Source organism: Hevea brasiliensis, chromosome 13, assembly GCF_030052815.1.
Source record: "Hevea brasiliensis isolate MT/VB/25A 57/8 chromosome 13, ASM3005281v1, whole genome shotgun sequence".
Taxonomy (NCBI): Eukaryota; Viridiplantae; Streptophyta; class Magnoliopsida; order Malpighiales; family Euphorbiaceae; genus Hevea; species Hevea brasiliensis.
Window position 1 is genome coordinate 68,410,515 of NC_079505.1, and position 72,089 is coordinate 68,482,603.

General features: G+C 34.0%; 1 protein-coding gene and 1 non-coding gene across 4 annotated transcripts; both read right to left on the minus strand.

Moving 5' to 3' along the window:
- Nucleotides 1-491: 491 nt before the first annotated feature.
- Nucleotides 492-23,083, minus strand: LOC110660055 (uncharacterized). Of its 3 annotated transcripts, XM_058132134.1 has the most exons (6): nt 22,796-23,083; nt 20,896-21,779; nt 13,296-13,416; nt 3,174-3,233; nt 1,955-3,083; nt 492-1,396 (listed from the first exon to the last, which is right to left on the minus strand). In XM_058132134.1, exons 2-6 carry the CDS (start codon nt 21,675-21,677, stop codon nt 1,338-1,340), a joined length of 2,151 nt encoding a protein of 716 aa, XP_057988117.1. In that variant the 5' UTR covers nt 21,678-21,779; nt 22,796-23,083; the 3' UTR covers nt 492-1,337. The 3 variants fall into 3 exon arrangements, with proteins under 3 accessions (XP_057988117.1, XP_057988116.1, XP_057988115.1); XM_058132133.1 differs by lacking the exon at nt 492-1,396 and having other exon boundaries at nt 1,482-3,083; nt 22,796-23,077; XM_058132132.1 differs by lacking the exons at nt 492-1,396; nt 22,796-23,083 and adding an exon at nt 22,458-22,783 and having other exon boundaries at nt 1,482-3,083.
- Nucleotides 23,084-70,151: 47,068 nt separating this feature from the next.
- LOC131172291 (small nucleolar RNA R71) lies at nt 70,152-70,258 on the minus strand. The gene has a single exon (XR_009142773.1). It is a non-coding gene; the product is annotated as a small nucleolar RNA R71 (small nucleolar RNA).
- Nucleotides 70,259-72,089: the final 1,831 nt, after the last annotated feature.

Consider the following 72,089-nt stretch of genomic DNA (forward strand, 5'->3'; position numbering starts at 1 on the left):
GAGTTGCCCTCCATTCTGATAGAGCACCCTCTCTACAGCGTTTATGTCTTGCCAGCAAGTGTTTCCAGGCGGACTAGAAATAGCAGTAAAAACACTTTCAAAAACCTCTGCTCAAGGAAGAATTCAAGAATGAGCTTATGCCGCATGTAAATCAAGTCAGAGTTTTTATATTCCCATGCCAAACAAAAGCTTGGATTATTAGCTTTTTGGTCTGAATTCTTTTATGCATGCTTTCATTTGCTCTTAATACACAATCGTATGCGTGATTCAATAAGAAATTGTCTTGATTTTGAATTTCTATAATTGCATTTATATATTAAACTATCATGATCTCATCTTTGTTTGTTGGATTTCTTTGAGGACTTTGATATGGAGAAATGATTATTTGACCCATACACTGAATTATGATTATTTGAATTGCTGCAATTCTGAATTGTGGTTTAGGAATGTTGAATTAATCCAATTTGAACTATGCTATCCAAGCAGGGGAATTCAAAAAATGCATTTAAAAAAAAAAAAAAAGAGCAGCAAGAGTTGAGGTAGTACATTCACTTCCTTGAGTCTAATGTCCCATAGCATAAGATGATATAGCTTGAGTACATTCACCTCATGCTCAGCAGTATTACTGCAGTAGACCATTTCTTTAGATTAATTGCCAAGAGAAAACTCTAACTAATGTCTCCAGAATGACTTGTTTCACCATTGTCTCAAGTCTTGTCAAGTGCTGTGAGCTCCCGGTAGTCACAGAAGCTGATTCAATGATTTGCTTAGCGCCCCCTCTCGAAGATGACTCTTTGGAGACCTAGGGAGAAGGCTGAGTGCAATGCCTCGGGCAAAGGCAGAAGAGCTTCCAAGATATGAGGGGAAGAAATGTGCTGAATTTGACAAGCAGCTCAACCTACGAGCTTCCCTGTATGATCCCTGCCCACCACCCCTATAGCACCTTTCACATGAATGCAAAATTTAGTTTATAGGTATCCCGAGGTGGGAGGGTCCAAGTGGAGGGGTGAGCTTCAGATTCAGACGCTGGACTCCGTGCTTGAGCTTGCCTCCTGAGGTTGGATGGTGTGACGTATTCCCCTATTGGTTTCGAGGCCTGGTTGACCATCTCAGTGGGTGACCAGTCATGCTCATTAAAGGCCATGTCGTTGCGTGCCTTTGAAAGATACCACATAGGAAAGGCTAGTAGCTGCGTGAACTCCTTATTTGCTGGGCACTAATATTCCTGAAAGCTTCAATTCTGAGACATGCTGGCTGTGTGGCTTTAATGCACAGGAATAATACATGCCTGATGGATTCCTCTTCTCCACACAACTTGCAAGTCACACTCAATCATTTCAACTACTGCATGATTGATTTCCTGTTGGAAAAACTCCATTGCCCAGACGGTTAAATTCTGCACAAGTCCAGGGTTTATATAACTTCGCCTTGGAGCATTCAATGTTAAGCAAGGGAACAAAAAGAAAAATTATGCTCAAATATCAAATAACTTGAAACCTGTATATTAACTTTTAACAGTATACAAATTCACAGAACTATTAAAGCAAACTTCCGTCTGTCTGCAGAAGGATATGTACAATGTTCGAACTTCTGCAATGCTAATTCAAAACCTCAAGGAAATTTGATGCCTTCTCTAAATATCAGGGTCTCCAACTACTTCGACCATCAGGACGGACTGGAAGTTTAGCATCAAATGGGTTGAGAGGCGGTCTCAAAAGAGAGTTAGAACTGAATCCCATAAAGGGATTGTGACCTTGTAGCATGTCTCCATTACAGGGTCTTGGTGGTACTGGTTTCACATTCTGACCCTTGATAAGGGTGAGTTTTTGGGAAAAGAAAGGCGGATAGACACCAGGAGATGGAGAAGGGAAGAGGTGACTAGCAGGGCCACAAGGGAAACCTTCAAAAGTTGAGTTCAAAATTTTAGAGGATATAATAGCTCTTGATGGCATACCTGTTTCAGGAACCACTTGCCTGTGCAGCTTTGCATTTGGTGGGCACCATTCAGGCATATCATCATCATCATCAAAAAGATTTTTGGATTGGAGAACATCAGCAGTGCTAACTGGTAAGCTAGTTTTGGCAGCATGTTTTTCTTCTGAATTTGGAAGGGCTAGAGTCTTGTCATATTCACGAACTTCATTTTGCAGACGCATCCTCTGAACAGCATCATGTGGAAGCCTTCCCAAACCAAAATCTCCATGTCCCCTTTGATTGGAAGCTGGCATTGACTGCATATTTGGCACCATGGACAGCAGTGTCCTATTAATTTTCATAAAATTTTCAGCTGGAAGTTTCTTGTCAATTGTTGCAGCATCTAACAGCTTGCTTCCTGAAGCAGGTGAAATACCGCATGCAGCTCCAAAGTCAAATTCAGGAAGATCATCATCATCAGGCGCAGGGAAAGGTCCTTTTACAGTGTCAGATGGCAATTTTAAGACAGGTCTATGAATTTCCAGAGCTGGTTTAGGTTTCTCTTGTGAGCTGCTCATTAGAGGAGCTTCAATCTGCAATGTTCGTCCTACAATTGTAGAGAAATTGGGAGTGTCCGTAGTGGAAGGAACTTGATGTCCATTGGACATAGATGATGAGTTGCTGCTGAGCACTGGAGATATTAGTAAGAGACTAGCAGTTGCAGAAGATTTAAGTAGCTCAGGTTGAACTTGACTGGTCTCGATATGTTTGCATTCAGCATTATCATTTCCTGGACTACCAAGAATTTTGCAATCAGTTCTTGATTCAACTCGGATGGATTCCCGAGCCGGTTTTGTCAGGGGAAAGTCTTTTTCATCTACCCTTTGGCTAGAAGAGTCAGCAGCGGAATTGAGAGGCTGTTCAGCCAGGGAATGTTTCTTTCTCTCCGATTTCTTTACAACAGAATTAGCAGATGTTCGATTTCTTCTCCACACAACACAGCCAATCAAGGAGTCTCGGTTATCTTCAACAGCAGTCATGCCCTTGAAGAACCCATGTTTTGCAAGTACTGTGATTATGCTGTCACTATGAGGACATACATAAAGATCAATACCCTGACAGAGTTGTGCAAGCCCAACCCTCTCTCCTTTCTTGTACCCTTTAGCAACCTATTAAGTGGAGATGAGAAGACCTATTGATCATAAATCTAAATAGTCCTTAACCTTGGTTAAAATTCTCTTTATTTCAGACCCACTCACCTCCTTCATGCCTGCTAATCCAGATTTAGAAGACCCCCCTTTGCATTGAAGTGAGATCACCTGAAGATGAATGCATAAAGCTGTTAGTAGTTTCATTTTAGCTGAAATAAAATGGTACGATTTTATGATATGGTATGATTTTTTAAGAAAAGGGTTCCTGAGCTATTTGGAAGATTTTTGTGAGGTAAAATAAGCTAAATGAAAGTCAAGTAATGAAAATATAATATTCTCTCTGATATTTTTTAAACAGTTTAAAAGAAATAAGAGTGTGTGTGTGTATATATATATATATATTATAAATTAAGAAATTTTATAAAATCTTTAAAAACCATACCCTCTAAAACCTTTTCCCAAACAAAATTTCATGGTTTCCAAACGTAAACCTATTTGTCGTCTTATATTAATATAAATATATACATGAATTATATTGTATTTTATTACTAAATGATTTTTAGTAAAAATTTTTCTAATCTTTTACTGCTATCAAATTATATGAAGCTGAAAATATATATAATTATATTAACGGATTTTTATTTTCCATGGTCAATAAAATTTGAAGTTCAGATGAAATATAAATGTATTGGTCCATCTACTCTATAGCTTATTTTATAAGAGTGCATCTGCTTAGCACGTGACTTGATCTTATTTAAAGGAGAGTCGGCATGGATACTGAAATATAGGATTTTATATATTTGATATTTTAAAATTTGACTCACGAGTTAGAATCACTAATTCTAAAATGAATGTACAACTTTGAATAAAGTAAAATCGAAATAATATCACATTTTTTAATACTGAAATCAGATTTCCGATCCTACCTATTTGATATTTTAAATTTTAAAATATTATCTTTTAATTTATTAATTATTGTCATTTGTTTATTTTAAAATCAATGCTAAATTTTTTAAGATTTTTAACTATATTGATAACTATAATATATTCTACAACAATTATCATATATATACTGTAATTTTTTATATTATTTTTTGAGTAACTTATATTATCATAAATATGATATAATTTCTATATATTATTCGTAAGTGTGTTCATTTATTAAATTATTAAAAAATTTTAATATTCTCATATTGATAACTTTATGAAGAAAATATTACATTGAAAATTAAATGAAAATTGAAATAATTTGAATAATAAACTTATATGAGTATGAAAGTTAAGTTATCTATTTATATAAATATAATTATATTTTTTTAAAAGTATTTAAAGTATGTTATAAAATCTTACAATTTTACAACCCCTTCACCGATTCTAGGTTAAAAGAACAAATTTAACAACCTTGGATCATTCCATTTCGAGTCTAGCTATTATAAGTTCAATCTCATATGAGAATGAACTGAACAATCATTTGATTTATATTCATTATCTTGATACAAATAGTTGACCTAATGGTTATTAAATACGCTATGTTGAACTTATATTAAATGCACCATTCCATTCCCATATCAGTCTCCAAATATCAAAGAATGTTGCCACCAAATTGTGAACGTTCAATGCAAAGAGTCCTTGTGCATGGTGTACTGATGTGCAATACTGATTGCTTCTGTTGATTCATCCGCCATATTTAGCTACTTAATGCAAATAAGATTTATTAAAAATGCTATTGTGATTTTATCCAATTAAGTTTGAATATCTAACGATTTTTATTTTGAGGATAAAAACAAACATATTCGAAAACAGAATCAAAATTATGTGATGACAGTGACAAATTGAAGTTATGTTACCATAATGAAACAAAGTAATGAGCTCAGTTACCATTAATGTGTCCTAAAAATTCTTATAGTTAGCTAGTTCTACCAACTTGGGAACCTAATGAACAATGGCAGGCAAAGATCAAGTTTCTCCTGCTGCAATGGACAAACTTATTTAGTTCATGTTATTTTAGCTTTGCATCAACTGTTCAATAATTGACTTCCCCCTAACATTCCCCATTACCCATCAAATTAGAAGGAATGTATGTCAGAATTTTCATCCTATGCATGAAGAAATGGTCCTAAATTGTAATATAAGTTATAAGGATTCCAACTGTAGTCAGATTTAAAAGCAGGACATGAATACGTTTACAAATGCAGAAAGCTAATATGTTCAGGTCCTTTGGTGCAACATAAATGATTCTGAGGCATGGACATGAACACTCTGACATGGCTGTTCTTGAAAAAATAGGACACAAGCACAAAACGAGCGGGGCACTTAATAATATATTGTAGACAATATGTATATATTTTTGCTATATTTTAGATATAAAACATATAATTATTTAAATTTAAATTATAAGATAGGATAAAAGATATTCGATATAAATATAATTTTAATTCATTTCAATCATATATGCAATAATATTAAGTATAACACATGCTCATCATATAATATAAATTAACTAAAATTTAAGAATTATATCATTTACAAAAGAAATTTAATATGTACTATAATACATAATATGACAACAACAACTAAACCTTAATCCCAAACTAGTTGGGGTTGGCTATATAGATCAATTTCCTTCATTCAGCTATGTTGGACACTAAATCCGCATAAATATCAAAAGCTTGTAAATCATTTGATACTATTTCCTTACACGTTATCTTATCTCTCCCTTTTCCTCTTTTCCCTACTAACTTATCACACTTTCAGACTAGAACATTCAATTCTTTATGTTAAACATGACCCAATCATCTTAATTGACACTTTTTATCTCTAACATGTGCTATATGCATTATCTAACGAATGTGGTTATTCATAATCTTATCCATTATTTATTACTATAGATCTATCTTGACATTCGCATTTTTACCACAATGATCTTGTAGGTATGTGATACCTTAGATACCCAACATTCACTCCCATACAACATAGCTAGTCTAACCATAGTCCTTTAGAAGTTTCCTTTCATTTTGTTAAGGATCTCCCTTCGCAAAATACATTCATCACACTTCTCCATTTTATCCGTCATGTACTGATTCCATGAGTTACATCCTCTTTTAAATCTTTATTCTTTTCTATGATAGAACCTAGATACTTGAGTTGATTGCATTTAGGCACCAAAACTCCATCCCAATGAACCTCACCTCCATTCCTTCTACAAGAGCTAAACTCACACTGGATATACTCCGCCTTACTTCTACTTAATTTAAAACTCGTGCTCTCAAGAGTCCTCTCCAACTCCAACTTTTAATTAACTATTTTACTAGTTTCATCCATTAAGACTATCATCTGCAAATAACATGCACTATACGGCATCATTTTGAATATGATTGGCTAGCTCATCCATAACTAAGATAAACAGGTAGGAACTCAAAGTCAATCCCTAATATAAACCTATTGTTATCAGAAACTCATCCATGTCCCTTCCATTTTCCTTCACTTGTTACTGCCCCTCATTCATGTCCTTAATAACATTTATTAAGACATAATATGACAAGAAAACAAAATTTTTTTTATTCATCACATAAGTGTTCAAAATCTGACACTCCTCCGATATGTACAGATGCCCATCACCCATGTGTCGTGCATTTTCAAATATGTGTCATGTCAAAAAAGTGTCTGCCACCAAAGGCACATCCACATTAGTGCCAAGTTGAGATTTCAAAATGTTTTAAGATTATAATCGTAGTTTTTCAAAAAATTAATATTTTTTTGTACTTTTATGAAATTTTGATGGGGCACTAGAACCCTCAATTATTTTAATAGCTTTTTGGGGTTTATTAGTAATTTTATAAAAAAAATCCAAATTCTTTACCACCCTACTGAAAAATAATAATAGCGAAATACAAACCCTCTTGCTAAAAGAAAATTTGTCATTGTCTCTTAGTCTCTTCTTCTCCATCAAATCTATTTTACCATTTTTTCCTCCCAATAAATCCATAATCACCAACTTCTATTCTTTAAAATTTAAATTATTACACAAGATCATTAAAGGAAAGTCTAGCACAGTTCTCTCACCATTTCTTTTCATCAATTTAAAATTTTAGTAGTTTTCTTCTTATAATCTCATTACTATTGTTGAAATCTCTCTCTCTCTCTCTGAAATTTCTTCATACATAAGTTAGAAAAAAGTTATATTTCTTTCATAATATTATAAACTAAAACCATGTCATTTATTTTATTTAATTTATAATTTTAATAGAATTTACTTTTTACGATTGTTTGGGAAAAATTAGAATTAAGATAAATTGCACAAACTTTTTAATTTCAGGTCAACAATATATTTTAAGTTCAATAAATTATAAACATTCATTGTTTGAATTAACATCAATTTCATTTAAGTTTTAACAAGCTAATTTTATTAAAAAATTAAAACATCCATTTTTGTCACCACAATCATTAACGTTAAGTTTGGTAGAGTGTAATATAATGTAATATAATCAATTATAATATGCAATCAAAATTGTAATATAATATAATGTAATTGTCATTACATTCCTATGTTTGGTTGCAAAATAAAAATATAAGTAGTGTAATGTAATGTAATGATAATTTTAATTATAATATTTAATTTATTTATAGTGTTAATAATAAGTGATAGTGGTTGCAGTGATTGATAGTCAAGTGGTAATGGTAGCCAAATGGTGGTGGCTGTGATGATGACAGTAATGGTTAAGTAGTGATGGTAATGGCTAAATGGTGGTAGAGGTGACGGTAACTAAGTGGTGGTAGTAGTGATCAAGTGATGGTGGTGATAGCAATGGTGGTAAGAGGATGGCGGTAGTGGTGGTAACAGGGTGGGGATAGCAGTGGCAGTAGCAGTGGTAATCAAGTAGTAGTAGTGGTGGTAGTATTAACAATAAATAAAAAAAAAAAATCAAAATAAGTAATCATGATTACATCTATTTTTCTGTGTAATAATCATTATGTCACTTTAAGTATAATTGATTATATCATGTAATTTGCTATTATATTACATCAATTTTTTTTATTACCAAATAATGTAATCAAATATGCAATATAATCATGATTACATTACAACTTTGATCACGTCATACCGAACACAACTAGAATGTTTATGTTTTTTCAGGTAGAGAACAATTTATCAATCAACCATTATAAAATTATCATAATCAATTAATTAACCTATTTAATCAACACCTAAACAAGCGATTAACTAATCACATAATTTAATTGAGTCCCCTAAATAAAAAATATGCATCTGTCACTGTCTACCACACGTTTTCACTAGAAACAAAGTGTCAGTGTTTCATAGCTTTCAAGAAACACAAGTTAATAGTGGAATTGACTTGTTAAAGACATTTAGACTAGTGACCTTATTTTAAAGCATCTTTTGATTGTCAGTAAATCTAGAACAATGACTACACGACCTTTGCCTAGTTCCATTACAGAATGCTGTGATACCAGTGATCATCCACTTCATAAGCCTCCAAATATTCTGAACAGGGAATTTATAAGATCTATCAATACCAGTAATTCTACATTCAGAAATTGTTTACAAAATTTGCTTTCCATTTACCACCCCCTCCATATCTTTACTTCCATGAACACATCGAAAGACACTGCAAATTTTCAGAGTTCACATTTTCCATGATGGCTATCTATTTGTAATCCAAAACGTCCGCATATTCCAATACGGGAACACACATGCAATAACATAAACCTATTTCCATGCAATCTCATCATCAAACCTGATAAGCCACCAAAGCAACTAAATATCAAACACTTAGGCTTGGGGTGTGTAGTGAACAGTTTTAATATAAAAATTAAACCAAACCAATTTGGTTCAGTTTTCGGGTTATACGGTTTGGTTCAGTTAGTATTTTAAGAAACTTCAATTTCTGGTTCAATTCAGTTATTTTCACCAAAAAACCAACAATGAACTGAACCAACCAATTAAGGGCCTTGTTCTATTCTGTTTTGAGTGTTGTCCCCAAAGCCACTAGCCTAGGTTCTAAATTCCTAAACATAAAGAAACTCAACCCATGTCCATTCTCCATAAACATTCTCATTTGCTATTTCATTTCAGCAGCCTTTTCTAACCCAAAAGCACACAACTTTTTTTTTTCCACCTTTCTTCATTTTTCATCATTTCTTTGCGCCATCTACCAGCAGTGATGGCCATCACCCACCCAAAGGCCAAAGGCCTTCCATCCTCGCCACAACGACTCCCCAGAGACCGACATAGTTCTTTCCTTCCGTTATCTTTGATTTTCCCTCATCCTTTCCCTTCAACTTCAACCCTAAGATTAGTCATCACTAATATCCTAAGCGCTGAATCCCTAATTCATGCATTGATCGATTTTCTCCCTTCAATGTTCAAATATCAGTTTCCCAGTTGAAGTCAAATCACCATTGTTCTTGGGTCCTCGCGATGGACCTTGAACCTTGCTCATCTCGATGCTGCAGCTGCTGCGATGCACATTTGTAGCTTTTCCAATGTTCGAATGCCATGGCTTGAGATCTCTCTACATAGGATGTTATGATAATAAGGAGAACAAGAGCTGAGAGAATATAGGATAATATATTGTATAAATTGGTAGCATTGTAACCGATTTCAGTAGTCAAGAATTCAATAATACAACAATTCTTTCTCTCTCAAATTCGCTCTCTCTCTCTCTACTTCTTTCACGTTCTTTCTCTTTTCTTCTCTGTTCTGCTTTCTTTTCCCTGTTGGTCTTCCTTTCCCTCCTTCAATTCAGAATTTTGGAGAGTTCATAACACGGGACTACAGCAGCTTCAAGGTCTCTCTCTCCACAAAAATTGTTGAAATTTTGAGAATTTTTTTTTGAAATATTTTCTTAAAACCTGTATATTTATCATTTGAATTTGTTATATGATGTAAATTTGATAATTTTATGGGATTGATCAAGTTTGTTTTATGATGAATGGCACTGAGAATCTAGGGTTGGGACTAGGCATTGGGTACTGGCTGGGCAGTGGTGCTAACAGCATCATTGGCAGTGTTTGACATTCTGTTCAAAACTGGCAACTTTATGGTTCGGTTCGATTTTCATTTTATAGGATTTCAGTAATTCAGTTTTTGTAGTGCAGTTCAGAGGCAAATTAACGGATTGCACACCCCTAACTTAGGCCATTCTAGGTCTACATGATTTTAACTTCACCTTCCCGCCATTGGCTGTAAACTCAATATACATGCTCTCTCCCCCATAGTAATTAAAGGCACAATGCACACTAAGGCGCCAAGGGTCCTAGAGCCTGAGAGCAAGGCGTGTGCCTCAATGAGGCGAGCAGGAAAATTTTTTTAAAAAAATATTCCATTAGAAGTCAAATAAATGTGAATATTTCATCAAATTTCAAACATGAAAACTAAAAATAATAATAATGAGATGGTGGTTTCCTTTTGAAAAATAAAAGCCATGGATGTTGAAACGAGACTAAACTTGCAGCCAAGTACTCCCACACTCAGATTTCCTCAATGTTTCCAGTAAAACTAACTCCTTCCTTAAAACAATGAATCTCAGGTCAAATATGATAACAATTTACAGGTTAGCCTATTTCCTAATTACATTTTTATAATTTTTGTTTATGTAACAATTGCAAGCAAAGCACCAACAATTATGGTGGCTGTTATTTACAGGTTTTGAAGAGGGCTGTTACGTGTGATACCATTATTTATAGGCAAATAGGTACTTGCAGGTGTAACGGCCATAATGGCCGTTATCGACTGTTAAATAACGGTAACGGCCGTTACTTTGAAGATTCCTCTGCCATTTTTCATTTTACGAACTTTGCAAATTTTTCAAAAAAAAAATTGCGTAGAGCCAAGCCATTACCGTTACGGCCGTTATATGCCTATTTCCGTTACTGGCAAAAGCGACCGTGACCACGATTTGAGACCATGCCAACAATATAACAGAAAAAGGGGGAAAAAAGGGGCAGCATCACAGAATAAGAAAAAAGAAAATCTGAAGAAGAAGCAGAGAAAGAACAAAGTTAAAAAAAAAAAAAAAAAAAAAAAAAAAAGAGCAGATAATGAACAAAGCTACAAAAGAAAAAGAAAAAAGAAAAAAAGAATGCCAGAACAGGCAGAAGCAGAGTTCTCTCAAACAAGATAAAAACAAGAAAACATGGTTAGTGATACTTCCAAATGGCTGTATGGAAAAACAAAGCATTTGGACTGACAGTTTTAAAAGGACTAAAAGAGAATGAACAAATCCAACATCAAGAACAGGACAAGTAATCCCAACACTAAATCATTAAAAAAATCAGGCATATATATATCATACAGGCACCAAAGGAGATGCAAGCGATGTACAAAACAACTATATAACGTCTAGAACTTCCATAAATAGAACTATAAAGCCATAACTATAGATTTTTTGCTATTAGATACAACCAGCCTCTGAAAATGACTTATTCAGGAATACAAAGGATGACAAGATCAGCATAACACCTCAAGTTCTTGTCCTGTTCCTAAGTATTCAGGACCCTAGGAACAATTTTGGTAAAACCACCCAAGGGGGTACATTTCCTTGGATACTTTGACCAAGAGCATCGCGCTGCCTTGAATATTAGGGAGATCTTACAATTTGCAATGAGGAGAAAGAAAAGTGCTAAAAGAAGACAGATTGAACAAATCTGCCAATTGGTATGCTTGAAGTGGCTTTGCAACTACTTATAGACCCTTGGCTGTTTCAGCCATAAGCAGGCAAAAGCTTTTGAGATGCTTTTAACCAAAACATCCAAACTCCAAGAGCATCTTTAGACAGAATTCAAGAGTCGTCATGGCCAAAAGCAGAAGCAAAAACACTAAATATGCCATGTTTGTGCTTTTGAGATGGGCTGCTGCCTAGAAAATTGCAATTAAGGGTTTATCTGAGAGAAAAGAAGTAATGCCTTGTCTAGTGGAAGAAATTTGGCATGGTGGTGAAAGCATAGTCAATCCAATGAATTACAGTGAAGGATTTCCAGGACTACAACTAAAACACAGAGAACGAAAGAGAGAAAAATTACAAGACATGCATGCGTTCATTTTATTCTTGATACTTGCATCGATTAGAAGCTATAACTCCCAATTAGGAAACTACCAAATTATAAAGAAGGAACAAGTTAAACCCAAAACAAAAAACTAAAACTCCTAGAACTCCTAAACAATTATCCAGAAACCCTATATTTAGAACTACTTTACACTAAATTAGACTATATGGCATAAAGAGTCATACACTGAATAGCTCAGAAGCCAACATCCCAAAATCTCACAGTTGCTAAAATTGGAACTGCATATCAAAAGAGCTACTATAATCTTTGTTCCCTGTTGCATCACTAGTGAATTCATTTTGAATATTTTTATTCAAATCTGAGTGTTGCAGCAATTATGAATGATTTTTCATAAGTTTTAAAATATATTATCCTCATTTCTCTCTGTCTAATCTTTTTTTTTTTTAAATACTGCAATACAACTATGAAGAAACCAGCTCCACCAAATGCTGATCTGGTATAGAGTGATCAGTAACCTGACAAAACATACAATGGAAAATCTAAGGTAGTCCAAGAATTTTTTTTTCGAAGGAGGCATTGCATGATGTTGAGATACCGAAATTCCAAATGGTCAACTAAATGGCTGCAGAAAGAAGCCTTAAATAGTAGGGAACCTAACACCTAAATATTGTGAAGAAATATACCTTGCAAATCAGTATGGAAACAGATTGAAAATCTTTCAGGAGTAATACTATGTGTTAGATTTCTTAGCTCTGAGCCGATAATGTATCATGGTTTAATCCCTGTTTGTCATAGCTTTAATGGCCTTTTTTTTAATGCTTTGCTTTGTTTTTTTATAATTTTATTTGTTAATACCAGCAATCAGCCCAATGCATCTTCTCCAACATTTCCAGGTTTTCTTTACTGCCTATCAAATTCAGAAAATGAAAACACAGCCCTTAGCAGAGCCAACCGGCCCTAGGAAGAAAAAGTGTTTCAAACAATTGCTAGTTACATGAAATTTTTCAGCATGTGTAATATTCTTCAGCAGTAATTGATAGCATGCAGTGCATTAATCAGAATTTTCATTGAATGCAAATGAAACCCTCAAAGGGACTATGTGTAATATTCACAAAAATCAATTATATCTGCATTATATTTTTTTATGAAGTTATAAATTTAACTGCCTATTCAATATGGCATGTAGTAGGAACATTATCTTACCATCAGCCCTCGATTGCGTGAGCGAGAAAGATCTTGAATATATTTTTCAAAAGCCTCAAGTCTAACTTTCCCTTTGACTTCGATAAAATTAGGCCACTTGCAAGCAGGCATCTTCTCACCACTGCATATGAAAATCATCATGTAGAAAGTCAACAATAAAAATTTACTGCTCCAACCTACATGTACACAAAATTTATCATACCAAAGCAGCTGATGAGATGCTCTATATGGTGAATGTGTTAATTGTTGTTTAACCATTGAAGACCATCCAATTAGGATGCCAAACTTATGAGCTTCAAAACAATCACACTGAAGTATATAATTAGAATATCCAAGTTCAAAAGCTTAATTGGATTTTGGGAAATGAGGGTGATACAAGGGAAATATAAAACACCTAAATAATTCATATTCCAAAACAAAGACATTGCACTGTAAAGATTAAGATACTCATTTATCATCAAGGTTCAATACTGATTTTCTTTTTTTAAAAAGAAGTGCCTTGCCTAAAAGTTTGCGTACTTGAAATCATTGTGATTGATAAAATTTTATGTAACCTCATTGTTTCAATCTTATGTTTAAATTTCTATTGCATATAAATTGGAAAACTTTAGGGATTGTTTACTTGTAGAGAACAATTTTCTGTTTTCCATTTTCTAAGAAAACTCTAATTTTCATTTTTCATGGAAAATTAAAAAAAAATGAAAAAGTGTTTGCCTGTCAATAATAGAAAATAGTTTTCTAATTCAAAAAAATTTAAAAAAAATCATATTTTTCATGATTAAAAAAATAAATCATTATAAAATATATTTAAAAACTTATTGCACCTTTAAAAATTTTTTAATATGTGTTATTTATTTATTTTATAAAAATATGAATAATTTTTTATTATTGTAATAAATATTTTCTTAAATAATTATTCAATTTTAGTTATGAAAAAGTTAATAGTATAATTTTGGTTATAAAAAAAATATTATTTTCAATTTGAAAAACAGTTAAAAAAACTAAACTTTTGTTATAAAGGGAAACAATGGAAAAGAACTTAAAACTATTTTCCAAATCTTACTTAGATTTCAAAAACTAAAAAACTAGTTTTCCAGTTCTTCATTGGAAACTGGTACATGTAAATACGAAACTCTATTTTACAGTTTTTTTAAGAAAACATTTCCAAAAAAAACTAGCCCGATTTTCAACAAGTGAAGTTCTTCATATCCATCGATTTAGACCTTTATTAAGGCAACTTAAATGAATGTATTTGGAGGTTGTAGAGGGATCCATTGTCAAGCATTACAATCAGAAATTTCAAAATTTGAACAGCCATGATGTAACACAAAAATCAGAATTCAAGTGGCTAATACTTCTAATAACATGGGAAATAACAGAATAAAAGGAAGGCTTTAGCAGAAGTGTAACAGGCTCCCTCCAAGGAAAACTATTCTTCCTTGTTTTCTGTTTGTAGACAATGGCATTATACTATTCACCATGTTTCATGCTCTAGCCTCTAGGAGAGTATTTTCAAGTTTCTAACTCACAAATAAGTGGATAATAAAACTGGGGCATTACTTCTATGTTCTATCAGTTAGATCTTTTATATCACCATCATCCTACATTTAATGACTCTTGAAAAGAATTTGCCATTCCTAAATCCTAGATCACAAATTTATTTTTCCTCAGTCATGTTTGATCAATTTAAACATTGAACTAATGATTAGTCTCTGTGTTTTTGCATATTGGAATTAATAATTAATCACCTAATTAATTAAGCATTTGTCCGATTTATTTGGATCTAAGAGAACTCTCTAAATAAGAAGTCATGAATGGAACAACTCAGAATGTTTGGCATCAGCTTGCACTAAAATTGAGGCTACCACTACACAAATCAGGAGTCTTTTTTTTTTTTTCTCTTTTTTCTTTTTTCTTCTTTAAAGACTTTATTCTTGCAATTTGTAAAGCACTTCACCCACCAAAATAAAAAGCAATGATGACTGGCTCATTTTTATTCTTTTTTAATGTTTTCCACTGGATTTGAACAGTTTTCAAATGGCTCATTTTTTTTATCAGTAAGAGATTATTTGTGTTCATTTATCAATAACAAACAATCTCAAACTTGATTTTAGAACACTTTTACAAGCAAGAACGAGTTAATGAAAAATATTTATGGACCCCTTATTGATCTAGTTTGATTACATTTATCGCTCCAGGTGAAGTAAGAAGTATATTAGAAGTATATTAAGGAGATATCTTTTATAAAGAAGCTTATAATATTCTCCATACAGGTAAAAACCATATTCAAAACGGTAAAACACAATAATTTATAAAACAATATGCAAACACAATTTTTATAATTTTACACTATAAGAACTTAGCACAATTTAGATAAAAACCATATGCAAAAACAATAATTTATAATTTTAAACTAAGAATTTAGTACACTTGACTTTGTCCTTCTGTGTTATGAACTTAGCTTTTGTGTTTGGTAATGAGCTTGAGCTCAATTCAGTAACTTGTAAACACAAATCAAACCAAACTTGAGCTAACTTTGAGAATTTTTGGTAACAAAAAGAGAGCTACAGCTCTGAGGAATACACAGTGCAGAGACGGAAGTAAGAAACTCCACTGCCATCCTGCAACAGCCATGACATCAGACCATCAGGAACTTGTTGCAAAATCTTAGACCCTACAGGCAGCAAAATGGCCCAATTTGCCTACCAATCTGCACTTCTATTAGCTTCCCTGTATATATGCCTCATCCTTATGTCCCCAAAATTCAAACAAATCTTCCTGATAGTTTTAAACTCTGCAGTAAAGAAATTGATAGTTTTTCGAATCAGCCAAATGGTTCTTTAAGTCCACAAGATGCTAAATTAGTAATGCTTTTATAGCAGGAGAAATCTACTCTTAATTCTTTATGCTATATTTTATCTTTGTGAACAGGCACATGGCCATGCAGACCTTTTTTTTCTCCTTTCCTCCTTTCAGGCTAACTATTGACTGTTGTTAGATTCGTACAATTCTCTATTCAAATTGTGCAATTCAATTCGATTCGATTCTCCATCCTAGCGATTTGAATCTATAGGCTGAATCGCAAATGTTCCTTAAGCATGACCAAATAGGAAGAATCGATAGTGAATCGGGTGAATTGACATGAATCGACCAATTCGGTCCTTTTTCTTTTCTAGAGGATTGCTGGACCCTATGGTTTCAAAATTTAAAATTTCACTTCATTTTTACCATGAAAAGTGCACTTAAATTTTTTCCTTAACCATTTTTCTTTCACCAACCATTCCTTTCCTGATACCTCTTCTTTCTTTCTTTTTTTTTTTTTTTGTTAATTTACTTCTCTAATTATAGTTTCCAAATTATGACAGTTTAGTATATTAATATATTCTAACCTTTTAATTTAACTTGCTATCATTTTTTTATTATTTATCTAATTAAATTTAAATGGGAGTTTCACCACATACACAATAATAATCAATATCCACAATTTAAGAACTCATAATTTATAACATAAAATTACTTCCTCCGTCTCATTGTAATAGATGGTTTAGAAAAAATTTTTTTGTTCCGCTTTATTTGCTATTTTAAAAAAACAAGAAAGCACTAATTTTTTTTTTGCTAACTTTAGCCTTATCTATTATTATTCCTAATGCATTTATCTTTTCTTCACACCTTTCTACATTTCAGTGATACTACAAGGGTACTTTAGTCAATTATTAGTCTTTGCTTTTTATAAAAATAATGCTATCCAATCATTTCCCTAATCGTTGTGCAAAAACCTTAAAAAATTATTCAAATGGGACAGAGAAAGTATAACATAAGAAGAATATATTTTCTATTATATAAAACATACTTCTAATTAGATAAACAATAATTCCATATTTATCAAAATATGACATTGTAATATTTAATTCCGCCTAAGTAGTTTGTGCTTGGCCGGTCTCAAACCCGGATGAAGGAGGAGGGTTGCGGTAGGTGACAACTAGCGTAAAAATTTCGTCACACCTCATGATATGGATTTTACGAAATAAACGTTGGAGCGTTCTCTACTTACAACCCCCTACGTCGAAGCCAGGGTGTAATGAGAAATATGCAAGGGTATAGGGCGTTCAACGAAAGCGAAGCGCCATACCGGCGCCTGGGTGTGGTGTTAAATAAGTAAGGGTTCCCACATCATGGATGAGTCTGGGCAAAGAAGTTAGTCCATAAAACAGATAGTGGAACAGAACACAAGATAGGCATAAAAAACAATAGAATGATATCATAGAAGGAGATCAATCAGTAAGGAATAAGATAGGAGAAGAATCAGAGTTAATACTTGGAATGTTGAATCACTTATAGGAAAATTAGTGGAGCTTGTGAATACCTTGGAAAGGAGAAACGAAAATATTATTTGCATTCAGGAGACTAAATGGGTAGGAGAGAAAAACAAGGAAGTGGGTAATTCAGGATACAAACTGTAGTTTACCAGAAAGGAGAGGAATAAGAACGGAGTGGGCATGATCATATACAAGACATTGAAAGATGCCGTAATAGTTGTGAAAAGAGTAGGAGATAGAATTATACTAGTAAGCTAGTACTAAAAGGAGAAACAATAAATATAGTTAGTGCTTATACCCCACAAATAGGACTAGATAATGAGAGTAAACAAAGATTTTGGGAAGATATGGATGATATAATGCAAAGTATATTGAATGAAGAGAATGTTTTCATCGGTGGAGATTTGAATGAACATGTAAGAAGTGATAAGCAAGGTTACAAGAATGTTCATAGAGGTTTTGGTTTTGGTAGCCGAAATAAGGAGGGGAAAAGCATCATGGATTTTGTCATGGCATATGATCTAATACTAGCAAATACCTACTTTATAAAAAGGAAGTCGCATTTAGTGACTTTTAAAAGTGAACAACATAGAAGCCAAATTGACTTCCTCTTAACCAGGAAGACAAGTAGAGCTCTATGCAAGGGTTGCAAGGTTATTCCGGGAGAGACTTTAACAAGTCAATATCGTTTAGTGGTCTTGGATGTCAAGTTTAGGAACAATTCAAGAAAGGCTAGAAGAAATATTATAGCTCAAACAAAGTGGTGAGAGTTCACAGGAGTAAAGCAAGTGAAATTCAAAAATCAGCTTCTCGAGTCCGAAGTATGGAAGCTGAATGTGGAGGCTAATGGTATGTGAATAAAGATGGCATCAAAGATTAGAGAAGTAACTAGAAAAGTACTTGGAGGGTCTAGAAGACATAGACCACCCTCAAAAGAGAGATGGTGGTGGAATGAGGAAGTACAAAAGGCAGTGAAGAGAAAAAGGGAATGATATAAGAAATTACCTAAGTGTGATAATAATAAGGCTTATGAACGGTACAATATAGTAAAGAAAGAGGCAAAAAAGGCGATTAATCAATCAAGAGAGCAGGCTTTTGAAAAGTTATATGAGAAACTTGAAACTAAAGAAGAGGAAAAAGATATTTATAGATTAGCAAGGAGAAGAGAAAAGAAATGTCAAGATCTCAATCAAGTTAGGTGCATTAAGGATAAAGAAGGAAAAGTGTTAGTGAAAGATGAGGACATTATAGAAAGATGGAGAAATTATTTTGATGATCTCTTCAATAATAGTCAAAGTGGTAATAGCATGAATATAGACTACAGAGAAATGGAAAAGAATGTGAATTACACTAGAAGGATTAGATCTTCAGAAGTAAAGGAAGCACTTAAAAGAATGATAAGTTTGTGGACCTGATAGAATACCAATTGAAGTGTAGAAGTGTTTGGGAGATATAGGAGTGGCATGGTTAACCAAATTGTTTAATAAGATTCTAAACTCAAAGAAAATGCCTGATGAATAGAAGAAAGACATTCTAGTACCTATTTTTAAAAATAAGGGAGACATACAGAGTTACTCAAACTATAGGAGAATTAAACTCATAAGCCACACTATGAAGTTGTGGGAGAGAGTTGTGGAACATCGACTACGTCATGACACTTCTATCTCTCTAAATCAATTTGGCTTCAAACCCTGTCGTTTAACTATGGAAGCGATCTTTCTCATTAAAAGTTTGATGGAGAAATATAGAGATGTGAAGAAAGATCTACATATAGTTTTTATCGATTTGGAGAAGGCTTATGATAGTGTTCTAAGAGATGTCTTGTGGAGAGTGTTAAAACAAAAGAGGGTATCTATTAGGTACATATAAGTGTTGAAAGATATGTATGAAAGAGCAACTACTATAGTGCGCACAGTGGGAGGGGACACGAGATTTTCCTATCTCAGTTGGATTACACCAAGGTTCAACTATGAGCCTTTACCTCTTTACATTAATTCTAGATGACTTGATGAAACATATACAAGAGAGTATTCATTTGTGCATGATGTTTGCGGATGATATAGTTCTGATAGAAGAGACGCAAGAAGGAGTGAATAGAAAGCTAGAGCTTTGGAGAAGTATACTAGAGTCAAAGAGCTTTAAATTAAGTAGAACGAAGACAGAATATATGCATTGCAAATTCAGTGAAGGCCGAACTAGTGATAGGAAAGGAGTTAGTTTGGATGGAATAGTATTGCCTCAACGTAATCACTTTAAATATCTTGGCTCAATCCTTCAAATAGATGGGGGATGTGAGGGGGATGTTAGTCATAGAATTAAAACCGGATGGTTAAAGTGGAGATATGTCACAGGAGTTTTATGTGATCACAAGATTCCCAATAAGTTGAAAGGAAAATTTTACCGTACAGCCATACGACAAGTCATGTTATATGGTAGTGAGTGTTGGGCAATAAAGAAGCCATATGTGTCTAAGATAAGAGTTGCGGAGATGAGAATGTTAAGGTGAATGAGTGATCATACTAAACTAGATAAAGTCCGTAATTAGAGTATTAAAAAAAAAGTAGGAGTGGCGCCAATCGAGGATAAGTTAAGAGAAGGGAGATTGAGGTGGTCTGGTCATGTGAAGCGTAGACATACGAAGGCTCCAATTAGACAAGTAGAGCACATTCGGTTAGAGAATAGAAAGAAAATGAGGGGTAGACCTAAACTAATTTGAAGGAGAGTAGTACAACACGACCTAAAAGCATTACACATTTCCAAGAATTTAACCCAAAATCGTTTAGAGTAGAGAAAGAGAAATCATATAGCCGACCCCAATAAATTTTTTGGATAAAAACTTAGTTGAGTTAAGTTGAGTTGAGTTTATGTCATTGTAATTTTTTTTTCTTTTTAGAACATATATCATTTTGAATTAATTTTGAGAATTTTTAACAAATTTTACAGTTCCATTCGATTCTCAATTCACAAAATGAAGATTTTGATTCTAGATTTAAATCATGATTTGACAACTATATGCTTACGTAGAATGTGGACCCTTTAACTTTCTACTATTAACCTTACCTAATAAATTCATTTTTTATGATAAAAATATATAATAACCACAGCTCAGACTAATATATGGTCTATATGTGCACATAAATATATATGCAATTTTGAAAGACACAAGCTACTAACTGATTGCAACACCATTAGCAGAATTTTCAAAAGTAGTTGATTAAAGAAGTGTAAGACATAAATTGTAATACTTATAATGAAGCTGGATTTTTTAAATTAGCTGATTAAACCTTTTAAAGGAGGCTATAGCAGACACAGTTATAGAGGAATTTAGCTGAAGGGATCCATCCCAGAGATTCTCAGCAACTATTGGAGCTAATTTTCCGGCATGTGATTTGCTTTTGTCATCTGTTGATTCAGAAGATCCAACACTTATGCCATTTCTTTCATTTATATTTCCATCCTTAACAACAACATTAGCAGAACTATTGTCATTCTTATGAGAAATCATCTCTTCCAATGAATGCCTGGACTTCTCCATATCTGCTCCTGTTTTCTTCATAATTGGGACACCGCCAACTCCTTGACCTCGATCATTTACTCTGGCATTATCTCTGAATCTAGTAGCTAAAGAACCACTGCCAGATTGTACATCATTCATCAATGGCCTATTGTTTTCATTTTGTTCAATGCAAGTGGAAGTCACAGACAAAGTTGCCCCAACAGTCATGCCATCATTAATTTTTGTGGCATTTGAACCGTTCTGCTCCCAGGGAAATAATTTCTCATGTGAATTTCCCCCATGCCCATTACGGCTAACATTATTTTGGTCCAAAACTAGTAAGCGTCCTAAATTTTCAGATGTTGAACTGAAAGAAACAGAATCTACAGACTGAGGAAGAGAATTTCCATGATCATTTATCAGGTTTAGCTCCCCAGAAAAGTCATGTTGATCTGTGGTTAATTTTCTCTTTCTTGTTGAATCAGACAGACAAATCATATCAAAATTTCCTGAGCGAGGTAGCAGTGTCTTCTCCATATGGATACCCGGAAAGCTATTAAAAGAACACATTATCCAACATTATAACATTGTGCTCTCTTGTGTCAAATGCCATTTGAAATAGAATCTCCCAACAGACATTAGAGTGTACTAGTCACCTTTCTAACCTGTGACCTGATCCAGGACAATAAACTCAATCAATGCCAAGTAAACAAAATTCCAGTAGTGACATTTCTTTTAATGATTTGGATAAGTTACTGTGAGATATATAATACATATATGGCAACAGCTACACCAAAAGAGGGACCCATGCACAGTAGAAATAAATTTTCTGTTAGTCAAAAGCAAAGATCATGTAGTCATTTCTCTTTACTCCCATAATGGTGTTTCAATATTCTCAAGACACTCAAATCTCTCCCAACAAGTCATCCAAAAAATGGCCAGTAAAATCATATCCCACTAAATGCCATCCAAGCTATGGCATAGTTGCAAATAAATTATATACATTATATGGACAATAATTTTCAAAAGTTTCAGTGGCGTTGATTGACTTTAAATTTTCTAGAAACCACTTTCAGTTCATAAAAGAGACAAGACTTGAGATTTTGTGTAGGGTATTCTCAGCTCCTGGCTTAATACAAAGTCACACAAACCTTCACATTCTAACTTTGATAATCAACTCCACAAGTTCAAACACAAACTCTATGAACTCAAAATTTGAATGCATCAAGAACATGCCAAGACCATGTCCAACTAATCTATCATAGCACAAGAACATGCCAAGTAATCTGTCATAGCACAAGAACATGCCAAGTAATCTGGCTCTAAGAGGAAGAAGAAATTCAAATTTACCAAGCAAAAGCAGTTTCAACTGGTTGATCGCTGAGGTTCTGAACTATAAATCAGTAAACTCGGATCCCAAACAAGTAAAGTCCGATTAAAGAAACCCATATCCCAAATTTTATAGAAAACCAAAATTTCAGCGAGTAATATCATCAAGTTAGAACTATTCCACCAGTCCACGGTTTAATCTTCCAATGCATCTCCCTCAATTCACCATTAACACGAAAATAAAATAGCGAAAGGATAAAAAAGGAAGCAATTTAGAAAGATAAAACTCACATGCAAATTGCAAATTTCATCAAGATTGAAAGTGAAGAAAGCAATAAAGAACCAATAAAATTGCTTACCTTGAGAATAAAGAGGATGAGGCGTAGAAGGAGAGGTAACTGTGCAGAGAGAAGTGGCTTTGGAATCTTTTATTCACGTTTTTGTTGTTAGGGTTCATCAGCGGTCAGCGCAGCAGAGCGTGCAGTGCTGTGCAGAGCGCCAGTCTCATCAGTGACCACCAATCCACTGGCTAAAATTAACGACAGCTATTACTAGACCAATCCATGGGCCAGTTCGGATCGTAAATTCCATCATTGATTGGATCTTGGCGAACCGAGCTGGCTCAGACTCGATTACTTATTACGACGTCAGTTACGGGCTTTTTTGATAACCTAATCGAAACCAATCTGAAACTAGCAGTTCGTCCAAGCTGACACTGACCGACCCAATTCAAAAAAATTTTTTGCCTTTTTACTTTTTGTTTTTAATTTTTATATTACAGCCTTTTAATTTTTTATATTAAAATTTTAAAAAATAATGTCTAAATATATTCGTTATAAAATAAATCCAATTATTTAATTTTATTATTTTTCTTTTAAATTTCACAAATATTTCTAAATCCAATAAAATTAATTATTAAGTTTTACTTTTGAAAAATATAAATTCCTATTTGTTATAATTATATTTTTGATACATAGTGTTTTAATAATTTATTAATTTATCATATAAGACTAATTTATCATGTAATTTATTTTATTCATGTAAATTAAAATTTAATATTATTTTTAAATAAAAGAATAGAATGTAATTGTTAATAATTTTTTATTAATTAATTTGATTATTAACATAATAAAAACACAATTATGACATTATTGAATTTAATTATTTATGCTATAGTAAGTCTCTCTCACCATTACATTCTACTCACTCCGAGTGATTGGCTATTAGACTATGGGCTTCACTTTTTATTTATGTTATAAGCTGACAAGGCATTAAAATTGATTTAAGAGACTCACGAACTGTATCAATTATTGTAACTTTCTATTCATTTTTCACTACTTATAAATATTTATACATTTAATGTAATAACTTGTGTTAGAAGAAAGAATACAAGTAATGAAGAAAAGGATTGTGTATTTGTCTGTGTCCCATTTACAGAGATATTACATCTATTTATACATGAGAATATGAACTAATTTGGACAAGAATAATAATTGCTATAATTATGCTACACAAATCTCCTATAATCATGCTGATTGCTGTAATTATTTTACACATATCTCCTATAATCATATTATGCTAACACCCCCTCAAACTCAAGGTGGTACAACTTGAGTTTGCTTAAGAGATCGGAGGATGCGTTTTGGTGAATATATCGAGGAGATAGGAATCAAACATATGGTGCCATGAGCAACATGATGGCGTACAAAATGACAATCAATTTCGATGTGTTTGGTACGCTCATGAAATACATCATTATGAGAAATCTGGCACTTCTATTATCGCAATGGAGTATTGTGGCGGAAGAATGAGTGACATAATAACCACCGTAACCAAAGTAATTGGATGTAGCATCAAAGAGCACGATATTGATTACGTGCAACAACGTGCTTTTTGCTACGCCAAGAGATAAGAGAATTACCCAAGAAGAAACAATAACCATTGTAGAGCGACGATAGTAGCGGATAATACTAGGGAGGAGGTAGCGGAAAAGTGCAAACCATGAAAAAGAGTGCCTTTGATATAACGAAGGATTAGAAATGAGTTGAGCGAGGAGCGGACATAAATATGAAATATCGAGATAAACAAGACTGATATAAAGTAGGATCATCAAGAGGAGTGCCATCAAGAGGTGTAAGTTTGCAATTGAGCTCCAATGGGGTTGATCTTGTTTTCTGATGCTCGCTTCGAGAAAGTAAGTCGGATGCATACTTGGCTTGAGATAGATAATAGCCATCAATTTTGAGAAACTTCAAGGCCCAAAAAATGAGAGAACCGTCTTTCATTTCAAAATGTTGATTGAGATAATGTTGTAACTCTAAAATACGGATGAATCATCTCCTGTTATTATCATATCATCAACATAAAGCAAGAACAATACCAAGTGAATAATGCGTAATCATGTGGACTAGAGAGAAAACCAAGTTGAGCAAGAGTGGAACTAAATTTGGCAAACCGAGCTTGTTTTAATCCATATAAGGCTCGTCAGTTTGCAAACCTTATGAGGAGAATGATAACCGGAGGAGGATGCATATAAACCTCTTACTCTAAATCACCATGAAGAAAAGCATTTTTAACATCCATCCGGAAAAGTTTCCATTTACAATAGCTAAGAGAAATAGATGTTAATCGAGCAAAAGTTTCCTCATAGTCGATACCATACTCTTGAGTGTACCCTTTGGCTACTAAGCGAGCTTTGTAGCGTTCAATAGTTCCATCGTCTTGATTTTGTAAATCCATTTGCAACCAATAGGAGTCTTGTTTGGTGGAAGATCAACTAAATCCCAAGTATGAGTTTTCTCTAAAGCTGAAGTTCACCAAAGATGCCTCACGATAAGAATGAGGCTCATGAAGGGTTGCAATAGTAGAGTAACAATGAAAATCGGAAAGATAATGAGGAGTTTCTCTTACACGGTAGAAGAGTAGTGCTAGGAGGAGATGCGATCAACAAGATTCAACGTGTAGTTGGGCTAATATTGAGCACATCACAATCACTGGATCACTTGGAAACACTCTTTGGAGGAGTCGGTGAAAATAGAGAGTCGTGATGAAATTTGGAAAGAGAAGAGAACATAGTATTTTCCCAAAAGGTAACATGACGAGAGATCGTAACTTATTAGAAAGCAGATCCCAACAACGATACCCTTTGTGTTCAATGCCATAACCAAGAAAACAACATGGTTCTAATTTGGTATGTTCATGAGGTTGTAAAAGAACAAAAGAAACACATCCAAAAGGTTTAAGGATGGAATAGTCGGAGGTTGTCCAAACAACTTTTCAAAAGGAGATAAATTATGAAGAACCAAGGTAGGAAGACGATTAATAACATAAATGAAAAGTCGCTTCTCCCAAAATTTTTACGACATGAGGCGTAAAGAAGAAGAGTAATCAAGAATATGGCGATGCTTGAGAGGTGTGAGGACAAGAACGTTGAACAACGGTGCCTTGTTGACTAAGAAATCGCAAAGAAGAATCCCGATATTCCATGGCATTAGAATTTTAATGTCACAAGAGAATCGAGTTTTAATCATTTTTGCAAATGTGATGTAAATTTGTGATAACTCGGATCGATGTTTCAAAAAATATATCCAAGTAAACGAGAATAATCATCAATAAATATTACAAAATAACGAAAACCATTTATTGAAGAAATAGGAGAAGGACCCCAAATGTCGAATGAATTAAACCAAAAGGAGAGTAGTATTATTATGGGAAAAGATAATGCAGTTGTTTTGCAAGTGACAATTTAAACAATTAAATGACTCAAACTTAGTAGATCCTAATAATCCATGAGAAATTAAAGGTTGAATTTTAGAAGCATGACCAAGACGAAGATGCCATTGGTGAATGGAGGAATTAGGGATTGTACACAAATCTCGAGGAAGATGTAAAGATGTAAGCTCAAATAATCGACCCACTCACCCTCCCCAAGAATCTGTTTGTGGATCGACACCATGGTGAGAAAAATAACATTTAGTCCTTTTTCACACAATAAGATTGAGTGCCAAATTAGGGATATAATAGGTGTCGGGAGATGAAGATTTGAGGTAGACACATGACCGATGTGTGATGTTCATTTTAGTACCATTTGCGTATGGATTGGTGGTAAGGAAGATACAAGACAAGAATTTAAGATTAGTGGTCATATGATTACAACATGCAGTCAAAAGCCAATAAGAATTAGAGAATTAGAAGAGATAACCTGCTTGAATAGTGCCTCAAGATCACTCATGGTGATGGCGAGCCCTCAGGAAGATCCGGGCTTTGAGACATTCTTGAATTTAGAATGCCCTCCTTTTGATCTTGGAGGCGTGTGGGACAATGTTCAAGAATATGACCGTAACCATGACAATATCGCATTTTATGGTAGGACAATATGCAAAAGCATGACCAATTTGATTACAATTCTTACAGAGTTGATTGCATGTGAGGATCGAGTAGTTGCAAGAGCACTTCAAATTGAGGAGTTTTATCCGAGTCTCTTCAAAAATAATCTCTTGAATACAATGATGGGAGTGGATTTCGATGTAGCGCCTCATATTCGATCGAAGAGCCATTAGAACTTGAATGAGATGAAGATGATCTTCACCGATTTTGGCACGAGATATTTGATTCCAAATAGGTTGGACTGCAAGAAAATCATTTCTTGTTTCATTATGAAGAGTAGTCCTAATAGTGGGCAAGTCCATCGATTAGCCAAAAATCGATTTCTTTTGCGAGTCATAATTAGCGATGTGGATGGAGGTATTGCGAAACGGTGATGATCGATGATTTTTACTATCCCAATCCTCAAGACGGCAAATTTTGCATCGTTCATCGTTCTCTCTTGTCGGCGTGATATCTCCTATCAAAACTTTTCATTCCTTGAACCCAAAGATTATAGTTGGAACAATAGGTTTTGAAATATCGATTTCTCCATTGATAACAAGATGAGGAAAAAATGGTATAATAATAGGTATGAAAGAATGAACTTGTAGAGAGAGAGAGACCCCAAAAACTAGAAATAAAAGTTTTATGGCTCTGATACCATGTTAGAAGAAAGAATACAAGTAATGAAGAAAAGGATTGTGTATTTGTCTGTGTCCCATTTACAGAGATATTACATCTATTTATACATGAGAATATGAACTAATTTGGACAAGAATAATAATTGCTATAATTATGCTACACAAATCTCCTATAATCATGCTGATTGCTGTAATTATGTTACACAAATCTCCTATAATCATGCTGATTGCTGTAATTATGCTAACAACTTGAATATTTTAAAAATATAAATTTTAATAGTGTTTAAATATTATTTTAATATTATCTAACTAATTTACAATACTTCCATTTATATATATTATTTAAATATTATTTTACTTCTAAACATATTTTATAAATTATTTAATTGTTTAAATTTTAATTTAAAAGATTAGTTTTAAAGATTAATATTAAATCAAGTAATAAAGTATATTATTTTATTATTGTTAATTTTGGTTCCAAATTTAATTATTATTATTATTATTATTATTATTATTATTATTATTATTATTAGGGTTTGATTGAAGAGTTTTGGACTCGATTGAAAAGTTTTGAAAAGTATAAGGACCTAGTGGAAATTAAAAAAAAAAAAACCAGCAACTTTCTCTCCCCCTCCCATGTTCTCTTTCCTCTCCCTCTCGTCACTCTCTTTCTCCCTCTGTTTTGCAACTGCCAATGAAGCTACAGCCACCAACAGTGGTCGGTGAAGAAGCTTCACCACCTAGCAATGCCGACAAGTCATCAGCCGGCCAGAGCAGCGCTAGGCATGATTCCAACTTCATCTGAAGCTCAATTGGGACGTTTTTGGTGTTGTTGGAAAGTTTATTTCATGAGCTTTCTTTTAAGACCAATTTCGCCAAATTTCAATGGGAGATAAGTTTTGGGTTTTTGTGACTTTGCAACTAAATTTCAGTCAATTGGCAGCTAGTTTAGACAATCGGACCCAGGGATTGTGATTTACACTTCTCAAGCTTTGTTTTGACAGTAATTACGCCTTGATCAAAGATCAGACGAAGAAGATGCTCATCGAACGACCTAAACTAAATCAACTGATATCGGGCAATCAGAGCAGAGTTTTGATGAATCGTTAGTTGATCTGTCACCAGCAGCTCATGCGCATCCCAAATATGCACTTAGATCAACCATAACTAATCGTTGCTAGAGATTGAGTTTCTGGCCTGATTCGAATGCCCGATGATCCGTCCTAAAACATAGTCAATATTACAGTCATTTTCAGCATTTTTAAATGCTCAAAATGCATTCCATATGGCAGTTTTTGTAAATGTAATCTCGAACTCAAGTTGTGTGATTTTTACTAAGTTCTAGACTAGTTAATTAATTTGTAAAATTTTCCTCGTATACTAAAAATAATTAAAATAAATTTTATGGGCCTTAAGATGATGAAAAGGGCTCCCATAAATATTTTAAAATTTTTGAAGGGTTTTTTTTATAATTAATTGGACTTAAATTAGGGACCTAGGCTGGAGTTTAGATGATTGAACTTAAATTAGTTCTTATAGGCCTTAGATGGTCATGTAATATTATTGTTGTAGGCCATAGACCCTGTGTGTTGCTTTTTGCTGAGTTATAAAGGAGACTCTATCGAAATTTTAGCAAGACCATATGATTTATTCTTGCTTCTGTAAATTAAATTAATTAGTTGATTTTGTCAGTATTTTGATAAATATCAGTATATCTGTATAGGCAATCAAGCTGGCTATCTTCTCCTCATAGCCAAACTAGCTACAGTCGAGTTAATCAGTCTGTGAGTTAGATATTAATAATTTCTTTTATAATTTCAATATTATTTATATTTTGGCATGCTCATGCATTTTATAAATATATTTACATACTTAGTTAAATAAATTAGGAGCATTTTTATTGTTTCATATTTATTTATTAATAATTATTTGTGTTTGTCGCCTTGAAAATAATTTGGAGCTGTGTATGTGTTATATATGGCATATGATAGGTATAAATTGAATGGATAGTCGCGGCTTGAGGTAGTCTCACTGAAATCCGGTCCTTATGGTTATGAAAAGTCGAGGTGAAGCACGGCTTTGAATTGATCTCGCTGACCCCCACATTTGGATTTAAGTGAAAGTTTGGCTGGAATTGAGCTTGCTGGCAGGATTTGGATTGAGAGAGCTACATAAAAGTATTAATGTGATACACTGAGTGCGTGAATAGCTCCAAATCATCTTCTCGTGCGAATATTGGATGAATTATTTGTTATATGTGATGAATGTGCATTTCATAGTAGAATTGTATTAGTTTAGGTAATTATAGAAATTACATCTATAATCAATATCTAAACTCTCTAAGTCGAATGCTCATTCATGTTTAAATATTTTTTTCCAGGTTGTAGGAGAAGTAAGTTTATTTTCGAGTTTGATCTGTATTTTTTCTCTGCAGGTTATGATACTTTTTAGTTAGTAATTTTTATTGTGTTTATTTATTTATCTATTTATTCAATTACTATAACTCTGTTTGTGAAATCGGTGTATATATTTATTGTATTAAGTAATGAAAATTTAAATGGTTGTTGCATGATGGTATCAGAGTTGAGTTAAGCTCCTCTAGTTGTGAATTCTAATGGTTATTGGGCTAAGCTGGTCTAAATTAATTTATAATATTTTAATTTATTTTGTTTTGTATTTTAGACTTTGAATTTGAATTTGGTTATAGATTTGGAAATAATGAAACTTACTACAAGTTTTGGGGCCTTTATATCAATTCAGGTCCTAATACCGGTCTGACCCATGGAATCGAGTTGTGACGTTTAATTATTATTTATTTTATAAAAAAGAATGTGTTTTTATTAATATATTTAGATAAATTATAATCAATAGATAATTTTTATTTATTCATTGATAAAAATATATAATATTAATATATGAATATTCATATCATTAATGCTAATAAAATATTCTTCGTATTTTGTATCATTTCGAAGATTTTTAAATTTTTATATATTTTAACTTATGAAAGTTTATTTTGTAATAATATTAGTTAATTCTTTCCCTTCATTTGTAACAATATTAAAAAAATTTTATATTTATATATTTTTTAGTTATATATAATTTAATTTTTGTTAAATTATATTTTAATTATTTGCATTAAATTTTAAATAAAAAATATTTTTAATTTTTATTTATATAAATTTTATAATTTTTATGTTGTAATTATTATTTTGTATCTGTATTATATGTTTTCAATTTTTTACAAATAATTTGTTCATTCATTAAATTTTTTTTAAGTTAATAATATCTAAAATATTAATATTGCATTACACTTTAAAAAAATTGGCGCCAAACCAAAACCGTTTTCAGAATAGAGCTGAGACGCGTGTCAACAAGGGCTCAATCAGATAATTATATCATTTTTTAATCATTTGAATTAATTTTAAAATTTATATAAATTTAAAAAATTTAATCCTAATTACAATCCAAAATAAATTGATTATAGAAAATTAAAATATATATTAAAAAATTATTTTCTAATAAAACAAATATATTTTAAAATAAAAAATTAACTCTAAAACGATAATATTAAACTATAACAAAATAATCAATAATATTATTAAGAGTTTTAATAATAATAATAATCAAATATCGAGATAAAATCTATTGTAAGAATTGATCGATAAAGAGTCTGTAAGAAGAAACACAATCTCTGTGTGTGGTGTTGTTCTTAATTATAAAGCATTGATCACCAGGCTGCATTGTTGAGCAAACACGACTAAAAGAGAAAGCATATATATCAATTTTAATATGATCAGTGGTCACCAACATCAAGCTTCTCAAAATAAAGCCTATGATTATCTCACCTTCGTAATTTAAAATGTTCTAAATTAATGAATAGTTTTACAAACATAAATAATATAAATAACGAGATTTATTTAGTATTACGAGATGCTATTTACAAAAAAAAAGTACTTTTTAAAATATGTTAATTAATAATATCAAATTTTATTTAAAAATTAAATTAATATATAAATTTCATATTATATATTATTTTATAAAAATTAAAATAATAAAATATATCTAAATATGTCAAATGAGTTATATTAAATCATGTTAAAGGCATATTAAATAAGTCAAATTATATTAAAAAAATTTAGTTATATCAAAGTGTGTTAAATAAATTGAGTTCTGTAAAATTAATTTAATATTAATTATATTATAGTTTCTTGTTATTCTTATAATATTTTTTTTAAATTATGTTTGTGTTTAAATATTTAATGTAATTTATTAATTATATTGTATATATTTTATTAATTTTAATTAAGTATATGCCAATATGCCATCTGTTGACGGAATTGTGATCGTACGTAAGGGTAAGATTCTTGGCATTACAGCAAGCAAGGTGTGGTCCTGTGGATGTACTTTATCCAGTTACATGATCCTCAAGAAACCACAACCACCAGATCACAACCCACGCGGAGAGAGAGGGATATTATCATCCATTCATTTCAGACAAATGATCTCAGCCTTTGGATTTTGATTTTCATCTGATGTTCTTGCATACCAACATCACACGCGACAAAACTAATTGACATTCCTCATGCGTCACGTTCTTGCACAGGCGAATTCCAGGTAAATTGTCATGTATCTTGTGTCGTTTCGTATTTCACTTATATTCTTTAATTTTAATTTATTATTAAAAATTTTTAAATTTTTAAATTTTAATTTTAATTTTATTTCATAAAAATCTCACTAACATGCTGTAATGAATTTTAAATTAAAAAATAATAAAATTATCTTTTTATTTTTTTTCTCTCATATTCAAAAAAATCATTCATTGTAATTACCATATGGATCAATCATAAAAATATCAATATCATCATAATAATTTACTTTAAAAAAAATAATTTATCATTTACTAGAAAATATTAAAATTACAATTGTAGATATGATACCATAACTTAGAAGGATTTTTTGTCCTGAAAATCTATTATTGCAGGTTAGAGATATTTTTTATAAAATAAAATTAAAATTTAAGAATTTTTTAGTAATAAATTAAAATAAAGAGACAGAAATTAAACACTGAGTATATTTCAATAATAGAATATAAAAATTACCCCCAATTTTGTGGTAAAAAAAGCTTAGAGGTGACATTTTTAAATAAAAAAAAAATAGCTGATTAAATAAAGGGTTTTACAATTCGGTTGATGGGTTTTACTCTATGTTACACTCTAATCTTTGTATTTTGAGAACTTAATTATTTAACTCTTAACTTTTACACTATATTATACTTTAGTCTTTAGATTTTGAGAAATAAATTTTTTAATCTCTGAATTTTATACTATATCACATTTTAGCCCTATAATTTTAATATATAGACAATTTAATCATTTTATCAATGAATGAAATTATTATAAACATTAAAATTATATAGACTAAATTATTGTATATATTAAAATTAAAGGGATTAACTAATTTATTTCTCAAAATTTAGAGATTAAAGTGTAATATAGTGCAAAACTCATGGGACTAAATAATTAATTTCTCAAAATCTAGAGACTAAAGTGAGGGCCAAATTCAGGGACTAAATTGTAAATTTTTCATAAATAAATTAACTTTTTTTTTTACAATTGGATTTAATTGGAGCTCGAACTCGAGATACACATGGACCAAATTATAAATTTTTCATAAATAAATTAACCCTTTATTTTTACAATTGAATCTGACTGAAGTTTAGATTAGAGATTTCACAATTCTGGAGATCACTCCGGTAAAGCTTAGTGATAATTAACTCTTATCTTTAATAAAAGTATACTAGCACCCTCAATTTTAAAAATGTTTTGCCTCACTTCTAAAATTTGAGATATCATTGCATATGTATTTTGTCTTCGAAAAATATGGGTCCCACTTACCTAAAATTAACAAAAACTAATATTATATATACAAGAGAGCATATTTTTTAGTTGTCATGAACCAAATTTTGAGTCGGACAGGCACTAGAATTTTGATTAGTATAAGGCCCTAAAAACTCGTAGTAAGCTTAATTATCCCTAGTCCAACCATAAGGCCCATAAGTGTAGTCCAAATTAAAGAAATCAAACGGACAGAGTTCGGCCAAATTGAACTACCCAACGAGAAGTATTAACTCACCCAACCTGTAAACACAAAAATAACTCATCTTGGAGAGCTTAACTCATTCTCACAATCCTCAAACAATAAATAATTAAATTAGAGCTCGGCTCCCTCATCCAAAGTGAATACTCATCTCATATATTCCAACATATCCATATAATAGGTTTACAATTTCAAAAGATATTGATTATTACAATCCCAATAAGATTAGAACACTATTAGCAAATGCAGAGTTCTAGATTATAAATCAAGGAGATAAAATACAATAAGCTGTTGCTGTGTAAACCTACGAGAAAGAAAGCAGATTATTCACAAAAAGAGTTCACCTGTCACATGAGGAAAAATGATTGAATAGGAGTGAGCGTTAGACTTATAAAGTAAGATATTAATTTTAAATATAATTTCTATAACTATTTAGAATAATGCATTGCCTAGATATGAAATGCAGCATAGTCACATAGTATCAAATAATTCAAGCAATATTCGCGCAAAAGATAATTTGGAGCATGCACACACTCGTGTGTCTCAACAACATATATCTATATGGGAGCTAATCCCCTGTACAGCTCTCTTAATTTCAATATTTGCCAGTGAGATCAACTCGAGCCGGACTTTCTCTTAATAATCTAAGTGCGAGGGTTAGTAAGATCAACTCAAAGCCTTACTTACCTTGACTTATCCACATATAAGGATCAAATCCCAGTGAGTTAAGCTCCAGCCGCAACTACCCGTCCTACCTATATCTATAAACACACCACACACACACCGACACAACGCACAGCTTCAAATTACCTTAAGGCGACATCCACAATAGTTTCATCAAATAAAAATGCAATACAAGGTGTGCCTAGTATTTAACTACATAAATATATTTATAAGTGAATGCATGAGTATTCCTTGAATATATAATAATATTGAAATTATAAATAAAATTAATATCTACTCATAGATTATCCAAATATCACTAGGGTAGCTGATAAGATGAGGAATATTGACTTAGATCACCTAAACAATCATATTTAAAAAATTTATCAATATTAACTCAAAACAAAGAACTAAAGAGCCTAAGACACCCTAGGTCTATGCTGAAAATCTAACAGAGTTTCCCCTGCACCTAGGACTTACCCAACCTATAAAATAACTCAACTAACACTTCTCAATCCAAAAGGCCTCAGGCTCACAATACAACAACTACACAATGCCCCTCCTGGGCCTGTCAAACCAGTCAATTCCCATATAAAATAATTATTTAAAAATTTAGGATGTTACATTCTTCCTTCTTTACTGAAAATTCGTCCTTGAATTTTTATACAAGGCAGAACAAATGCACTGAGTTACATACTAATCAAGTATGGGTACTTATTACGCATATCCCACTCTAACTCTCAAGTGCATTCCTCTGTAGATTGACTTCTCCACAGGACTTTAATCATAGAGATCTGTTTTGACTGAAGCTGTCTCATCTGATAATCCACTATGGCCATTGGTTGTTCCTCAAAAGTTAAGTTCTCATTTAAGTCCACTATGTCTGGTTGCAGCACATGAGAAGAATCAGAAACATATTTTCTAAGCATGGAAATATAGAACACTGGGTGGATATGAGAAAGGTTTGGTGACAACTCTAATCGATAAGCAACTGCTCCCACTTTATCTGTGATCTCAAAAGGGCCCATGTAACGGGGTACCAACTTGTCTCATAACCCTTTTCATAGGAGAGACCTTTAAGAACACATAATCACCACTGCAAATTCTATATCTTTCCTCCTTGGATTTGCATAACTTTTCTACCTGCTAAAAACTGTCTTTAAACATTCCTTGATCAAAGGAACTATCTTTGAAGTGTACTGCACCAGATCTAAATCATGTACTCTTGCCTCTCCGACTTCTGTCTAATACAAAGGGGACCTACACTTCCTATCATACAATGCCTCATAGGGTGTCATTCCAATACTGAAATGATAGCTGTTATTATAAGCAAACTCCACTAATGATAGCTGATCATCCCATTGACCTCTAAAATCCATGACACACATGTAAAGTATATCTTCTAATGTCTTAATTATCCTTTTAGACTGCCTATCTATCTATGGGTTAATAACAGCACTAAAATTCAGCTGTGTGCCCAGTGTTTCTTGAAATTCCTCTAAAACTAAGAAGTGAACTGGGGCCCTTTGTCAGATATTATGAAAGCAGGAATCCCATGCAATCTGACTATCTAACAAATGTACAACTTTGCATACTGAACAATAGAATAGGTAGTTTGTACAGGCAAAAAGTAAGCTAACTTAGTCAGACGGTCCACAATCTCACATATAGAATCATACCCTCAGGTCGTATAAGGCAACCTAGTCATGAAGTCCATATGATCATTTCCCAGTTCTACTTTAGGATAGGGATGTTCTGCAACTTCCTTGATAGCCTCTTATGCTCAAACTTTACTTTCTGACAAGTTAGGCACTTAGACACAAAGTCTGCTATGTCTCTCTTTGTGACATCCTTACTTTAGGTAGTCTGTACATTCTACTATTCCGATGACTAATGTCTGTTCGGACAGTCAGAATGTTTGGAACTATATTTAAACTAGAGTGATGAGTCATAAATAACTCAAATACTGATAAGAAAAATTAAGGAAAAATTTAAGAAATAGAATGCAATAAGGTTAAATGAACCGAAGCTGCGGCGATGGATAACCCTAACGGGAAGCGACTGTGAAGACAGTTGCAAACTCTAGACCCAAGGGGAACCCTGTGAAATAATTTGTGGGACTCCAGTGAAGAATTATTGAGGCTTAGATGACAAGAAAATGCCAATGAAATGCTAAGAAAATTTTGTAAATCGGTATAGATAATTTTAGCTCATTAAATAAAACGAATGACATTTTGGTCATTTCACCTTCAGAGATGATTTTTTACCACCTTGTCCATTTAAGTAAGTGAGGTATATATCATAAAATATGAATAAATATTGATTTAAATTTAAATGAAAATAGAAATAAGTAAAGAAAGAAAATAAAACAAATAAAATTTTAAAATCAAATAATAACATAATGATTATGCAATTAAAAACCTCTCAACCAATCAAAACTAGATAAGCTTAACTAAAAAGGATAAAAAGGGATTAATTAAAATAAAAATCACTTCATCTTCTTCTACCTCATGCTTGGCCGAACCTCACTCTAAGAAGCCTCCACCATTTTCTTTCAACCAAGCTTCATCTCCCACTTAATTTCACCATAAAAGCCCTTCTTGCCTTCACAAAAATTTAACCTTACACCTTGAGCAAGCTTGAGGCAGCAAAAAGAAGTAGGAAAAGGGAAGTTTAGAAAGCTTGTGATTGGCTCACTTAAAGGTTAGTGCCAATTCTCTTCTCTCTCTCTCTCTATATATATTCTTTGTTAGGATCATGAATCGAGCGAAAAATCATTAGAATTGAAACAAATTATGCATGATAGGGTACCCTTAAATTTTCGACAGCCATGAGAAGGTTAGGGTTTTGATGGTTTAGTTGCAATTAAACTTGTATATTAATACTAATTGATGTGTATATTGAGTTAGATGATGATGTATATGTGTTACATGAGATTCACAAAATTTATAAGTTAGGGTTTAGTATGAAAATTGGGAATTTTATGATATGTTGATAAATTGATATTGTTGAGATCAATTATGGATGGAATGTGATTTGAGGTTGGTAGTAGTGTGGAATGGTGGTATTGGGAGTGTTGTGTTTATGTAGGAAATTCTGGACCTTGAGTCTAGTGTGGTTTTAAGGCCATAAGTAGAGTTTTGTTACTCCAATTGGTGTGAGGCTAATTGGAGATGAAACTTAGGACAATTTGCCACATTTCTCATGAGGAGACCCTGCCCCAAAAAACCAACCTAAAGTGACCTAAAAATTGCTTGAATTCGGGTAATCAAAATCTGGACTTAGAAAAATGACTATATAAACAGTGATTATTCAAATGGTCATAACTTTGTGTAAAAAAGTCCAAATGACCTGATTCTTGAACCCATGGAAAGCTTAGACATAGTAGAACAACTTTCATGAGGAAAAGAAACCCAAATTCTGACCTTAACCAATTCAAATTGCTAACCAAAATTAGGTTGTCAAAACTATCAGAACCAAATTTGCCCAGAAAATTTGGGAATGGACTAATCTGGTCAGTTATGATAAAAATGCCATAACTTGAGTTACAAAACTCCAAATTGAGTGATTCAAAAAGAGAATTAAAGTAGACACATTAAGGAACAATTTTGGTGAAGAAAGTTTAGCCGAATTCCCACTGTAGATTGGTCCAATAAAACAGTAAACATAAGTAACCAAATCTAAAAATTTGAAATAACTTCTAATGAGCCTTAAATTGAAATTAGCAACCAATGCCAACAAATGTAAAATCCAAAATATGGTATTATAGTGTAATTAGAACTTGCATACCTATTATTATTGAAAAAGTTAATATTTTTGCATAAATAGTAATGTGAATAGTAACAAACATTGAATGTAAAGAACTAAACACCTAACTTAGTTAATATGCCCTAGTATGCCTAGTGTGATTGGTTTGGATAGGTTGACATGCTAATAAGGTTCTGATTGCAGTACTGCCTATGGCTTTATGCCATTTCGTGATTCATGACTTTAGTGCCATTTTGTGATATTATGGCTTTTGGTCATTTTGCTATTCTTTGATATACTTGGCTTTATACCTGATTGCTATTATGGCTTGTTAGCCGTTCTATTGCACACCTGGCATACACTATGTGACCGATGGTGTGACGGCCCGAGGTACTTGATACCCAGTGTCAGTTTACCCGTTTATCCAGTCTAGTCAATTTGTATAGGTTACTTGGGGCAACTAAAATAAGTCTTAAAAATTTACAATTAAATAATGAACATAAAAATTACTAAATTAAGAATATTGCGAACAATTACTAAAAATTCAGTCTGTATGAAATAACAGTATAATTTCTTACATTTATTTATTTAGTTTATTTTTATATTATATTGGCACCACTAAGCTTTATGCTTAGTATGTCGCTTTTTGCCACGCATAGGTACTGGAGATCAGGACAGAGAGAACAGTAGACCATAGACTAGGAGTTAAAGGTTTTTTATCTGCATTTGGGTCCTGAGTGTCACCTCCTCAGCAATGCACATTTTGGTAGAGTCCACCAGCTTGTATTTTATTTTTGGTCTTTGTACTTAAATTTTGGACATGTAATGTATATTATCAAAATTTGTACATGTACATTATTGTAAATTAATGAAGTTTGTAATTTCATAGATAAATTGTATATGAATGGAAATGTGATGAAAATTCCATATGGATTCTTGTGAGTGAAATTTATTGATGTTCTGAATTAGAAAATGAGTTTGAGAATATATATAGAAATAATTATTTTACACAGGTGGGGAATCATCAAAGTATTAATAAATTAGGGAAAACTCCGTCAGTTTCTCTGAATAATTAATTGAATCCAAATTAACAAAATTTAAATATGATTACTAAGAAATGTAATAAGATAACTTGGGGCGCTCCGGCACCGAGTGTGAAATGCCTTGCTCGGCTGTACTGTAGACATGTAAGGGGTGTCACACTCTTCATACCATTCTACCAGTATCTATCCTTCACATCATGGTACATCTTTGTACATCCTGGGTGAACACTGTAAGGTGTATAGTGTGCCTCTTGCATAATTTTATTTCTTAGGTTGTCCACATCTGGCACACATACCCTGGAGCCTTGCATAAGGGTACCATCTTCATCAAATCCAAATTCACAATCTTCTCCCTGCTGCACCCTTTCCACGATTTGTGGGTCTTTATGCTGGGAAACTCTAATTTTGTCTCACAGATCCGGTCGTACTCTAAAATGTGCCAAAAGTGCACCCAAAGTAGTTATATCCAACATCAAACTCTGATCCATCAGTTCATGTAACTCCTGTATCAGCAGTCTTCTCTCTGCTGACATATGTGCTAAGCTACCAAAAGATTTCCTATTCAAAGCATCCACTACCACATTTACTTTACGTAGGTGGCACTAGATGGTGCAATCATAGTCTTTCAGAATCTCCATCCATCTCCTCTGCCTTAAATTTAAATCTCTCTGTTAAAAAATGTACTTTAAGCTTTTATGATCGGTGATATCTCGCACACTTCACCATATAGTATCATACTATAGTACTAACCTACTACTCATTTTATGGAATACAGGCCATTCACCATAGATAATTCTTTTTGTATCTCCTTCTTAACATGGCTATCAAAACTTTATCGTTCCTTATTATCCTTTGTAGAGAATTACTCTTCATGGTTAGATAGGTATCTTTGAACCTATAATTTCTACCTGAACTATCATGGTGATGAGAAATGAGTGTTGTATTACAATATTAGACAATATACTTTATGCATTCATTCTTCTTGATGTAGCCACATCTATTGCCTATAGCTTTCCATACTTCAGCCTCAAATTTACTCATATCTCTTGATCCTTCTCTTCAAATTTCATCATCTCTTCATAATTATTGTGCTTTGCCTATAGGATTTCACTGCACCAACTCCTTATTGTATGATGATGGTTGTCGAATCCACCATAAATTAAATTAACTGAAATCAATAATTATGAAATATTTTCTGTAGCAAGTGGTAAATCCAGATCGAACTCTAGAGACTAAATTATTAAATTTCGTGCACTTGTGTAATAGAAAAATGAAACAAAGGTTCGGGGGGATAATTCACGATCCAAAGAAGAAATCAAAAATAAAAAATTAAGAACTAAAATTAAATATGAAACTCTCAAATTAAATAAACTTCAGTCCAAGGTAATTCGTATTCTAATGCATTGATTTGATCATAGACAAAAGAAATACAATTATCTCTTATTGAAGACTTAATGTAGATTTACCAAACAGCGAGGTAAAATCTCTAACTTCCCTATACTCATCAATTCGAGCCCAGCACTCTTATTGACTCTAATTATTAACTGAATTGGTATTAAGCAATCCTCCTCAAATTAATAACTGCTTTAAGAATAGGAAGTAATTAAGCTGAACAACAATTTATGAAGCATAAATCATTTAATTCATCCTATAGTTTCCTTAGGTTATTATCGAAAACTGGGATCATAATCAATAAAATCTAATTGCTACTTATGTTCAATCTTACACAATAATTACGGATAATGAAGATGAACTAGTAATTTATCACATCAAACAATTAACTAATAGGTCTTTTTAGCATATCATTCAATAGATCAAAGACAATGAAATCAGAAAATAATAGATATTTAAAAAGACATAAATTGTCACACCTTACCCCTCCGTAAGGCATAGCATGCTCCCGTAGAATACTTAATGAACTACCGAACTTCACCTACCGATAACTTATTAAGTACCCTACAAGGGATTTTAAAACAATTTTCTTACATTTTGGAAGTGGTGAGCATTTTGGTAAGAATTAAAAACCATTTATTCAAAGTTTAAATACTAGTAAAAATTTTTATCCATTCAAATTTTGTCGCAAATTTTATAAAAATTTTGACAGAGTTCCCTCTGTATTTTGAGAAACCAGTTCTTCAAATACCTGTAAAAAGCACTTCCAAAACTATTTTACTACTCCCAACCTCCAATAATTCACAATTCAACTCAAGTCAATCCATTTCAAAACAGTTTCACAATCCAAGTCAAATTTGTCAACTCAGTATGTTCAATAATTCCATTCACAAAACATAAGGCAGAAAATCCATATGTACAAATATCAAATTTATGTAAGAAAATCTAAAATAATATTATTATAGTTTATTTATAATCGCTCAATTTACATTGATACTTATGACATTACAGATTTACATCAAAATAACCATAAGGGTATAAAACAATACCTGCATAAAAAGGGATCAAAAGATCTTGTCAATCCCGCACTCACTCGCCGCTTTCTCCTTGCTTTTATCTCATGACAAGAAATTAAACTATCACGAGTATAAACATACTCAGTGGTGCACAATAAAGATTTAAAATGCGATACATAAATCATTTATTGATGAAACATAATTTGAATACTTCACAATCACATTTCGCAAATATCAAAGCTCATAACAACTCATTTTGTCAAATAATATATTAAACAACAGTTTAGTCAAACAATTGCATAAACACAGTGTTGCCAAAGTCGTACACAACTTAAGCCATGACACAAAATTTCCGATCAATGCCGTGTTGTACATCACGACAAAGCAATCTCAACCCCATTAATCGAAACCAATGAGGGAGGTGGCTAGCTAGCTAATGAGTACTCATCCGATCTACAACCTCAACTGGCAAGCCAGAGAGGGAGGAAAATAAACGATCTCAACCCCATAAATGGAGGAGGAATAATAAGTAATCACATGCTAAGTGTGAATCAAAAATTGCTTCAAACATTTCATTCAAATATTGCATACAAAAATCAAATCCATTTCCAAAGTTACAATTTGATCACAAGGTGGCAACACAAAAGTTCATAAATTCATAATGCGTAATAAATCAATTTTTCAAGGATAAAATGCTTAAATAGGGTTTATTGTGCACAAACCTCAAGCGAGTCGTCCCTTAGCCTCGACTGCTTCCTCGGTTCCTTCCCGATATTCTTTTCAACTGAAACACAAAATTTTACAATGTTTCAGTACTAGAACTTAACATAAATCCCAAAATAAATTTTAACTTCAGATTTACCTATTTCTAACGTGTTAAATTCGACGTTCTCAAATTTTGTGTTTCTGGTTACTATTCACTACACTATTTAAGTCAAATAATTGACTTTCTAAGGATTAATAGGTATGGGAACTCCAACTTCACCCACATACCACATTTTGTTCATTAAACTTGTTGGTTTTGGTCACTTTTTCAAAGCATAGGTCATTTTTGGCAAAATTGCCAATTTTCGGTTTTGTGATCCGAAGTTGCACTATTCCATTGGTCGATCTACTGTTGGAATTTGATAAAACTTCCTTCATAGAAAATGTTCCTTATTGTCTTAAGTGTATTCTCATTTTTGGATCACCTCAATCGGAGTTTTGTAGCTCAAGTTATGGCCAAAATAAGTTTATCGCTCACGTGCAATCGCTCATACTGCACTTTTGGGTTCTGACAGATTTTGGTTCAACTTTGGTCAGTAATTTGATTAAGTTAAGTTCTTAATTTGGTTTAACTTTCTTCATATGAAATGTTCTACTATGTCTTAGGTTTCCATCGTTCAAGAATCGCCTAAATCCGAGTTTCCTAGAGAGAGTTATAGCCATCCAAACATTGCTGCTCAATGAAATTTCTGCAGAGGTGCAGGTTTGGTACCGTCACGTTGCTCAATAATGTGAATGGGTGAATGGCATAATTTGTGGTGATGTTCTTCATGCAAGGTTTAGTTCTATATTCCTCTAACCCTGGCCAAATTTCAGGTCAATTTGACCTGTCTAACTGAGTTATGACCAAATGAACAGTTACTGTTCATTTGGTCACTTTTGGTGCAGGCATACCGCTATCAATTCACTTTGGCCAATTGTTTCACCAAGTTTTGGTCAGTTTTGGCCATGGTTCCTTAATGAAAATTGTGCTCTTTATGTCTATTTTCATCTCCAATTGGTGGCATATCAATTGGACTTGTAAAATTTGAGTTTTGGTCCTTCAGTGGTTTGGTCATGTCACAAAGAAGATGACCATTGACCTACGAATTTAGCTAAATTTTCCACCATTCCCATACAATTTATTTGGTCCTAATTGATCATTATTTCATTTCACAATAGGTCAAATATGCCATTTATGCATTTCTCCAATTTTTGGTTCATAAACCCTTGCATTGAAACCCTAAACTCACTAACTCTTGCATTTAACCATAACTAGTGCACTTAACCTTAACCATTCAACTAATCAAAGCTTTTAAACTCATTCTAATGCATCAATTTCATGTAAATCATACTCCTATCAAGCTGCCCAAATTTCAGTTTGGTCCCTCTCCCATGTTGGTTTCATTTAAATCAAGTTCTAAGCTCACTTAATTACCTAAACATGCATTTAAATGGAAAAATAAAGAGTTTGATATGCTAACCTCACTTAAAGCTTCAAAACCCTAACCTTTGCTCTTCTTTCTTCTTGAAATCTCCTTCTTAAGTAGTAATAACAAGCTTTAGTAGTATTTTTAGGGGAGTTATGAGAATTGAGTGGGAAAATTAAAGCTTGTATGCAAGCTTTAATGGTGGCTTTCCATGGAGGAAAATGAGAAGGGATGGGGACGGCACAAGGAAGAAGAAATGAGGCTTTTCTAATTTTTTTTTTCTTTTGTTTCCTTTTGTTTATTTTGCTTTGGAAGACCATAAATATCAATTTAATAAATATTTAACAAATTTGTTTATGACATCATTAGTGATGTCATCAACTTTGACTTTTCCATCCTTTTTCTCTTTTTTTTTTATTTATTTTTCTATTAGTTCTTTAATTTAATTGTCGATTTCAAAATTTTCTTTTCTCCGATTTTATTTGACAGTTAGGTCAGGAGTCAACTCTCGGGGTCAATTGACCAAATTGCCCCTCGCCGGTTCATCCCGGTTTGCAAATAAATCCCATATTTCTTCCGCCTCGACCTAATTATTTGACCGCTTAAGCTTCTTTTCGTGATTTTCTCTTTCCACTGTGTTCATAAGGGTCCTAAGGACCGCAAATACTTTTTACGGTTCGAAATTTGAGTTTAAAATGACTTCGCAGTCGTTCCCGAGGAGGTCACTCATCGCTGTGACTCTCGGCTCGTTAAACCTCTTATGTTCTGTTTTCCTTATTTATAGTCAACTAATTAAACATTACTAATTATTTGTGTTTATGGATTCTCAAGTTTTCTTAAGTGTGGCCTTAATCCCATTAATTGTCCGGACCGACACCGGTCACCGGAATTGTGAAATATACTAGGCTATACAACGGGGGTGTTACAATTCTCCCCCCCTTAAATAAATTTCGTCTCGAAATTTTACCTGGTATCAATCTCTGAATAGCTGCGGGTGCTGTCTTCTCATGTCCTCCTCTCATTCCCAAGTAGCCTCCTGGCCCGAATGATGGTTCCACAAAGACTTTTACTAACGGTATCCGCTTGTTCCAGAGTCGCTTTCACCTCATATGCCAGAATCTCTATGGGTTCTTCTTCATATGTGAGGTTTGGATTCACTTCAATTTCCTCTACTGGTAGTACATGAGATGGGTCTGATCGATACCTCCTCAACATAGACACATGGAAGACATTATGTATCTTCTCCAACTCTGGAGGTAGTGCCAAACGATAAGCCAAAGGACCCACTCTCTCGTAACCTCATATGGCCCAATGAAACGAGGACTTAGTTTTCCTTTCGCGAATCTCATAATTCTCTTCCAAGGAGAAACTTTGAGGAAAACTTTCTCACCCATCGCATACTCAATATCCCTTCTTTTCAAATCAACATAGGACTTTTGACGGCCTGATGCAACTTTAAGTCGATCTCGATCACCCCGATTTTCTCTTCACCGTTGAACAATTTCGGTCCGATCATCTTTCTTTCACCCACGCCATCCCAACACAACGGGTTCTACATTTTGCCATACAAAGCTTCATATGGAGGCATCCCAATGCTTGATTGGTAGTCATGTTGTAAGCAAACTCAATCAAAGGCAAGTGTGTATCCCAACCGCCTCAAACTCAATCACACAAGCCCGTAGCATATCCTCCAAAATCAATTACCCTCTCGATCGCCATCCGTCTGTGGATGGAATGCAAGATCAAGTTCAATCTAGTTCCTAGGGCTCTCTCAAGACTACCCTAATCTAGAAGTGAACCTAGGATCTCTGTCTGATACGATAGATACCGCACTCCATGCAATCTCACAATCTCATCGATGTACATCCCGCCAATTGTCTAAATCAGTAGTCCATTCGGATCGCAGAAAATGAGCAGACTTGGTTAGTCTCACAACAATGACCCAAATCGCATCATGACTCTTCCGTGTCCTCAAGTCCCATCACAAAATCCATTATTATTCTCTCCCATTTCCACTGCATCGTAGTGGATGTAACAACCCAATGGTACTTGATGCTCGCCTTTACTTGTCGGCAAGTTAGGCATTTAGAAATAAACTCGCCACATCTCTCTTCATACCCATCCACCAAGAATGCTCCTTTAGCCCTCTATACATTTTTGTGCCACTGTGGTGCATGGCAAAGGAGACTCATGTGCTTCCTTCAAAATGATCTTCTCAAATCAACATCATTAGGAACACATATTCGCTCGTGTAACAAAGAAACCATCATCTCCGATTGAGAATTCGGTTTCTTGCCCTCGTCGGACTTCTTCCATCAACTTCGATACTTCGATCATTCCGAGCAGCCATTCTTATCCGATCAATCAAATCGGCCAGACATGCCATGCAACGCCGCTTGCCCTCATCATTAACCTCTAAGCCGCATGCAATGATCTTAACTCATGTACCAAAGACAAAGGAGTAACCCGTAGACTTGCCATAGTCTTGCGACTTAAGGCATCACCACAACATTAGCTTTCCCGGTCGATAGTCTATCGCATAATCATAGTCTTTATCAATTCTAACCATCTCCTCTGCCTCAAATTCAACTCTTTCTGGTTGCCCAAATACTTCAAACACTTATGATCTGTGTAAATCTAACAATTCTCCCCATACAAATAATGTATCCAGATCTTAAGATCAAACACAATGGCTGCAATCTCCAAATCATGCGTCGTATAATTACTCTCATGCGGTTTTAGTGGCGTGATGCATAGGCAATAACATTTTGATCTTGCATCAACACACAACCTAATCCGCTGTGAGAAGCATCGCAGAATCAGATATTCTTTACCCTGTAGGTAAAGTCGATCGAGCCTCACAAACATCTTTTCAATTCATCAAAACTTTGCTGCATTTGTCCGCCCACCGAAATTTCACATCCTTTCTAAGCACTTGGTCAATGGAGATGCCAACATGGAGAATCCTTCACAAATCGATTTAGAGTATCCAATAACCCCGTAAAATCGCGAATCTTCGTGACATTTCTGGGTGGCTTCCAATTAAAGACAGCTTCAATCTTGCTAGGATCTACCTTAATGCCCTCTTCTGATACTACATGCCCCAAAAAGGATATCTCATTCAGCCAAAATTCACATTTCGACAATTTGGCATATAATTGTTTCTCCCTCAAAGTCTGTAGTACAATCCGCAGATGTCTATCATGCTCTTCTGCATTCCTCGAGTAGACCAATATATCATCAATGAATACCACAACAAATGGTCGAGGTATGGTCTCAAGATAGTGTTCATCGATCCATAAAAGCAAATGAGCATTAGTTAACCCAATGGCATGACCAAGAACTCATAATGGCCATAGCGTTCTCAAGGCGCTTTAGCAATACTCGCTCTTGTACTTTCAAATTGATAATAACTCGATCTCAGTCAATTTTGAGAATATACCGCACTTCAACCGATCAAACAAGTCATCAATACGGTAATGGGTATCCGTTCTTTATTGTCACCTTATTCAACCGCCGATAGTCAATGCATAGCCGAGAGTGCCATCCTTCTTCTTTACAAATAATACCGCGCTCCCAAGGTGATACACTAGGCGAATGAAGCCCTTATCAAGCAACTCTTGCAATCGCACTTTCAATTCTTTTAGTTCACTGGTGCCATTCTCAGTATGGCGTTATGGAGATTGGGTCCACACTGTGCATAACATCAATTTCAAATCGCACTTCTCTTCTCGAGGTAATCCTCGCAATTCATCAGAAACACATCCGAAAGTCACATACAGAGGAATGTCCTTCGCCGGACTCCCACTTGGGTGTCTATCACATGTGCCAAGTACGCCTCACACCCTTTTCTAATCATTTTTCTAGCTGCAAAATTAAATGATGTTTGAAGGCAATAATCGCCTCTCCTCAGACATTACATCACCATACCGAGGAAGACCAAAAGTGATCGTTTTCGCCTACAAATAATCATAGCATGATGCTCGGCTAACCAATCCATGCCCAAGATAATGTCATAATCTCAAGGGCATTTCAATTAAATCGACAAAAAGTGTGTCCTTGGATCACCAAAGGACGCCTCTATATAGCCTATTTACCCCGACTCTCCGCCTAATGGACTAGTTACTAACACATCATAGTCCATTTGTACACACTAATAGTAGTAGAACACATCACACTAGCACTAACATACGAATGTGTGGAGCCAGATCAAATAACACATGCACATCTTTGTCAAGGATGGAGAAATTACCACTACAACATCCGATGTTTCCGCCTCTTCCCTTTGACGCATGGTATATACTCTAACCGTGCGCCACTAGATGTCGGGCCGTTAACAGTGCTCGACTTCCAGGTGTTACCAGACCCCTACCGCCTCGCTCTAGCAATGATCGTGACCCTGGGTGCAGACTTGAGCCGATCCTTCAGATGTAGTGAAAGACCTGCATCGACGCGACTAGTGCAATCCTTAGCGAAATGTCCGCTCCTCCACGCTTAAAACACGCACCAAGAGCTCAGAACAAACCCCACCATGAGTTCTACCACGTGCTCAGACCGCTGCATCGATAGAGCTCCTCGGGTGCCGGTTGGGTCTCACGACTGCATCGAGGTGGTCTTTGGCCGTAAAATCGCCTCGGCCTCTACGGAGCTAGATCCCCAAACTGCTTTCCTCTTCCTGCAACCACTCTGCATGCTTGTTCAGAGTCTTTTCAGCTTTCTCTTGTGGACCCTTCTTCACCGCCTCTTCCGATTCTATCCTTTCTAGTTCTAGGCCTGTGAGATCAATTCGCAAAATTTTGATGTCCGAATCCCACAACTTGCATTCTCGCACTGCCTTAGCCCTGACTCAAACCTCTTGCATCTGTCTCTGGGTGGAGACTAAGCTTCCAAAGATAGTGGCTTAGTCTTGAAAAATATCTCTAATATTCTCGCTACGCTGGTTCCCTTGTTTCAAACTCAAGAATTCTTGCAACTTCATGTCCACATATGCATCGGAACCCATTTCTGCCTGAACTCCTCAAGAAGTCTAACCAGTTAACACAGTGGCTCCACCAGTCGTGGGGATGGTCTTCCACCATTCATAGGCATCCCCTTGTAATAAGGAGAGAATACTCAAACTTCATTTCTTCTCAGACATCGCAGCTTTCTAAAAACCCGTTCCATTCTTTCCAACCACTGTTCTGCTTCCAGTGGATCCACAGTGCCTTTAAACTCGGTGGCCCCAAATTTCATCAGTTTTTCATATTGCCGAGCTGAGGGCTGTGGTTGTGCTGTAGGTACTGGCATTTGAGCTTGGGGTGGCACATTACCCGCCATTTGCTGAAAAAAGGCAGCCATCTGCTGCATAAATTGAGCAGAAATCATGGCCGAGCAGAGCCGGAGTGGTCGACCCACTCACATTCTGGAGTGCTGGGGCTTCCCCTTGAACCTCAGCCTCAATAGATTGTTCTTCGGAATGATCTCCTCCTTCCATTCCGTTTTCTCAAATTTTCTACTTCCTGAGATTAAACACAAGGAGGTTGACCTCCATTAGTGCATATTCATGATGTAAATATGTCATATGTATCAATTAAAGACACTTGAGCAGTTGTACTTATCAATAAAATGTTCATACACATAGCCAAAATTTATTGCAAAACCATGCTCTGATACCACTAAAACATGTCACACCTTACCCCTCCGTAAGGCATAGCATGCTCCCGTAGAATACTTAATGAACTACCGAACTTCACCTACCGATAACTCATTAAGTACCCTACAAGGGATTTTAAAACAATTTTCTTACATTTTGGAAGTGGTGAGCATTTTGGTAAGAATTAAAAACCATTTATTCAAAGTTTAAATACTAGTAAAAATTTTTGTCCATTCAAATTTTGTCGCAAATTTTATAAAAATTTTGACAGAGTTCCTCTCAGTATTTTGAGAAACCAGCTTCTTCAAATACCCGTAAAAGAACTTCCAAAACTATTTTACAACTCCCAACCTCCAATAATTCACAATTCAACTCAAGTCAATCCATTTCAAAACAGTTTCACAATCCAAGTCAAATTTGTCAACTCAGTATGTTCAATAATTCCATTCACAAAACATAAGGCAGAAAATCCATATGTACAAATATCAAATTTACAGAAGAAAATCTAAAATAATATTATTATAGTTTATTTACATTTACAATCGCTCAATTTACATTGATACTTAAGACATTACATTATTTACATCAACATAACCATACGGGCATAAAACAATACCCGCATAAAAAGGGATCAAAAGATCTTGTCAATCCCGCACTCACTCACCGCTTTCTCCTTGCTTTTATCTCATGATAAGAAATTAAACTATCACGAGTATAAACATACTCAGTGGTGCACAATAAAGATTTAAAATGCGATACATAAATCATTTATTGATGAAACATAATTTGAATACTTCACAATCACATTTCGCAAATATCAAAGCTCATAACAACTCATTTTGTCAAATAATATATTAAACAACAGTTTAGTCAAACAATTGCATAAACACGTGTTGCCAAAGTCGCATACAACTTAAGCCATGACACAAAATTTCCGATCAATGCCGTGTTGTACATCACGGCAAAGCAATCTCAACCCCATTAATCGAAACCAATGAGGGAGGTGGCTAGCTAGCTAATGAGTACTCATCCGATCTACAACCTCAACTGGCAAGCCAGAGAGGGAGGAAAATAAACGATCTCAACCCCATAAATGGAGGAGGAATAATAAGTAATCACATGCTAAGTGTGAATCAAAAATTGCTTCAAACATTTCATTCAAATATTGCATACAAAAATCAAATCCATTTCCAAAGTTACAATTTGATCACAAGGTGGCAACACAAAAGTTCATAAATTCATAATGCGTAATAAATCAATTTTTCAAGGATAAAATGCTTAAATAGGGTTTATTGTGCACAAACCTCAAGCGAGTCGTCCCTTAGCCTCGACTCGCTTCCTCGGTTCCTTCCCGATATTCTTTCAACTGAAACACAAAATTTTACAATGTTTCAGTACTAGAACTTAACATAAATCCCAAAATAAATTTTAACTTCGATTTACCTATTTCTAACGTGTTAAATTCGACGTTCTAAATTTTGTGTTTCGGTTTCATATTCACTGCACTATTTAAGTCAAATAATTGACTTTCTAAGGATTAATAGGTATGGGAACTCCAACTTCACCCACATACCACATTTTGTTCATTAAACTTGTTGGTTTTGGTCACTTTTTCAAAGCATAGGTCATTTTTGGCAAAATTGCCAATTTTCGCTTTGTGATCCGGTTGCACTATTCCATTGGTCGATCTACTGTTGGAATTTGACAAAACTTCCTTCATAGAAAATGTTCCTTATTGTCTTAAGTGTATTCTCATTTTTGGATCACCTCAATCGGAGTTTTGTAGCTCAAGTTATGGCCAAAATAAGTTTACTGTTCACGTGCACTGTTCATACTGCACTTTTGGGTTCTGGCAGATTTTGGTTCAACTTTGGTCAGTAATTTGATTAAGTTAAGTTCATAATTTGGTCTAACTTTCTTCATATGAAATGTTCTACTATGTCTTAGGTTTCCATCGGTTCAAGAATCGCCTAAATCCGAGTTTCCTAGAGAGAGTTATAGCCATCCAAACATTGCTGCTCAATGAAATTTCTGCAGAGGTGCAGGTTTGGTACCCTAACTTTGCTCAATAATTTGAATGGGTTAATGGCATAATTTGGGGTGATGTTCTTCATGAAAGTTTTAGATCTATATGCCCTCTAACCCCTGGCCGAATTTCAGGTCAATTTGACCTGTCTAACTCGAGTTATGACCAAATGAACAGTTACTGTTCATTTGGTCAGTTTTGGTGCAGGGCAGCCTGCTATCAATTTACTTTGGCCAATTGTTTCACCAAGTTTTGGTCAGTTTTTGGCCATGGTTCCTTAATGAAAATTGTGCTCTTTTATGTCTATTTTCATCTCCAATTGGTGGCATATCAATTGGACTTGTAAAATTTGAGTTTTGGTCCTTCAGTGGTTTGGTCATGTCGCCAAAGAAGATGACCATTGACCTACGAATTTAGCTAAATTTTCCACCATTCCCATACAATTTATTTGGTCCTAATTGATCATTATTTCATTTCACAATAGGTCAAATATGCCATTTATGCATTTCTCCAATTTTTGGTTCATAAACCCTTGCATTGAAACCCTAAACTCACTAACTCTTGCATTTAACCATAACTAGTGCACTTAACCTTAACCATTCAACTAATCAAAGCTTTTAAACTCATTCTAATGCATCAATTTCATGTAAATCATACTCCTATCAAGCTGCCCAAATTTCAGTTTGGTCCCTCTCCCATGTTGGTTTCATTTAAATCAAGTTCTAAGCTCACTTAATTACCTAAACATGCATTTAAATGGAAAAATAAAGAGTTTGATATGCTAACCTCACTTAAAGCTTCAAAACCCTAACCTTTGCTCTTCTTTCTTCTTGAAATCTCCTTCTTAAGTAGTAATAACAAGCTTTAGTAGTATTTTTAGGGGAGTTATGAGAATTGAGTGGGAAAATTAAAGCTTGTATGCAAGCTTTAATGGTGGCTTTCCATGGAGGAAAATGAGAAGGGATGGGGACGGCACAAGGAAGAAGAAATGAGGCTTTTCTAATTTTTTTTTTCTTTTGTTTCCTTTTGTTTATTTTGTTTTGGAAGACCATAAATATCAATTTAATAAATATTTAACAAATTTGTTTATGACATCATTAGTGATGTCATCAACTTTGACTTTTCCATCCTTTTTCTCTTTTTTTTTTCTATTTATTTTTCTATTAGTTTTTTAATTTAATTGTCGATTTCGAAATTTTCTTTTCTCCGATTTTATTTGACAGTTAAGTCAGGAGTCAGCTCTCGGGGTCAATTGACCAAATTGCGCCTCGCCGGTTCATCCCGGTTTGCAAATAATCCCATATTTCTTCCGGCTCCCTGACCTAATTATTTGACTGGCTTAACAGTTCTTTTTCGTGATTTTCTCTTTTCCACTATGTTCATAAGAGTCCTAAGGACCGCAGCGTCGCTTTTTACGGTTCGAAATTTGAGTTTAAAATGACTTCGCAGTCGTTCCCGAGGAGGTCACTCATCGCTGTGACTCTCGGCTCGTTAAACCTCTTATGTTCTGTTTTTCTTATTTATATTCAACTAATTAAACATTACTAATTATTTGTGTTTATAGCTTCTCAAGTTTTCTTAAGTGTGGCCCTAATCCCATTAATTGTCCGGACCGACACTGGTCACCGGAATAGTGAAATATACTAGGCTATACAACGGGGGTGTTACATAAATTAAATTAAGAACTTGATCTTACAAATCAAGCAAAAGAACTTGAATCCCTTGAACTGAATTAAAAACTTAGCCACTCTTGTTCATGTCTTACAGAAAATTAAAGAAGAAAATTGAAGAAATCTAGAATGTGAATGGAGAACGAAGGTTTGATTTTCTTCCTCCTTGTGATGGCTGCTACCTCTTCTATTTATAATAAATAGCCTAAGGTTAGGTTTAAGAGTTTTTCTCTTTGTTAAAAACTGCAACTGTAGCAAAATCAGGAAACTGATTATCGATGGATACATGGCCCGTGTATCACTACACGGCCCAGGGCCGTGTAACTTACTAGAGCTGAATGGGTATGTCTTGCATTGGCACAGAAGGTTACACGGGTCTCTAGGATTTACACAGGTCAAGTTACACGACTGTGTACTTTGTTTCTTCCTCGGTTCTCTGGATTTCTTCTGGCAGAATGTTACACGGGTCCGTGGTTGTGCTTACACGACTCGTGTACTTTGTATCAACAATGCTTCTCAATCCTTCGACCTTTCCATGCTTCCTTCCACACTTCTATGCTCTAGGACTTCACCAAAACTCTGAAAAATACAGCAAGAGTCAAATTAATGCAAATGCTGAAGATTTCTCCATTTAACATAATTATTCCAATAACTCTCTAAACATGTGCCTAATAGATAATTATACTTTAATCAACTGAATTAGGCATAAAGATATCGTAAAAACACTAAATGTGATGGAAATAAAATTAATAAATTATGCACTTATCATTGTACCACTACTTTGCCTGATATATAATCTCATAATTTACTATATCTGGTTATATTCCATTTGCATTTTATACCTAGCATCATTATCCTATGTCCCTGTCTTCTGTAGTATTCTGAAAGATACCTCTCTCTATCAAATCCTTTCAGAACTATCTCTAGTCTTACATTCATTACTTTGATCTTTATACTTCTTAGTAACTTGTGAGTAATATTTATACCTGTCTTATCCTCTACTATTTGTTTTGTTACCTATTATCAAACTGTCACTTATATTTCCTTACAAAGTTAACCAGTTGGTCACACTGAAAATACTTGCCTAACTCCCAATTACAGACTCTAGGTCTCTCCATTCTGAATTCTAACATCAAATCTCTGTGCCATTATCTCTCATTCTTTCCTCTCATCAGGTATATTTGAATCTATTAGGTTGAGTTTTATTTAACTTACTATTTATTGACTTCGCTTCTTTGTCTGATAAGATAATTTAAATTACCATTGCACACCCTTTAGTTACTACCTACTTTGGTTGCATGCCTCACCTAACTTTTCTCTACTATTAATAATCTAAAAGGTCCTCGTCGCATTGTCTCTTATTCTATCTTAGGGATAGAAAACAGACAAAGTCTATTTCAAATCCTACAACTTTGAGCTTCATGTTTTGGCTCCTAACACTGTACCAACTACGACCTGCTCTGAGTTCTGCATTTATGGATTCTATACTGTGATAAATGTTCTCCTTAATGTCGTCCTTTTCTAAGCTCTCTATCTTTACTTTTCTGATTATCTCGTTTACCTTTCCTAAAATCGCATTTTGTCTCCTCTATATCCTGACTCTACTCTTCCTAATCTTATTATATTTTGGGCTTTTCAGATTATTCTTTAGTGAACTCCTTTTATCTTAAAGGAATGGAAGTGTGAAAAAATCAAGTTTATACCATTGAATTCAAAAATTTTCACCTAGGGTCACATGCATCATGCAAGATTTATTTTTATCTATTTTTTTTCAATGATAAACAACATATTAAAACTCTTTTAATATGTTTTTGGATCTGTATTTGCCATTTAAGATTTTAAAATTAATCAGATTAATTTTAGAACCCTAGATTAAATCAAGAATAAACACACTAACCTCTTGATGCACTGCAGTGTATTTGCGCCTTTGAGATGCGTCTTTAGGATACCAGATGTTGTCCCTCTAGCTTGTCCACACCAAGAACACCTATGGCAGCCCTTGAACAGCTTCTAAAGTTTTTTCTATTATTTAGAAAATCAAGTTCTGCCTTTTAAGAGATTAAAGATGTAAATAGGACACTAGAAACAATTTCTGGTATTTTTAATTCAAGAGATTGTTTGCTAATATCTTGGAATAGATAAAAGATGAAGAGAAAGAGAAGGGAGACTCTTGGGTGGCGGCACCAAGGATGAAGAGCTGCTGGTTATGTTTTTTTTTCTTCATAACAACACTTATATAGCTAGGTTAACACATTAAACCCTTGCCACATGTCACCCTCTGATTGGTTCTAGGTTTAATTAACCCAATCACATTGTGCCAAGTGTCAAACCTATATTTAATCTTAATTTTAATCATATTACATGATTAAAAAACATTTGGCAAGCTTATGTGTAATGTCATGTGTCACCATCTCATGGTGCCACATGTCACCCTGTGAAAAGACCAAAATGCCCATGTGTCTTAATTTTGAGTTCTCAACCCAAAATAATTATTTCTCTTCTTCTAATCAATTTATATCAAATAAAATTAATTAATTAATCTTTATTAATTAATTTCTCATTAATTAAATTCATATTTAAACACTTTAAATATAAATTTAACTTATTCTATACATCCAATAATCTAGATTTGGTTTCAAGTCATGCTAGGAACTTTGCAATCTAATTGCAAACCAAACCTATTTAATTAATCAATTAAACTCTTTAATTAATTAATTAAATCATATTTAATTAGGTGATAACTTGTGTATGTGTGTGACTTACTAGGCTCATCACTAATTGGCAATGAGACATGATATCAACTCTTAATATCATCAGAACTCTTTCTTACCATAAATGATTTTTCTAAATCATTTTATGCACCTCATAGACCATGGTTAACACCTAGCATAGCATGCCATGGCCACCCAATCAGTAATAAGGTTTACTTTAAATGAACCTATAATCATATGTTACCATGCACTAAAATCTCTCTGTTACAAAATCCCAACTCAAGCTGGAGTCATGGTTTATGTCAAACCCCATTTGCTATGAATATTATGTTCTCTTTTAATTTCAGTTCTTGATTAAAAGATTTTCTTATCAGAAACTCTTTTATGAATAAATCTATCTGTCCTGGCTAGGAACTTGAAACATCAAGAACAATTAAATGAACATAGGATTTTATCCCTATTTACTTAGAGGAACAGATTCCATCTTGATCAACACCTACCTCCATATATAACTAGTAGGAGCCAACACATGCCCATATACCCATACAAAGTACAAGTATGAAAGCAGTATCAAACTCAAACCACCTATATACAAGATAACTGTGCTATCTCAGGTCTAAAGATTATATGCACTAATATGATTTATGACAATGCATTGACAAGAGTAAACTCCATGTGCTTGTCATAAGTGTCACTGGTTCGGCCTACTTATCATTTATAAGTGCCTATCATGTTTGTTATATGGCATGAGACTCACCATTCCATCTTATTTATATTTCATATAAATAACTTGGGAACAAATATGAATACAATCTTTCTGGATAAGTCATGTCCTTATCATGAAGTATCCTCGATTGTGAACCTATTTATGATACTTTGTACTAGAAATACTGTCACTCATATTCTTAACAACTTAAAAATAGAATTTCTAACAAAATATCAATGGACCTTTTCTATTACACATAAATATCTTATGTAAATGGAAAAGTAGAAATGCCTTTTATTAATAAAAACATGTATAAGATACATACTAAATGATATGCTCTAGGGCATACTACTAACAATCTCCCACTAGCACTAGAGCCATTTATTACAATATCTTAGACCCATCTTCTCAAGATGTCGGTCTTGCTGAGTCTATGACATAGGCTTAGTGAATGGATTAGCTAGATTTTCAACTGATGCTATTTTCTGCATGGCTACATCGCCTCATCCAACTATTTCTCTGATAATATGGTAGCGCCTTTCTATGTGTTTGGATTTCTGGTGAGACCTAGGTTCCTTAGCCTATATGACTGCTCCATTGTTGTCACAGTGTAGTGGAACTGCTGACTCAATGTAAGGAACTACTGTAAGTTCTGTCACGAACTTCTTTATCCAAATAGCTTCCTTTGCAAGATCTCGATGCAGAATATACTCACTTCGATGAGTGGAATCTGCATCGTGCTCGCTTGGAACTCTTCCAACTGACTGCACCTCCATTACAAATGAACACATACCTAGAGGTAGACTTTCTATCATCGATATCTGATTGGAAATCAGAATCAGTATAACCATCCAATTGCAAGTCTCCACCTCCATAGATCAAGAATAAATCCTTAGTTCTTCTCAAGTACTTAAGGATATTCTTAACAGCTATCCAGTGTTCCAAACCTAGATTGGATTGATACCTGCTAGTCAAACTAACAGCATATGCGATATCCGGCCTAGTACACATCATTGCATACATTAAACTTCCAATAACCAAAGCATATGGAATCCTGGCCATCTTATCTCTTTCTTCAGGTGTCTTTGGAGACATCTCCTTAGAAAGACGGATACCATGTCTCACTGGTAACAATCCTCTCTTGGAATTAAGCATGTTAAACCTTTTTAACACCTTTTCCAAGTATAGACTTTGGAATAAACCAATTATTCTTTTCGCTCTATCTCTATAGATGCGAATCCTAGGAATATAGGTTGCCTCCCCTAAGTTTTTCATGGAGAATGTATTTGACAATCATACCTTTACAGTTGTCAACATACCTGTGTCATTACCCATCAGTAGTATATCATCCACATATAAGACAAGGAAAGTGATAGCACTGTCACTAACCTTCTTATATACACATGGCTCATCCTCATTTTTGATAAAACCAAAGGATTTAATGGCTTCATCAAAACGGATGTTCCAACTCCTCGAAGCTTGCTTCAACCCATAAATGGATCGCTTTAGCTTGCATATCTTGGAACCATCTTGGGATTCAAAACCCCTAGGTTGTTCCATGAAAATGTTTTCTTCAATGTATCCATTGAGAAAAGCTGTTTTGACATCCATCTGTCAAATCTCATAATCATAGAATGCAGCTATTGCTAATAAAATCCTAATTGATTTAAGCATGGCAACAGGCAAGAAAGTCTACCCATAGTCGATTCCTTGCCTTTGGCGAAACCCTTTTGCTACTAGCCTTGCCTTATAGGTCTCTACCTTTCCATCAGAACCAATTTTCTTCTTGAAAACCCATTTATTTTCTATAGGTACAATACCTTCAGGTAGGTCAACAAAATCCCAAACTTGATTCTTATACATGGAATCAATCTCGGATTTCATAGCATCAATGCATTTTGAAGAGTCTATATCTGATATAGTTTCTTCATAGGTGAGTGGATCATCTCCATGATCTACTTCTTCATGAGTAGACAACTCTTGTTCTTCTTCATGAAGGAAACCATATCTCACTGGTGGGTGAGATACCCTGGTTGTTCTACGAGGAATAGCTGTAGATGTTTCATCAACGGGTGTAGGTTGATTAGATGAATCTATATCCATCTGATCTGTTGGTTGGTCAGAATTCTCCAATTCCAACTCTATTTGCCTTCCTTTGCCTCATTCTTGAACAAACTGTTGTTCAAGAAATGTGGCATCTCTACTTATCACAACCTTTTGTGAAGTAAGCAAATAAAAATAATATCCAAAACTATCTTTTGGATATCCAACAAATCGATCTTTTTCTGATCTAGTTTCCAATTTATCAGTGTTCAGCTTTTTGACATAAGCTGGACAACCCCAAATCTTAACATGTTTTCTTCCATGCCATATCTCATAAGGTATGGAAGAAACTGATTTTGATGGAATCCTATTCATAATATACAAAGCTGATTCTAATGCAAATCCCCAAAAGGAGATTGGCATATCAGTATAGCTCATCATATTACGTACCATATCCAATAGGGTACGATTTCTCCTTTCAGATACACCATTCAGCTGCGGCGTTCCTGGAGGAGTTAGCTGGGAAATAATGTCATGCTCTCTCAAGTATTCATCAAATTCAGTACTCAAATATTCACCTCCACGATCTGATCGAAGAGCTTTAATACTCTTTCCTGTTTGATTTTCTATTTCAGATTTAAATTCTTTGAACTTTTCAAAGGATTCATGTTTGTATTTCATCAAATACAAATACCCAAACCTTGATTTATCATCAGTAAAGGTAATGAAGTAATGAAAATCGCCTCTAGCCATTTCCTTAAATGGACCACATACATCACTATGTATTAGCTCTAAAATATTTTCAGCCCTTAGCCCTTGTCCAACAAATGGTGATCTAGCCATTTTGCCCTGAAGACAAAATTCACAAGTTGGAGTAGGCTCAGAGCCCAATAAGGATAGAATCCCTATTTTCTCCAATTTTGCAATCCTATCTTCTGCAACATGACATAACCTTAAGTGCCAAATATATTTTGAACTTGAGTTGGTTTTCACCATGGCATTGCATTCATTTAGATCACTTGCATTCATTTTGTGTTTGTCATTATTATCTAAATAATAAAGAGCATCATTCATATAACCCGAACCAACATATTTATTTTTAAAATAAATATTGCAAACATCATCTGTGAACTGAAATTCATAGCCATTTCTAGTCAAACTAGATATAGAAATGATGTTCTTAAAAGCATCAGGTACATATAAAATATTATCCAAACACAAAACATGTCGAGACATGTAAAAAGATTTAGATCCTATGGCTAAAGCTTCAACAGTTGAGCCATTGCCAATCCGAACTCTAACATCTTGAGAACGTAAGCTACTACTATTTGCTAGTTCCTACATATCATTAGAATGTGAGAATTGGCACCAGTATCTAAAACCCAAGCTGTAGATAAACTATGAGTATCATCAGAATCTAAATAACAAGATATGGACATACCTTCTGAAGGTTTATCCTTCTTGTCCTTCAGAGAAGCAAGATACTCTGGGCAGTTCCTTTTCCAGTGCCCATCCTTTTGGCAGTGGAAACACTTTTCTTTGCCTCCATCAGCTTTAGTCTTCCCTTTCTGTTTAGCTATTTTCTTAGAAGGACCAGGAATCTGAGGTTTCTTTTTCTTATTGCCCTTCTTCTTGTTGGACTTTCCAGCAGAAGAAGATGCAATCAAAGCAACCTCTTTTCCTTTATTGCCCAACATATTCTTTTGGGCAATAGCCAGCATATTGAGTAAACCAGCTAAGGTACATTCCTGTTTAGTCATATGAAAATTTGTCACAAAATTCCCAAAAGACTTAGGAAGGGACTGAAGGATCAAATCCGTCTGTAGTTGGAAATCCATGTTGAAGTCAAGATGTTCCAACTGCTCAATCAGCCGAATCATCTTATGGACATGATCCCCAACATTCTGTCCCTCAGACATCCTCATGCGGAACAGCTGCTTAGATATCTCATACCTAATATTCCTACTGTGCTCACCATACAACTGTTGTAGGTGAAGGAGGATCTCACTCACACTTTGCATGTTCTCATACTGCTTTTGTAACTCATTACTCATGGAAGCAAGCATGTAACACTTAGCTCTCATATCATGCTCCTTTCACTTGTCCAAAGTTTCATATTTCTCTGGAGTGGCCTCTAGAGATAAGGGACCAGGAACATTTGAATCTAGAATATATCCTATATGTTCAAGGTTCAGGATAAGTTTCAAATTTCTTAGCCAATCAGAGAGATTAGGTTCTGTCAACCTATTGCGATCAAGTATACTTGCAAGGATATTGGATGGTGGTGGTTGTTTGTGCTCATTATTATCAGAAAATTAACTGCAAAAAATAATCAGATTAATTAGTAAATATATCAAGTAATTAACCAAAATGATTATGGTCTTTTAATCAAATTGGTCCTCCTACTAACTTAGTGAATCCTACACTTCCAAAGTAGAAAACGGAAATCCTAGTTGGATGGATTTCTAGTGGGTGATTGAATTCTTATAATTCTATTGATCATACTCAGGTACATCCGTTATTAGAATTACAATAAACTATAAGTGAGCAACTCCTTGCCCATCATATCTCATGTGAGATTCAATCCTTTACCTAGCCCCTAATGCTCAAAATCTCAGGTACATCTATTATTGACTTATCTTGCATTAGTTAAGTTGATCCCATTGAGCCAGTAATTATGCAAATAATTTTAATGTCCTCAGGTACATCCAATATTGGTCACCAAACTATTTACATATTTACAACATCTCATGCTTAACAATTATTCTTAAGAAAATCTCTTAAATTAATTGCATCTTATGCAACTATTTAAAATTTCTTAAAATAATTGCCCCAATGGAGGGTCCATGTTATAATTACTTTAATTATAGCATTTCCAAGTTAATCATTTGTTTGGAAGATTTTATGGTCATCCTAATTACTATTAAGGTCTCACTTTGCACATTATCCATTTAGCATGCATATATCACATAGTGCATACATTCCCATACATCTCATGCATTCATGGATAAGCAGTAAATATGGTATGATCATGGACTTTCTAAGGGATTCAATTCTGAGCCACCAAGAATTGAATCAGGGCATTCCTAGGTGCATTTCATTCATTCATTTTACAAGAGTTGCTGAAGGAGTACATAATCAACACTTGATCTTGAATTCCTCCCATTGGTCCCACCAATGCTCTTGACCTCCTTGAACTTCTTGCAATCCAATATTACATAGTAATCCTTGGCATACCAAGACGAATTTATAAGAATTTAAATAAATGAAATTACAACCCAAAAAATTATTACAAACTTAATAATACATGCCCAAAATAAATTAAAATAAATTAATTAATTTACAATCCCAAAGAAACATAAAAGAAATAAATCCAATCACATTGGTCTTTTATAATCCATGATCATCCATCATGCATATCACTATTTAACAATTAAATAAAACATACATACTTAAATTAAATTGAATATCTCATATTCAACTTAAAAAACCAGATTTGAATATGATTCAAATAAATTTAAAAATTCAGATGTAAATCTCATTCAAACAAATTTAAAAATTCAGATTTGAATCACATTCAAACAACCTTAAAAATTCAGATTTGAATTACATTCAAACAATTTTTAAAAAATCAGATTTGAATCACACTCAAACAATTTTTAAAAATTCAGATCTGAATATTATTCAAACAACTTTAAAAAATCAAATTTAAATATGATTCAAACAACTTTAAAAATTCAGATTTGAATCACATTCAAACAACTTTTAAAATTCAGATTTGAATCACATTCAAATAATTTTTAAAATTCTGATTTGAATCAAAATTTAATTTTGTGATTGAAATTCTAATTAAACAATTCAATTAGACATAGGATGAGCTTTTAGATCATACAACAATTGCAAATTAAAAAGCCAAATCTTGAGCCACTCATGAAGCCATAAACCTTGCGCACCATGAAGGTGTTCTCTTGCATGCCGCCATACATCCATTGCAACCAGCAATGGATAAATCATCTCATGATCAAAACACACAATTAAATCATATAATAAAAAATGTAAATGGCAAATAAAGTTGCTTTGATACCAATTAAAGGAACGAAAGCGTGAAAAAATCAAGTTTATATCATTGAATTTAAAAATTTTAACCTAGGGTCACATGTATCATGCAAGATTTATTTTTATCTTTTTTTTTTCAATGATAAACAATATATTAAAACTCTTTTAATATGTTTTTGAATTTGTATTTGTCATTTAAGATTTTAAAATTAATCAGATTAATTTTAGAACCCTAGATTAAATCAAGAACAAACATACTAACCTCTTGATGCACTGCAGTGTATTTGCGCCTTTGAGATTAGTCTTCAGGATACCAGATATTGTCCCTCTAGCTTGTCCACACCAAGAACACCTATGGCAGCCCTTGAACAGCTTCTAAAGTTTTTTCTATTATTTAGAAAATCAAGTTCTGCCTTTTAAGAGATTAAAGATGTAAACAGGACACTAGAAACAATTTCTGGTATTTTTAATTCAAGAGATTGTTTGCTAATATCTTGGAATAGATGAAAGATGAAGAGAAAGAGAAGGGAGACTCTTGGGTGGCGGCACCAAGGATGAAGAGCCGCTGGTTATGTTTTTTTTTTCTTCATAACAACACTTATATAGCTAGGTTAACACATTAAACCCTTGCCACATGTCACCCTCTGATTGGTTCTAGGTTTAATTAACCCAATACATTGTGCCAAGTGTCAAACCTATATTTAATCTTAATTTTAATCATATTACATGATTAAAAAACATTTGGCAAGCTTATGTGTAATGCCATGTGTCACTATCTCATGGTGCTACATGTCACCCTGTGAAAAGACCAAAATGCCCCTGTGTCTTAATTTTGAGTTCTCAACCCAAAATAATTATTTCTCTTCTTCTAATCAATTTATATCAAATAAAATTAATTAATTAATCTTTATTAATTAATTTCTCATTAATTAAATTCATATTTAAACACTTTAAATATAAATTTAACTTACACTATACATCCAATAATCTAGATTTGGTTTCAAGTAATGCTAGGGACTTTGCAATCTAATTGCAAACCAAACCTATTTAATTAATCAATTAAACTCTTTAATTAATTAATTAAATCATATTTAATTAGGTGATAACTTGTGTATGTGTGTGACTTACTAGGCTCATCACTAATTGGCAATGAGACATGATATCAACTCTTAATATCATCAGAACTCTTTCTTACCATAAATGATTTCTCTAAATCATTTTACGCACCTCATAGACCATGGTTAACACCTAGCATAGCATGCCATGGCCACCCAATCAGTAATAAGGTTTACCTTAAATGAACCTATAATCATATGTTACGATGCACTAGAATCTCTCTGTTACAAAATCCTAACTCAAGCTGGAGTCATAGTTTATGTTAAACCCCATTTGCTATGAATATTATATTCTCTTTTAATTCCAGTTCTTGATTAAAAGATTTTCTCTTCAGAAACTCTTTTCTGAATAAATCTATTTGTCCTGGCCAGGAACTTGAAACATCAAGAATAATTAAATGAACATAGGATTTTATCCCTATTTATTTAGAGGAACAGATTCCATCTTGATAAACACCTACCTTCATATATAACTAGTAGGAGCCAACACGTGCCCATATACCCATACAAAGTACAAGTATGAAAGCAGTATCAAACTCAAACCACCTATATATAAGATAACTGTGCTATCTCAGGTCTAAAGATTATATGCACTAATATGATTTATGACAATGCATTGACAAGAGTAAACTCCATGTGCTTGTCATAAGTGTCACTGGTTCGGCCTACTTATCATTTATAAGTGCCTATCATGTTTGTCATATGGCATGAGACTCACCATTCCATCTTATTTATATTTCATATAAATAACTTGAGAACAAACATGAATACAATCTTTCTGAATAAGTCATGTCCTTATTATGAAGTATCCTCGATTGTGAACCTATTTATGATACTTTGTATTAGAAATACTGTCACTCATATTCTTAACAACTTAAAAATAGAATTTCTAACAAAATATCAATGGACCTTTTCTATTGCACATAAATATCTTATGTAAACGAAAAAGTGAAAATGCCTTTTATTAATAAAAACATGTACAAGATACATACTAAATGATATGCACTAGGGCATACTACTAACATATCTTACCCAAATTCGAACTTTGATTGTTTTATTCTTTAGCTCTATTCTCTTTCTCGACTTGATTGTCATGTTAGAAACTTATACCTTTTCACTGTCTTTACCAAGTCATCTACACCTCGATGTTACTCAGAATTGGTCCTTTGACCACTCTAGCTAGTACTTCTACTGGCATTCGGGTTATGCTACATCTGCAACCAACTGTCAAAATTTTTATTTCTGCACTGCTTATATTTATTGGTAATATGTAATTTGCCTTTACTAACTTACTACCCTTAATGTTATTCTGTTTAGAGTATACTTGTTTTTAAGTAATAAGAAGTTTAAAAGGAACTCAGGGAATTGCAGCCATGCATTTACTGTGTGATCATTGTCCCTATCCTTTAGATTACATACTATCCCCTACTACCTTAAGGAGGGGATCTGCAGGGATTCTATTTTCCCATATCAACTAAATTAGCCAAAACTTAAGATATTGGGTACCCAAACCTGTTATTCAATTCAAAGGCTTTACATCTAGGGGTGTGCAAACGGTCGGTTCGGTTCCGAACCGAACCGAAAATCGAACTGATAAATATCGATTCGGTTCGGTTTTAAACCGATCAAACCGAAATTTATAAAATTTCATATTTTTAACATTAATTCTAAATAATAAAAACATAAAAACAAAAAAAATTAGAAATCAAAACTCAAAAATCTTAAGGTTCGGTTCGGTTTTCTTTGATTTCAGTTCGGTTCGATTCGGTTCGATTCAATTTGGTTCGATTTTTTTTATTTCCTATATATATTAATAATTTCGGTTCGGTTCGGTTTTTTTGATTTTTTTATGAAAATAACCGAACCGAACCGATTAATCCGAAATTATCAAAATTATAAACCGAACCGAACCGATTAAATTTTAAAACCGAACCGATTGAACCGAATTAATCGGTTCGGTTTTTCGGTTTAAACCGAAAACTGCACACCCCTATTTACATCCATCATGAGCTGATTACTTATGATTCCTATAATGGAACTTATACCCTCTCCAGGATAACTCTACCTCACTTTACAATCCCATTTGGAACACTATTCCATAGGTCACCATCATCAGTAGTAACCTTCTGTCCCTCCTGAAAGGATAAGACCATATCCTACATCACAACTAACTGCAAAGGAGTTACTGCATTTGTCACCTTGCCACAACCATGTCAAGCTATCTGCTCTCTTATCATATTACAAACTCCTTAAAGCGTCATTTCACAGGCTATGAACACCATTCATAGCATTCGGTCTCCTTTTTAAGGGAGCAAAGTCATATTCTGTGCCTTACTGCTACACAAAGAAGATACTATTTTCACTAAACTTTGGGCAAAATATCTGTTACAATGCCAAAACTATCCAAGACCCCATATTGGAGACTAGATGGTCTCACTTTGTAGGTGCTAACTTTACTTGCAACTATATTTAAACTTTTAATCTTATGGTAACTCCTAATGTAACTCTAGCTCATACTAAGATAACCGAGTCACTGACTCTAGTTATCACCCAACTGGGACCTTCGATATTCTAGCTCAAGGGTTTTAAACCCCTAACTAGGAGTCCCAAACACCTTTACAAAAATAGAACTCTATTTTGGTATATCCATACCAAAACAAAAGCTAGCTGCAAACATCCGTGTAGAACACGTTAGGGATGCATGTAGTTCTACATAATAATTCCATGTCGGTACTGTAATCTGTAGCTTACCACACAAACAATGAGAGCATTACGTAGGTCACTATGGTACATCTTAACAAATCAGGTTTTCTAACCTCTTATCTCTCTTTAACCAACTGATACTATAAACTTGCCCTGACTGGGCTGTCCACTAATAACTGCTAGCAGTGGTACCCTTACCTCCATCTAGGGCAGTTATACTGCCATAACTCATATTTATGTATTCATGCCTTACACTAGATAATCATGCTAATTAGCCCTATTTTGATAGAAACATGACATTTCTTAAAGTACGTATCCCCCTGGCAGACCTCAACATGTCTGCTAGCTCAAATTCACATCACCATATACTCCATGAAGATTGAGACAGTAAACTGAAGCACTCTATACTACCTAAAGAATAATGCAGAATATAAAAATAAGGAGTTATAGAAAAAGATGAAACAAGAACCTATACTCTGCATGTGACAACTCTAGGTACACACTTTTCCATAAATCTAGAGCCTAAGCTCTGATACTAACTCTGTCACGACCCAAATTCTGGGTTAGACTGACACTATGACTTAGCTTAATATAAGGCCCTCAAAGCCAGTAGTAAGCCTAACTATCCCTAGCCTAACCATAAGTTCTATAACTGTAGTCCAAATTCAAGAAATCAAACGGACAGAGTCCAGCCATAAATTGGACTACCCAATGGGGAGTATTAACTCATTCGACCTGTAAACACAAAAATAACTCATCTTGGAGAGTTCAGCTCACCCTCACAATCCTTAAAACAATAAATAATCAAATGGGAGCTCGGTTCCCTCATTCAAAGTGAATACTCATCACATACATTCCAACAAATCCATATAATAGGTTTACAATTTCAAAAGAAATAGATTATTACAATCCCAACAAGATTAGAACACTACTAGCACATGCGGAGTTCTTGATTATAAATCAAGGAAATAAAATACAATAAGCTGTTGCTGTGTAAACCTACGAGAAAGGAAGTAGGTTATTCATAAAAATAGTTCACTTGTCACCTGAGGAAAAATGGTTAAGCAGAAGTGAGCGTTTGACTCATAGAGTAAGATATTAATTTTAAATACAATGTCTATAACTATATAGAATAATGCATTGCCTGAATATAAAATGCAGCATAATCACGTAGTATAAAAAATTCAAGTAATATCCGAGCAAAAGATAATTTGGAGCATGCACGCACCCGTGTGTCTCAACAACATATATACATATGGGAGCTGATCTCCTATACAGCTATCTTAATTCCAATACCTGCCAGCTAGATTAACTCGAGTCGGACTTTCTCTTAATAATCTAAGTGCAGGGGTTAACAATATCAATTCAAAGTCGTACTCACCCCGACTTATCCACATATAAGCATCGAGTCCTAACGAGTCAAGCTCCAGCTGCGACTACCTGTCCTACCATATCCATAAACACACTACACGCATGCCGACATATGCACATAGCTTCAAATTACCTTAAGGCGATACCCATAATAGTTTCATTAAATAAAATGCAATACAAGGCATGCCTAGTGATGCATACATTTTGCATAGTCATTTAGGTCTAATTTCATAGCCATTTTATTTTATTATTAGTCATTTTTAGCCAATTTCATTAGTTATTTAGTTAGTTTTTCATAGTTATCAATTTTGCATTAATTTGTAATTTTTACTTTGTTTTGTAGGAAAAATGGTGTTTTTGAAGGACTGAAGAGAAATTTTGCCATTGAGGAGTGACTTCTACAGCCAAAGATGTCAAAAACAAGTTTTCAAGCTGAAATATGCATTGACCAAATTGTGCATAACTTGCCGCATAAGTTATGCAGATCTGCATAAGGAGAAAAATCACTGTTCCAATACCTGCCGAAATGTGCATAAGGAGACTGCATAGCTTATGCACATTCACGCCTCCCTTATGCACTTTCACGGAATTGTGCATAACCTATGCACCAAGTCATGTAGTTTCGCATAAGTGAACCAAAAACCAGCTAAATCGCATAAGGGATCGCATGACTTATGCATCCACTTATGCAAATTCCATAAAGAGTTCATTAATGAGCTGGCAGAAGATTCCCTCAGAAAATCCCTCCTCAAACACACCATTTTAGGGCTCCATGTCAGAAAATGCTATATATAGTCCCATTTCCCATTTTAGAAGGGGAGAGAAGGAGCAGAAAAGGAAAGGGAGAGGAGAGGCAGAATTGGAGGAGTCACTTTCACCTTCCACACCATTTTCAACCAAGATTTGCAGATTTCTTTCTTTCCTTATATTTTTCCTACATTTCTAGTGTTTAATTTCTTGTTTCTTAGCTTAGATTGAAGCTTATTTTCATATAAACTCAGATTTTCTTGTAAGGATTATGGGTAGTGAGTAGTTTACTTTTGATTCTGGAGTAAGGGTTGTAATATTTGAGATATTTTGTGGGTTTTGATTGGGTAATCCATATTTTGTGGTCTTAATGAGTTTTATTCATTTCTTGTATGCTTAATGACATGCTTAGTGTAGGATCCCATTAAGCGATGTTCTTAATCCATGGTTGAGGCACCGAAAGGAGAAAGCCTTGTGATAGATAATCAAGAAATTGGACTTAATTAACTTAGATCTAGAAATAGACTAAGGATTAAGAGGATTCACAGATTAATTAAAGAACTTAATGGGTCTTAATTAATTCTAACTCCACGAAAGTAAGATTAGTTTGATTAAGACACTCTTTGTCTCACTCGAAAGGGTATTCAAAGGATTTAAGAATTAATCTCCTTAAAACCCGTAAGTTTCACAAGATTAGATAACCAATTTAAAAATCCCAAAATAGCTCGAATATGAAATCCCGAACTCCGGAATCGCCTTTTTACCATAGTTAATTTTCAATTGAATTTAATTGCTTGCCATTTTAAATCTTTCTATATTTGAACTTGCTTATCTCAATTTGATGCAATTTTAGTTAAATCATTACATTGTTGAATAGATTATTAATTTTGCACGTATAGATTTCATACTCCATTACCCATCCATTCATTACTTTAATTTCAAAAATAGCTCAATTTAGTCAACTTTTTATATCAAAAATTCAATCATTAACACAACTCCTCGTGGGAACGATATCTTTTCTATATTACTTGTACGACTCGTGCACTTGCGGTTGGGACACACCAAGTTTTTGGCGCCGTTGCCGGGGAGTTGTTTGTTTAAGATTGAATTCTTGATTATTTTAGTTGTTTTTATTTTTATTTTTGTTATCTTTTCATTTTGTGTTTGTTTGTTCTTTTTCAGGTACTTTTAATCTTTTATGAGAAGAGCTAGAAGCACAAGTGACACATCCTTATTGTTCAATCCTGAAATTGAGAAATTTTGTAAAGCCAACAAGAAAGAAACCAGAAAAAGAAAAGAAGTTTTGAGAGAAACTGAATTAGAAGAAGTCATGGCTAATGAAAGAATGAGAATTGGTGTTAATGCTGGAAATGATCGAAACAATGAAATTGCAGCCCAAGGTGAAGAAGTTGTTAATGCTAATGTGCCTAGGGGAAGTATGATGGATCATGCTTTTCCTCGTTTTGATGACTTAAGAGAGAGCATAGCAAGACCAAGAATTGATGCAAATAGTTACAAAATGGATTTTGGAGTTCTTCAAATGATTCAGAATTCTCAATTCGGAGGACATCCTTCTGAAAATCCACACACACATCTGAAGAAGTTTGCTATGATTTGTGACATGCAAAAACAACCTGGAATGTCTGATGATGCAGCAAGATTGAAGTTATTCCCATTCTCTTTGAAAGATAGAGCATTGGATTGGCTTGATTCTTTACCTCACAACTCCATTACAAATTGGGAGCAGCTCACTGACGCATTTCTTGCACAATATTTTCCACCTGGAAAAACTCAAGAACTGAGGAATCAAATGACAACTTTCAGACTAAGAGAAGATGAAACTCTCTATGAGTCATGGATGAGATGGAAGGAATTAGAGAGACAATGCCCACATCATGCCATTCCGAAATGGATGATAAATCAGAATTTTTACACAAATGTCACTCCTGCTATCAGAGGAATTATTGATGCTCAAACAGGAGGAGAATTTATTATGAAGCATGAAGATGAAGCTTATGAGCTATTGGAGAAAATTGCAAAGAATACTCATCTTTGGAGTAGTCCAAGAGGACCAGCTCCAACTCAAAGGAGGCAAGCTGCTGGAATGTATGATCTTGATCCGTTCAACATGATTAATGCAAAGTTCGATGCACTTACAAATGTTTTGGCTAAGAAGATGGAAGATTTGAGTATGTTGGTTAGTTCATCATCATCATCTGGAAGTTCACAACAAGTGGCTTATGCAGAGGGAACTACCAGCTGTGGAGTAGACTATGGAGAGCAAGCAGCATATGTTGGTAATTATGGAAACAAGCAAATGGGGAATTCTTACTCTAAAACCTATAATCCAACTTGGAGGAATCATCCCAACTTTTCATGGGGAAATCAACAAAGTCAAGTTCCAAATTAGAATTTTCAACCACAACAGCAACAAGGAATTCCATATCAGCAAAATAGGCAACCATTGCCTAATTTTCAGCAGAAAACTATGAATCCTCCACCAAAATAGCAAGAACAAAGTTCCACCACTGAAGCTTTATTACAACAGATTCTTGCCAACCAAAATAAGCATGATGAGGAGATGAGAGAGATGAAAGCAAGGCTAGAACAGATGCAAACACATAATGTATCTTTGGAAAATCAGATTGCACAACAAGCATCTTCCTCAGGTACCAAGTCTTTTGGTAAGCTTCCAAGTCAACCAGAAAACCCAAGAGAGCAGTGTCAAGCTATTACTTTAAGAAGTGGGAAAGTTGTAAATAATGAGAAGAGTGAAAAAAATGAGAAAAAATAGTGAGAAGAGAGAAAATGAGAAAGAAACTGATGAGGATGAAAAACAAGAAAGTAAAAAACAAGAGAGTGCAGAAAAATGTAAAGAGAAAATTGAAGAGAAGGAAGAGAAGTATATACCTCCTGAGCCCTACAAGCCACAGCTTCCCTTTCCACAAAGATTTCACAAAGCCAAGCTTGATAAGCAATTTGGGAAGTTCTTAGAAGTTTTGAAGAAGCTTTACATAAATGTGCCTTTTGTTGATACTTTTTCACAAATGCCCTCTTATGCGAAATTCTTAAAAGAAATTCTCTCAAACAAGAGAAGAATTGAAGACCATGAAACTGTATCCTTAACTGAGGAATGTAGTGCTATCCTCCAAAGGAAACTTCCTCCAAAGCTCAAGGATCCAGGGAGTTTTTCAATTCCATGCCACATTGGGGAATCATGTTCTACAAAAGCTTTATGTGATTTAGGGGCTAGTGTTAGTCTTATGCCCCTCTCCATCTATGAGAAGCTCAACATGGGAGATCTTAAGCCAACCCACATTTCTCTTCAGTTAGCTGACAGATCAATTAAGTATCCTGAAGGAATTTTGGAGAATGTGCCTCTAAAGGTTGGGAAGTTCTACATACCTGTGGATTTTGTCATCTTGGACATGGAGGAAGATTCTAATATTCCAATCATTTTGGGGAGGCCTTTCCTGGCTACAGCTGGTGCTTTGATTGACGTGAAAGGAGAAAAATTGACTCTTAGAGTTGGTGAAGAGCAATTAGTTTTCAATATTAATAACACTATGAAGAAGCATCATTCTGAAGCTGATACTTGTTTGAGAGTTGATATTATTGATGAGCTGGTTGAAGAACACTTTAGAAAGAGATATCCGGAAGATCCACTTGAAAATTGCTTGGTTCATGGAGAAGGCATAGACTGTGACAACCCTCATGTGGCTGCATATGCTCA

Coding starts and splice junctions, on each gene's coding strand:
- LOC110660055 (XM_058132133.1), bottom strand. CDS start 21,677: ATGTGTTCTTTTAATAGCTTTCCGGGTATCCATATGGAGAAGACACTG. Junction 13,417..20,895: donor GCTATAGCCTCCTTTAAAAG/GTTTAATCAGCT, acceptor TTTCATATGCAG/TGGTGAGAAGATGCCTGCTT. Junction 3,084..3,173: donor GATTAGCAGGCATGAAGGAG/GTGAGTGGGTCT, acceptor TCCACTTAATAG/GTTGCTAAAGGGTACAAGAA.